Source organism: Humulus lupulus, chromosome X, assembly GCF_963169125.1.
Source record: "Humulus lupulus chromosome X, drHumLupu1.1, whole genome shotgun sequence".
Classification (NCBI taxonomy): domain Eukaryota; kingdom Viridiplantae; phylum Streptophyta; class Magnoliopsida; order Rosales; family Cannabaceae; genus Humulus; species Humulus lupulus.
This window is the reverse complement of record NC_084802.1, coordinates 199,072,904-199,144,992: the sequence shown is the minus strand read 5'-3', so window position 1 is coordinate 199,144,992 and position 72,089 is coordinate 199,072,904. Positions and strand designations below refer to the sequence as shown.

Below are 72,089 nucleotides of genomic sequence, written 5' to 3'. Positions count from 1 at the left end.
TCGAAAGTGATTTCAGATATGGAGAAGCCACTAATCAATGTACTGTGACAACAGTGAAGCGGTAGCTAACTCAAAGAAACCTAGAAGCCACAAGAGAGGAAAACATATAGAAAGAAAATACCATATGGTAAGAGATATCGTGCACTGAGAAGATGTGACATTTATGAAGATAATGCCATAACAAAACTTGACAGACCCGTTTACCAAGACACTTCCTGTAAAGTCTTTTATGGGTCATGTACGTACTATGGGATTGAGATAAATGCCTCACTTGCTTTAAGGGCAAGTGCGAGATTGTTAGGGTTGGTGCCCTAAAAGCATGTGAAAAAACATTTTTATTGATTTAAATAAAAGTATATTTTTATTATATTTGAATATTAAATTATTCTCTAAATAATTAATATATATATATCATAAAATTCCATATTCATTTATGAGAATATGATCTTATATGCGTACAAAGGAATTAAGATCACATATAGTGAATAAAATAGTCAATAACATATTAAAGTACATAATCTTTAATAAATGGTTGCTAGTACAGTTTACTAAGCATACAAGATGAAAGTAATCTAGCTTCGGATTACTGATGTAGATAGACATCTTGGTAAATGTACTTTATATAATAGTGATTATATATGACAAGACTGATATGAATTAATTTCTTTACAAACTTACTATTTGTCATAAAGATTTAATTCATATCTTAATAGATGATCATTTGTAGATCAGTCTAAATCCTGAGTTATCATGAACTCATGTTCATGCTTATTGGATCTTTTGATTCATTCGTTAAGGTCTCTTAATATAATGAGGCTAGTGACTTTTGTTTTGGAGATTCAATATCATGAATGGCTGGGAACATGATTTTACAATAATGAAATCTATGATTTCCTAACGGATCAAATATTGGTTCCCTTAAGGGTTCATTCTGTGACTAAATAGTTATTGAGGTCAAATCTATAATATGATTATATATTAATTATTCACTAGTAAAACAATGATACTTAAGGAACAAGAAGTAATTAGAAGGGTAAACCGGTAATTCTTGATGAGTTTTAATTAGCGAACCAATAAATGGAGGACATAACTACATATTTATAGTTGAGTAATAATGGAATTAATAAATAAGATTATTTAATTAAAGAGTTTAATTAATAGTTTAGTTTATTAGGGCTTAGTATTATAAGTCCATGGTCCCCGAGTTTGATCGTAAAAATATGTACGCAAGTGCACGCAATCGACTCAAGTAATATAGATGGTAAATAGAGTATCGTTCCCATAAAGACTATTAACCAATTACCAATAATTGTTCTTTAATTTCTATTTGGCAAACACAATTTAGATGAATAAATCTAATTTTAAAACTTTAAATAACTATGAACAAAAATAACTAATTAAAAGATGAAAATCACTATTAAAAAGACCTAGGGTATTAACTTCATCAACTTTTCATTCTATTAATTTTATTAATCAGTTCTAAATTTCTTTCTTCATATTCTAGTAGCAAGTCAACATAAATCGATTCATATTCTTTTTTAAGATTTAAGATCTCATCCTATATGCAGGTTTTCTACATCTCTATGATAAACTTAAACATATAGCAGACATTAAGCATAAAAACCTGATTACTATACAAGTCATACAGGTACTTTCATCCAAAATGCAACCTATGTCTATATAACGATAGTATATTCAATTCTCATCTTTCGAATTTTGAATCAAAATCATAAATCAAGCGAAAATTGAACAGGTATTTACTAGCATTAAGCAAACATTATATAGATTATAATAGAGAAGAAAAATCAATAGAACATCATAATTAAATTAAATATAAATCCAAGTAACTACATTAAACCCTAGATAAAAATATTTAGTTCATATCAGTCATGACTAAATCAATAAAATAATAATTCAGAAACATAAGATTCAAAAACTTGAAGAAGAAAGAAAAAATATAAAAGTGCAGAAAAATTAATCTAAGAATCAAAATTATTCTCTAAAAACGTAATTAAAATATGACCTAATGACCTAATTAAACCCTAAGTCTGAATTTATAGTAAAAAATCACAAATTCGTAGTTTTTCATAGGCGGTCTGCAACTTTTCCTTTCCTAGGTCGCGGCCCATGTCAATTTTAAAGCCCCTCCGATTCTGTATAGTTCTTCAGGTGCTGCGACTCAGGCACTGTCAAGTCGCGGCCCATGTCTTTTATGTCCCCTTGATTTAGCCTCTGACTTCCCCTAGCGCCGTGACTTATAAGGGCAAGTCACAGCACTAATTCCCTTCAGCAGCTTTGTGTTTCTGACTTGCCTATAGTCGCGACTCTAAACTCCTAGTCACGACCCTAATTCCATTATTTCTCAATTTAAGCCTTTCAACCTCATTTCTTCATCAAAAACTGATTTTTACTTGTCCTTAGCACCATTTTGAGTCGAACAACCACAAAGAGCTTCGTTTTTCCACCATTTTCACTTCTTTTTACATTTTTCTCATTATTCAACGCACAAACCTACAACAAAGACAAACAAAAGCGTAATCTTGCACAAAACAAACATAAAGACTCAAGATTACCACAAAAACACATTCTAAAACGACACTAAAATGAAGTTATCAAACTCCCCCAAACTTACTCTTTGTTCGCCCTCGAACTCAAAACAAACCTAGACTCTAACAACTAAGACAACATCCACAACATGAATTATACCAACAACAACAATTATGCCTCAAAATCATGAATGTTAATCATATAATTCTCATAAAACTACTCAACAGTTTATGCAATCTAAAATTTCGATCAAAACACTCCGTCAACACACTTTAGTCTACTAACATATTGGATTATCAAATCATGACCATTAAATAAACGTATTTGAAATCAATTATGCTAACCAAATTCTTTCCAAACAATCCATTTAAACCAAATAATTCCTTAAGCTCACTTACTTGCTATTCTCCACTAATATAAATCATGATATGCATAAGAATCAATATGACTTGTATAGGCTTGTAATGATGACTTAGGTAAAGGTAGATGAAAAAGTAATATTTAAACTCACTTTACTATAAGAACATGACCCAAAAATCACCTACTTTACCTCCATAGTAATACAATTCCATAATCCCCTTTCTTGTTTTTATTTAGAGAGATGTAAAATATTTTTTATCTCTTTTTTCTTCTTCTTTTTAGATGATAACTACACTCCCCCAAACTTGATTTTGCTATATATTCATATTGGGAGTGTATTGAATTTTCTTTTTCCTTTCAATATATATACTCTCTCTAATCTTTTGTACTTTTCATTTTCTAAACCCACTAAATTCACAAATAAACCCCGTTACACATCAATCCCCATAACTTTTTTTCAATCATATGCTCATAGTATATTAGGGATGGATATATAACCAAATTTCAAGTATTAGGCTTAAATAATGGCTTAGAATCAAAAAAAGATACAAGGTTAGGCTCAAAAGGGGTAAACAAAGGATCAATTAATTTAAGGTCGGCAAGAAAAGCTCAAACGGTCCAAATGATAGCTTAAATCATATTCCTAAGCATACATGATATATTATTTCGCCTCAAATAACAAATAAGCGAGTTCTAGAATTGTAGAAAATAATTTCCACTTTCCATTCTTCATTCCACTCATCAATATCAACAGGCATAATCAATATCAAAAACATCATGACAAGATATTCAACAAATGTTGTCTAAACTAAAATGAACTAACGGAGTGTTCAATCAAGCACACAGATTTGTTTTAGATTTCATTTTCTTTGAATTATACTCATAACATTCACTTTATTCTCATTGGCACTTGTTGTCAATCATCATTCATGTAGGTACTAAACACACATTAAAACAAAACTCCAACCAACTAACATAAACTAAACAAAACTAACTGAAAAATAAGCTCCCTCCCCCAAACTTATGTTAAACATTAACCCCAATGTTTAAAAATAAGTAAAGAAAGAAAACTTACCTAGTGCGAATCACTTCAAAAAGGTGGTGGATCTGGAAAAGGATGCCAAGGTGGTGGATAAGGAAAATACTGTCGATCCACCTCTTGATTTGATTGTCGATAAACCAACTCATTTTGCCTATCAACCTGAGCTCGATGATAATCATGAAGCTCCCCCAAATAATTATGAGTATGTTGGTTTTGCCGAATGATATAATCCAATCTGGCCAAGTGCGGATCTGGTGGAGCTTCAAGTGCCAGAAATTGAGGATATTCTCCTCTCCTCTCCTCCTCAGCTTCCCTTGATTCGTTTGGTTGATCATTGGAAGGTGCGGGTTCCTCAGCCGCATCTCTTTCCTCTTCAACTCTCACAGCCCTGGGTTGTGGTACTGGTGGCTCCAAAGATGGGGCATTGAATTTAAACACCGAAGCACGCAAAATAGGCCCCATTGCCTTCCTATAATTATCACTAAGATATTTAGGTACCTCCCACACTTCACATAGATCAGTAATCATTAATCTATGCCCCAAATTGGCAGTGGTAGTCAATCAGCATAAATCCCGGATACTTATGTGGATAACTCGGCCAATATCGACAGAGAGTCCCGTCATAATAGCATATACAAGAAGACATCGATCAATTCCTACTTCAGATAAAGGAGTGTTGGGCATAAACCGTGCACTAACAAAAAGAGTCCAGGCCTTGGCCACATGATTCATTTGATACCTTCGGAAATGCTTCGGTTCTCCATTTTGCATGACAAAAGTAGCACCAGGAATGCCTAATGTTTCTGCCACCTCAATTCTATTATAAGCCAATTGATAATATTCATCATCTTCTTGTGACAACATGGGTAATTGATATAAGGCATCAATATTATTAATATCACATTCTACCCAAACCCCTCGCACAAACACCTTTCTATTAATTGCCCTTGGAAAATTTGCATAAAACTCATAAACCACTGAATAATTAGCCTTGGGCATTTTATCATCCATAAAAAGTTTCCAACGATGGCGTTGAATTTCACCCCTGAATGAGATTATAAGTTTCCTGAGGATAAGGGTCTTCTTGATATTCCATTCCTCTCTCTTGAATTACCGGACGCTGAGATAACCTTTGATAATGATCAAAGGCATCCTTACTAATAAACCTAGTTGGATCAAATTCTTGAATTGGTGGTGGTGGTGGCGGTGGGGTTGGCTGAGGTTGGGGTGGTTGGGTACGAGATGTGGAAGTCCGATTGGCGCTTTTAGAAGAGGCATCCCTACTAGGTTGCTTTCGAGGACCTATAATCACACAATGTATCAAATATGACAACAAAAATTGGGCAGCACTTCCTCTAATTTATTGTACTTTCCTCTATGGATTAACCCCAAAAATACCAACTCAAAGACACTCAATAGACTAACAATGCAATTCAAAAATTCAATTCAATCCCTTAGCAAAAAATTACTTCAATAAAACTTCAAGAACATCAAAAAGGAAAACTTACATGCCTTTCAATCTTGAAGATGCCCACTCTTCAATTTCTCTTCCAATCTTCACTTTCACCAATAGAAAAAAAATTAGGGTTAGATTAAAAGAAAGAAAGAATGGAAATATGGAAGTAGGAATTAGAGAATATGGCTTTAGGGATATTTTAAACAGAAATATAAGGGATGAAATGAGAGATTTTGTATGAAAAAAAAATAACTTGTTCTGGGATGAAAGAAATGTAAAATGAGAGGTATAGGCTGAGAAAAAATGACTTTAAACCACATTTCCCCCATCTAACACAGGTGCATCGCAACCCAGGCAGAGCAAGTCGCGGCCCGCCTCAATGTTTTTCAGATTTTTGCTTTGCAGGCACCGCGACTTAGCCTAAGCAAGTCGCGGCCTGCCCCTTGTTAATAAAACCATATGCTCTCTGACTTGTGTTAATGTTGCGACTTTCAAGTTCAAGTCGCAACTTGACCTGTAGACTAACTTGAAAACAACATTTTCACGAATTGCACGATTTTTTACAAACTTTATACTAAAAATAAATAAAAAATTAAACTAAAAAAATATTTAAAAATCCAAATTGAAATTAAATAAAAAATTTCACTAATTAAAAATTAAAACAAAAACAAAAATAAAGTATAGGAATGCCTCCTATAGCGCTGTCGTTAACGTCATTTAGCCGGACGTTGAATACCCCATTCAAAGGGGTTCCAAAACCATCACAAACTTGCACTTTTCCACCAGTCCTTCCAAATAAAGCTTTAATCGCTGACCATTTACTTTAAAATGTCATGTTTTCTCACTATGAATTTGTACCGCTCCATAAGGTAATGAGACAACGACTATGAATGGTCCCGACCATCTAGACTTTAGTTTTCCTGGAAACAGCTTCAATCTAGAATTAAATAACAGCACTTTATCTCCCAGTTGGAAATCGTTTCTAATTGTCCTTTTATCATGAAAACCCTTAGACTTTTCTTTATAAATCTTTGCATTTTCATAAGCTTCATTTCAAAATTCATCAAGCTCATTCAACTCAAGAAGCCTATTATGTCCTGCCATAAATAAATCAACATTCAACCTTTTTCACCACCCAATAAGCTCGGTGCTCAAGTTCTAATGGTAAGTGGCATGCCTTCCCAAACACCAACTGATATGATGACATACCAATCAGAGTCTTAAAGGATGTACGATAAGCCTACAGTGAATCATCAAGCTTTTTTGACCCATCTTTCCTTGATGTGTTTACAGTTTTTTTTAAAATACTTTTAATCTCTCGGTTTGACCCTTCTGCTTGACCATTAGCAAGTGGATGATAGAACAAGGCCTTTCGATGATGAACTCCATAACGAGCGCATAGAGTTGTGAATGATTTGTTACAGAAATGACTGCCTCTGTCACTAATAATTGCTCTTAGAGTATCGATTTGGGTAAAAATACTTTTATGAAGAAATTTAAGTACCTCCTTACCATCACAAGTAGGAGTTGCTGTAGCTTCCACCCATTTAGAAACATAATCTACTGCCAGCAAAATGTACTTATTATTATAGGATGATGGGAAAGGCCCCATAAAATCTATTCCCCACACATCAAACAGCCCAACTTCCATAATTCCAGTCATTGGCATTTGATCTCTTCTCGATATATTACCAGTCATTTGGAAACGATCACAACTCTTAACAAAGGCACTATCATCTTTAAATAATGTAGGCCAATAAAACCCACATTGCAAAACTTTTGCTGCTGTCCTTGTTCCTCCAAAGTGACCACCACAATGTAAAGTATGACAGTGAGTAAGTATGGAAATCATCTCCTCTTCTAGGACACTTCTTCTATTTACTTGATCTGCACAATGACGAAAAAGAATGGGCTCATCCCAATAATAATGCTTGACTTTCGAATAGAACTTTTTGAGCTGTTGCATTGACATGTCCGAGACACAACTTTAGCTACCAAATAATTGACATAATCTGCAAACCAAGGTAGCTTTTCTTCACTTTCAATTGAAAATAATTGTTCATCCGGAAAATTTTCATCACTTTGCTCCTCTTTCTCATTATGCTCTTCTCCTTTTTCCAATCTAGATAAATGATCTGCAACTAGATTTCCTATCCCCTTCTTATCATGAATTTCCACATCAAACTCTTGCAATAATAGGACCCATTGAATCAGGCGAGGTTTAGCATCCTTTTTGGTCATAAGGTACTTAATAGCTGAATGATTTGTGTAAACAATCACCTTATTACCAACTAAATATGGCCTGAACTTGTCGAATGCAAAGACAATTGCAAGTAATTCCTTCTCAGTAGTTGCATAATTTAATTGAGCATCATTCAAAGTTCGACTAACATAATAAATCGTTCGAAATACCTTGTCAACTCGTTGTCCAAGAACCGCTCCTACTGCATAATCACTAGCATCGCACATTAATTCAAAAGGAAGATCGCAAAGTTGGCGATATAATAATCGGAGTAGATACCAATTTCTCCTTTAGTGTATTAAATGCCCTTAAACAGTCGAAATCAAAGTTAAAAACCACACCATTCATAAGTAGAGTAGATAAGGGCTTCGAAATTTTTGAAAAATCCTTTATGAACCTTCTATAAAATCCAGCATGGCCCAAAAAACCACAAACCCCTTTAACAGACACTAGAGGAGGTAAATTTTCTATTGTCGATCTCTTGGCCCTGTCTACCTCAATTCCATGGCGTGAAATTTTGTGGCCTAAGACTATACCTTTTGTCACCATAAAGTGACATTTCTCCCAGTTTAATATTAAATTTGACTCTTCACATATTTTCAAAACCCTTTCTAAATTAGCCAAATATCCATCAAAAGAGGGCCCAAAGACTGAAAAGTCATCCATAAAAATTTCTATACCTTTTTCCACCATGTTTGAAAAGATAGACATCATACATCTTTGAAAGGTGGCGGGAGCATTACATAACCTAAATGGCATCCTCCGAAATGCAAATGTTCCATAAGGGCATGTGAAGGTAGTCTTTTATTGATCCTCCAGTGCTATGGGAATTTGATGGTATCCTGAATACCCATCCAAGAAACAGTAATAAAGATGGCCTGCCAATCTATCTAACATCTGATCTACAAAAGGCAAAGGGAAATGGTCTTTCCTGGTGGCCTTATTCAGCTTACGGTAGTCAATACAAATTCTCCACCCCGTCACCGTACGAATTGGAATAAGTTCATTATTATCATTTTTAACCATCGTCATACCACCCTTCTTCGGGACTACCTGGATAGGACAAACCCAAGCACTGTCAGATATTGGGTAAATTACCCCTGCATCCAACCATTTAAGAATTTCTTTCCTTACCAATTATTCCATTGAAGGATTGAGCCTCCTCTGAGCATTAATACTAGGCTTACTATCCTCCTTCATTAATATACGGTGCATCACTGTTGAAGGACTAATACCCTTTATATCTACTAACGTCCAACCAATTTCTAGTTTGTGAGCCCTTAACACCCTAAGAAGCTTCTCTTCTTCAATCACAGACAATGAAGCTGAAATAATAACTGGGAGAGTGTCATTCTTACCCAAATAAGCGTACTAAAGATGATCAAGTAAAGTTTTTAACTCAAAAACTGGTGGCTTCTCAATAGATGGGAGAGGTCTCTTAGGCACTTGCCCCAATTCCTCATATTTATTTTTATAAATTTTCCATGAGGAATTCAACCACTTAACATATTCACTGGCCTTAATACCAACACACTCTTCAGGACTTGCAATCAAACTCAACTCAGGTGGATCCTCAATAGACTGGATCATTTTGTCTTGTTCCTCCAATACACGAACATTAAAACAACTGTCACTAGATGAAGGATATTTCAAGGCTTTAAAAACATTAAAAATAACCTCGTCATCTTGTACTCTAAGCCTTAACTCACCTTTCCGAATGTCTATCAACGCTTGCCCCGTTGCTAAAAATGGTCGTCTCAATATAATAGGCACGTCCTCATCTTCCTCCATATCTAATACAATGAAATTTGTTGGGAAAATGGACTTATCTACCTTTACTAGAATGTCCTCTATAATACCTCTAGGGTGTGTTAATGAACGGTCAGCTAGTTGAAGAGTAACAGTACTGGGTCTAGCTTCCCCAAAATCAAGCCTTTTAAATACAGACCGCGACATTAAATTAATTCTTGCACCCAAATCACATAAAGCTCTCTCACAATGAAAGTTTCCAATGGTGCAAGGTATAGTGAAGCTGCCCGGATCTCTTAACTTTTGAGGAAGCTTCTTTTGAATAATTGCACTACACTCTTCAGTTAATGCAACTATTTCATAATCCTCCATTTTTCTCTTATTAGACAATATCTCTTTCATAAACTTCACATAACTAGGCATTTGTTCTAGAGCCTCTGCAAAAGGGATGTTAATGTGAAGTTTCTTCTCAAGAAATTTGGAGAGTTGTTTGTCAAGATTGGCCTTTCGAAACAGTTGAGGATATGGAATCCTTGGCGTAGGCTCGGTGTATTTTGGCTTTTCTGTCGAGATCTTCAATAACCTCCTCTTGTACTGGACTAGTAACATGTTGATCATCTGTCTTCTTCCCCTTGTCATCCACTGTAGGTTCATCATACTTAGTCCCACTCCTCAGAGTGATAGCTTGACATTGTTCTTTAGGATTTACCTCTATGGAACTAGGCAAATTCTCTTGTTGTCTACTAGAAAACATTTTAGCCAATTGACCTATTTATGTCTCCAAATTCTTGATGGAAGACCTTGTCTTTATCATGAATTGATTTAATTGGTCTGGCTGCACTGTTGGTGGGTTCATTGGAGGATGTGGTGGTGGATGAGATGGGCGTGGGTTTGGATCATAATAAGACCTAGAATGTAGTCCATAAGTCGGTTGATGAGGTGGTTGTTAAGGTAGGTATTGTGGATACTATGGTTCTATTCCTTGATTATTTTTCCAAGATAGGTTAGGGTGATTTTTCCATGCAGGAGTATATGAATTTGAGTAGGTGTTGGGTGCAGGTCTTGAAAAGTTACCAATAACCTGTGCTTGTTCCAAAGACATATTATATACATCTGTTGAGCAACTAGATGTGCTCGGGCATTGTTCATACGAATGCGGTCCCCCACAAATATCACATCTCATGACATTTTGTACTTGCATTGCTTGTGTCGTGAGGTTATTCTGCTGCAATTGCTTGGTTAGAGATGCCACTTAAGCGGTCAATAAAGCAATAGGATCGACTTCTAAGACTCCTGATACCTTCTTATTCCCACGCTCAGTAGGCCAATTATAGTTATTCATGGCCATCTCTTCCAATAATTCATATGCTTCATTAGCGCTTTTTCTCATAAATGTTCCTCCCGATGTTGCATCTATAATTGTCCTTGTATTTCCCCCTAAACCATTGTAGAATGTATGAACCAGCAGCCACTTTTATATTCCATGATGTGGGCATTTCCTTTGCAACTCTTTAAAATGCTCCCATGCATCATATAAGACTCCCCATCCAACTGATGGAAGTTATTAATCTCTCCTTTTATTCTGGCTGACTTCGCAGAAGGAAAATATTTACCAAGGAATTTCTGAGCCAAGTCTTCCCAAGTAACTATTGAATCGACTTGTAATGAATTCAACCAACTCTTAGCTCTGTCTCTTAATGAAAACGGGAATAATCTTAATCTTATAGCATCGTTACTCACCCCATTCATTTTGAATGTCGCACACAGCTCTAAAAAATTTGTGATATGGAGATGTGGATCCTCATTTGGTAACCCCCCAAATTGTACAATTCTATACCATCTGAATAATTGAGGGTTTTATCTCAAAATTATTTGCCTTAAAAGTAGGAGGACGAATACTTGAATGTATCCCCGTAACAGTAGGGAGTACATAGTTTCTCAATGGCAGATCGGCTTCAGCTGCATTACCCATATTTGCATTGTTGTTCACACCATTATTTGCGTTCTCAGCCATGGTGAAATCCAACATTTTCTTTATCTTGCGATTTTCTCTGCATGTTCTCTCAATATCAAGATCTATCGGTATGAGTTCCTATTGTCTACTTCCCCGCATATACCAATAATTCCTGAAACAAAATACAGCCTCGATCTGAATAAGTGTAAAATATATAAAAAAAAAAACCAAATTAGAACAAAACACAATTAACTTTGATATTGGAAATTAAGTCCCCGGCAACGGCGCCAAAAACTTGATTGTGAAAATATGTACGCAGGTGCACGCAATCGATTTAAGTAATATAGATGGTAAATAGAGTACTGTTCCCACAAAGACTATTAACCAATTACCAATAATTGTTCTTTAATTTCTATTTGGCAAACACAATTTATATGAATAAATCTAATTTTAAAACTTTAACTATGAACAAAAATAACTAATTAAACGATGAAAATCACTTTTAAGAAGACCTATGGTATTAACTTCATCAACTTTTCATTCTATTAATTTTATTAATCAGTTCTAAATTTCTTTCTTCCTATTCTAACAGCAAGTCAACATAAATCGATTCATATTCTTTTTCAAGGTATAAGATCTCATCCTACATGCAGATTTTCTACATCTCTGTGATAAACTTAAACATATAGCAGGCATTAAGCATAGAAACCTAATTACTACCTAAGTAATACATTTACTTTTGTCCAATATGCAACCTATGTCTATATAATGATAGCATATTCAATTCTCATCTTTCAAATTTTGAATAAAAATCATAAATCAAGCAAAAATTGATCAAGTATTTACTAGCATTAAGCAAACATTATATAGATTAGAATAGAGAAGAAAAATCAATATAACATCATAATTAAATTAAATAGAAATCCAAGTGACTACATTAAACCCTAGATAAAAATATTTAGTTCATATCAGTCATGACTAAATCAATAAAATAATTAATCAGAAACATAAGATTCAAAAACTTGAAGAAGAAAGAAAAAAATATAAAAGTGCATAAAAACTAGTCTAAGAATCAAAATTAGTCTCTAAAAACATAATTAAAATCTGACCTAATGACCTAATTAAACCCTAAGTCTGAATTTATAGTAAAAAAATCACAAATTCGTAGTTTTTCATAGGCGGGTCGGGACTTGGCCTTTCCTAGGTCGCGGTCCGTGTCAATTTTAAAGCCCCTCTGATTCTGTATAGGTCTTCAGGCGCTGCTACTCAGGCACTATCAAGTCGCGGCCTGTGTCTTTTATGTCCCCTTAATTTAGCCTCTGATTTCCCCTAGCGCCGCGACTTATAAGGGCAAGCGCAGCTCTAATTCCCTTCAGCAGCTTTGTGTTTTTGACTTGCCTAGAGTCGCGAGTCTAAACTCCTAGTCGCGACCCTAATTCCATTATTTCTCAATTTAAGTCTTTCAACCTCGTTTCTTCATCAAAAACTGATTTTTACTTGTCCTTAGCACCATTTTGAGTCAAGCAACCACCAAGAGCTTCGTTATCCACTATTTTCTCTTCTTTTTAGATTTTTCTCATTATTCAACGCACCAACCTACAACAAAGACAAACAAAAGCGTAATCTTGCACAAAACAAACATAAAGACTCAAGATTACCACAAAAACACATTCTAAAACGATACTAAAATGAAGTTATCAGAGTTGCGTCTGTCCTAAACTATCAAAGGAAAACAAGATTAATGTAGAAATAGGACTAAATTGCAAATGAATTAATTTTCTGGAACTAAGTGATAATTATGTGCAATTAATTAATTCACTAAGTAGTTTTTATTTGAAAATTGTTATATTAGTTGAAATTAATATTAATCAGTGTTTGGATTAATATTAAAGAGACTTAATTATTATCTTAGTATAAGATAATTGTTCAAACTGATAGTTTTAAGATAAGGTTAATCTTAAATTAGCTGATATTTATTTTTTGGGAATAAATATATTGTCTTAAATATAATTAAACAAACAAATGAGAAAAATTAAGGAGACACACGTGTGGTACACGCCACTCACTGTGCATGCATAGTAAGTGGCGCCACACACATGTGCCACATGTCCCTCATATTTGAATTTTGAATTTCAAGTATTATTTGTTTATTTAATTATCGTTTTAATTTGATTAAAATAATAATTAAAATAAAATGGATAACTGATTCGTTTGAATTAATTAAATTAAAAGAAAATAAAATTGTTTTATTATATTTATAAGTCTAAAAAGAAGCGATCTTTCAAGTAAGTTGTTTTAAGACTATCAAAAAGTATCGATATAATTTTTCTAAGCCTGAAAAAATTCTAGAACTTTCTACAACCTTCTCTATTCTCCAAACTCTCTAGATCTCATGTGTTGATAACATATAGAGAGCCTAAATAATCAAACATTTGAATCATACGTGTCCACACACGTCCTGTGTGTTTGAGAAACGGCTTGGAAGACTAAGGTGTGAGTCTACATTAGATATGAAGATCGTTTTATCATACGAAAAGACTTGAGGAATCTTGATAGGCTACAAGAGGTAATTTCCTTTTCTCTTTGTGTGTTGATTTAATGTTTGGATATATCTATTGATCCTGACTCGGTATTAATAATTTTTTAAAATCCTCCCACCCCACCTTCTACTGTGTCCCTGATTTTATTCAAATTAATACCAACACTTTTAGCTTTAATAAGTTATTTCTAGAGACGCTACAAAATGTGGCTTCTTGTAAAAGTGTTTTTTAATAAGCCAAAGCTAAAAGAACAAGTTTTGCCAACCAAGCCCAATGTCTTCTTTGCCTCATAATTACTACTAGGGGTATTACTATCTTCTGTAAATATCTCTTTCATGTAAGAAAGTAATTGACAAAACTCATTGTCACTCCATCCATTTCGAGCTTTTAAATTATAAATCTTAAGCAAGAATGACATTTTGGTAACCTTAGACCCCAGGTAAATGGATTTTTCTGATTCTTCAATTATTTTTGCAAATTCATCTGGACGATTCACAAAAATTTCTTCAACATTAGATATCATATTGATATGAAAATCATCACTCAATATATGCTCGATGCGAGCTATTTTGGGAAATGTGGGTCGACACACAGTCTCACCATGCCATATTCATTTTTGGTAAGATTGATCTATCCCATTTATATATAAATGTCCTCTTACATATACATCCTTTAATTTTTTTTAAATTTCCACACTCATACAAGGACAAGATATCATATTAGGGTCTTTTCATTCTCTTTGTGAAATATTCAACTCCCTCTTCATTTTCTTTGGATAATCTATTTTTTTTCTGCATCCAATCTTTATCCATCTCTAACTAAAATCACCTAAAACAATCAAATACTATTATATGTAAGCATATGGTTATACTAACCAAATTTTTAAACATATTACTCAGTTTTAGTGACAAGGAGATGAAAATCATCTACAAGGTTAAAAAAAATCAAGTAGAATTTCCCATATTTCTATATCATATCCATAATTTTACATATCACAACAAAACAATCAAACAATATCACACAACAAATTTCATCCTTATTTCTCTGCAGTACACAAGTCTCAGATCATAATTCTTCTCTAATAATCATTAATCTTTCTCATAATATATCAATATGTCGTAAAGTTTATGATAACATACTTTTCAAAATTCACAGTTTCACTCCATCCACAAAGTGTTAATTCTTTCCAAATCCAACTACAATGATAACATTATTATGTGAATATATTAACTAGACAATAAACAAAAAATAAATTCTAAAATAACATCTCATTAAACTAATAAAAAAATAAAATACAAAATTTTAAAATAAAAATTATGTCAAAACAGTCAAAATAACGTATACATTTCTACAACAAATTTTAATTAGCAGAATATACAATTTAAATATTTAAAAAACTGAGGTAATAAATTATTATACTAATTTTCGGTCGAAATTGTTAAAAATATATATAAAAATATTTTAAATAACTCTAAACTAATCTACAATATTTTAGTTACTACTTACTAACATTAGCCAATATATTTAACTCGATAAAATACAAAAAATAACACAAACTAAATATAAGAAATTGTAATTTTCAACCAAATAATTAAAAAAAATTGTTACCAAGATAGCTCCAAATCAATGTCTCAACCTCCTTTAGTCTTATTTGAAGATTACCCACACTATTTTCAACCTAAAACATAAAAAATAAAATAAAAAAATAATAAAAAAACAACAACAACAACAACCTACATTTCTCAATTTTCTCAAACTTAAAAAAAATATGGATTAGGGTAAAAAAAAAAACTTTAAATTACTTATCAATTCCAAGTACACAAAGTTTCTCTTGATGTTAGATGAAGATGGTGATGACAAAGACACAAAAACTTTCAATTTCAACCAAAAAATAATTGGGATTGGGGGCTGGTGTCTTTGCTGGCAGAAAATGGGGAAGAACAAGTGAGAAGAGAAGGAAAATAGATAAAATAAAAAGAAGGAAAAAAAGAAAGGGTCGGGTTGTGCTTTCTTTTGCCTAGATTTTGGGCTATCTCGGCGGGTTCATGGGGAACCACTAAGATAGCCCAAATTTTGGGCATTAAAGCCCGACCGACCCTTTTTTTTAATAAATAATACCTATATCGGCGGACATATACAAAACCTCCAAGATAGGAATGATGAATTAGCTAAGTTTTTTTTGTAGTGAAAACCTCATTTTCGTTAACTTTTTCATTCTTGATTGATAAATTGATTTGATAGTCTTCATGGGTTTGACTCTTACTACCACTATATTGAAGTAGTTGGTAAAATTTTAAATAAAATAATTGTTAAATTAGAGACGGCGAATGACATGCATTAAATTTTGCAAAATAGAGAGAGCCAAATCTAGTATTTAAAAAAAAATAGGGGGACCATAATTAGGGTTGTACAAAAAAATTTGCAACTCGCCCAACTCGTTTAACCAGCCCAAACCAAACCAAAAAACCCGATGAAAAAAGCAACCTGAATAACCCAAGCAAATTTTAAATCGCCTAGTGTAACCTAACCCGCGCAATGAAGATATATTTTTTATAATTAATTTATATATTAAAAAAAATAATACTTATATTTTTTTTAAAAGAAAAAACCTAATACTACTTGGTTTCCCTTTTTCTTTTCCCTTCCAAACCCTGTATTTCTTTCTCTCATGCTCGTTGTCACTCTACCTCCCTCTCTCGCATCCCGCCTCTCTCACTCCCCAGATCATTGATGATGACTCCCCACACCTCTGGAGTCATGGATTGCTCGTGCTTGACGTCATCTGTTTCCTCTTCATTCTCGGTTAGGCTCGACGTTAGCTGTCTCCTCTTCACCTTCGACTGGGCACGATGACTCCCTCTCTCTTCTCTCTCATCTCTGGTTATCTCTGACATCAGGCAACAACTACCAGGTAAGTTGGTCGAATCCATCAAGTATTGGAGGTTTATGCCTTGGAGGTAGTTTTCAATTTATTGTGTATTGAGGTTTCCTAAATCTGAAATGAGTTATGTTATTGTTATGGATTAGAATGTGGAATGAGTTATGGTATATTTTATTGAATATGGAATGGGTTATGGTTATGGCTATTGTAACGTCCCAAATTACCTAATAAGGCTTAGGGCCTTTATTAGGGGGCCAGGTTGGCAAACTATGGAAAATCATGTGTTTATCTGATATTTATTTGTATCATTGTATGATTATGTGAGTTATATTATAAAATGACTTGATATGCATGTTTAGGTGTATTAATTATGCATGTGGGCCTGTTTCTTATCAGAAGGGAAATTTTTGTAATTTGGCCCATTATGGGTATATTTGGCATATATGTGATATATGTGTGAGACCACATTATTATGTGGATATATTTGGGTTACTCGGCACGAGGCGATCCTAGGAAGCAAGCTAGTGGAAAAGTCACAACGAGATTAATACTTGACTTGAGGTGAGTCAAGGGGTATTTTGGGTATTTAGTACATTACCAGGATATTGGGTAATGAGAATGAATATTTAATGATATATTTGGAGTTAGTGAGGTCAAGAGGAAATTCTGGGAATTTTGACTATTTTACTCTAAGAGCGTTTTCGAGACCCAAAGCCTTGGGTTTTACTTAAGGTTACTTGAGTTCGAAGTAACCCGATAGAAACAGAAGAACACATTCAAACACTTTTCTCTCTCTCTCTCTCTCTCTCTCTCTCTCTCTCTCTCTCGCATTCTCCTTTTTACCGCTCGTTGCATTCTCAAAGGAAACTTGAGTTTTAGGACTCGAATTCAAGCAAGGTTAGTGTCATATCGATTCTAGGAAATATTAGAAGCTTGTTAGCTAGAGGTTTTAGGAAGAAATGACATAATCAGAGGTAATTTAAGCTTTGAATTTCTGAGTTTCCATTTCCTTAAGTTTCTTAAGTTTTGAATTGGATTCTATGTTTTGGTGAGTTTTTGAGTTGTTTGAAGCTTAGGTTTTGATGGTTTTGGGCCATTGAGTTGATTGGGAGCTTTGTGTATGGGATTTGGCTATGTTTGGATAGGTCTATGGAGGGATTTGGCATGAGAAAAATGAAGAAAAACTGAGTTTTGCAGGTCGAGCTGCGACCTTGTTCTTGGGGCGCCGCGGCTCAAACCGAGTGAAGGAGAAGCAGGTGGCTGTGAGGCTTTTGAGCTGCGACACCTGTGAGTGTGCGCCGCAGTGCTTGTGCAAATAGGGAAGAGCCTCGGGGCTCTCACTTGAGCAGGCCGCGGTTCAAATGGTTAGGGGTTGCGACACTTAAGGGATTTTGGGCCTAGGGGAGGTTTTGAGTGCGGGAACTCAAACCTGAAGGCTCGGGATTGATCTTACTACCTGGTAGTAGGATGCGATGTCCTGGAAGCTAGGAGTCAGTCTAGAAGCCTTTATTTACTCATTTTTTTACGGGATTCTATACTTTGTCGTGACTAGGTTATCGCTAAGGGCTCGAGATAAGGATCGTGCTCGGGGGTCGTTCTTATTTTACATTACTCTCGAACCCAAGGTAAGAAAATTGCACCTATTACGTGATGTACATGATTAGGGCTTGGCCTGAATGTTGGCTATAGTTTTGATTGGGCGTTGGCCCCTGTAAATGCACATGATTATGATTATGCCTATGATTTTTGATTAAGCATGTTGAATGCTCTGTACATAGATACTTGCTATATGATAAATTCCTGTCAACATTATACACTTGAGAAAAGCATTGACTTATCAGTCAAGGATGACAATAGCACGCTGAGCGCTGGTCGATATGAATGGACTTAATCAACAGCGCATTATTCGCTTGTCCGACCCAATGGTCGTAGAAAAACCAAAGCACTAGGTACGCTGGACCAGCTCCAAGGCTGGTTATACAGAGGATCGGGCAATGGACCCCAGGGTGACTTATTAGTCCCAGATCCTAGGGCGTTGAGCCCCAGAGTGACTTATTAGTCATGTACTTGGGCAATGGGCCCCGATATTATTCACTTAATCATTTATTTAGGGAATTTGGTCCTATATGACACTGTAGTCATTTATATGAATGTTATGCATGCATGAGTAGGGTTATTACTGCTGGGTGTGTTTATTATGATTTAAAACTGTGTTAATCACTGCTTATGAGCATGTTAAAGTTTTCTTGCTGGGCTTTGGCTCACGGGTGCTATGTGGTGCAGGTAAAGGGAAAGAAAAGTTGGATCAGCCATGAGTTGGAGAGCTTAGGTTGTGATGTGTACATATGCGGTCGCTTGACCACCACGACCAAGGTTTCTTAGAGGAACTAGGGTTAAACCCTATTTTTGCCGCTTAGGTCGGCGGGTTGTAGCTTTTGAGTGTAATGACCATTTTGGAACTGTAACCAACTTTGTAAATGTTTATTATGAGATATCATGTACAATTTAATGTTTTAATGAAATATCCATTCCTTTAAACTGGAATTTTTAACCCTGGACCATTAGTCACATTTAGATCCACGTTTATGACCTAATGACTCGTTTAGCGAGTTAAGCACTATTTAAAATACACAGTGTAACGATCTTGGCTCACCAGGGTGTTACAATTATGGAATATAAAATTTGAAATGGTATGTTCTAGATCTAGAATTTAAGATTCAATCTTATCCAAAGTTAAGTGTTAATTTGTATTGAGTTTTTTTGTTGATTCAATTGTACTTGGTATGCTTTAATTAGGTTGCAATGAAGTCTTTTTGTTGATTCAAATCTACTTTGGACAGTTAACGTGAAGTCTTTTTGTTGTAGTTCTTGCTTTGTGCAGTAGTTTTGTCAAGTTTCTTCCAATAAGGAAATTTTACAAAGTAATAAAATAAGTGTTTTTGTTAGTCTATAGTATTAATAATTCTTAGCATGAATGGTAATATGTTTTTCTATGTTTAGTAATCTAGTCTATTAAATATATGATTAGTTGTTAATCTTTTTAATAAATTGTTTGGAGACAAAGAAATACCAATTTGTTTCTTAGTTTCTTCACTTTCACAAGAAATAAAAAAGATTAATTTGAGTTGTGCTATGATTATCTTATACATTTAGATAAGAATGAGTATGATATATTGTTTTGCAGATAATTACATATGAAAACTGAAGATGAAAACGCGAATGCTATGGGGGAGGGATGGATTAAATATGTAGAAAATGAAGATGGGCTTGCTGAGATTGAACGTCCACAGAAAAGGAAGAGAATAGAGAAAAAGACATAATCTATCTGGGAGCATTTTATCATGGTTAAGAAAAAAAATAGTTGTAAAAGGTGTAGAATGAGTAGAAGAGAGAGTAGAGTGCAATTATTGTAAAGCAGCTTATGCAGCCGATAGTAAGAATTATGGGACTAGTACCTTGTGGAGTCACGTTGAAAGAAAGTGTAAGAAGTGTCCATTTAGAGATTGGATAGAACAGAATAAGAAACAAACGATTATAATTGATTTCACTAAGAAGACGGTTGATTCTGAAGTCAACTCAAGTAGGACTAACACAATAAAGATTAGTCAGGCTACAGTGAGAGAATTGATTGGCAAGTACTTTATTATTGATGAGCTTCATTTTAGAAAAATTGAAGGAAAAAGGTTTCGCTTACTTGTTTCTCATTTCTTTCCAAATTTCGAGTTCACTTCAAGAGTTACAATTGCTCGAGACATCTGCTAGTTGTTTTTGGATCAAAAGAAAAATTTGAGAAAGGCGTTTCTCAATCATAACTTGTCATTAACTATTGATTGCTAGACTTCCATACAAAATATTAGTTATATCTGCTGGAATGCTCATTGGATTGATGATAAGTGAAAATTTCAGAAAAGGACTATTAGTTTCATTAAAGTTCCCAGCCACAAAAGTGATATGGTGGCAAAAGAACTTATCAATCGAGTCAATCATTGGGGGATTACTCAACTTTCCTCTATCATTGTTGATAATGTCTCCTCCAATGATGTAGCTTTGAGAAAGGTGAAGAAATATTTGTCAAAAAAGCAAAACACTTTAGTTTTGGGTGGAGAGATGTTTCATATGTGCCGATGTGCCCAAATTTTGAACTTGGTTGTCAGTGATAGTTTAAAACAAATGTCATATGCCATTTCTAGCATAAGGAATGAGTAAGATATGTGAGACATTCTCTAGCTAGGCTGAAGCGGTTTAAAGAAGGTTATAAAGATATAAATGTTGAATTAAAGACTCTATTATGTTTGGATGTGGTGACAAGGTGGAATTCCACTTACACGATGCTGGAAATTTCTTGAAAGTTCAAGAAAGGTTTTAGGTATATGGAAGGGGATGTAAACTATACCAAGTATTTTGAAGAAGAATGAGTCAATGGGGAAAAAGTAGATGGCCCACCATACACTCTTGATTGGAGTAATGTTGAAGTATTTGTAAAGTTTCTCAAAGCTTTTTATGAACTTACTTTGAAGTTTAGTGGATCGTTGTATGTCACATCAAATCTTTTCTTCGAAGAGATTCTTCAAATTCAAGTTCAGCTTAGAGAAATAAAGATTAATACAAATGAGTTGATAAGCAAAATGGTAATGAGCATGCAATTGAAGTTTGACAAGTATTGAGGCAATGTTGAAAAGATGAACTTGTTGCAGTATATTGCCTCTATTTTGGATCCAAGATTCATATTAGATGTGGTTCATAATGGTTTCAGGTATCTCTATGACCCAATTAAACCTGAAAAAATGATAACAAAAGTTGAGAATTTGATGACGAGATTGTATGCATTTTATAAGAAAATTGTTGTGCTTCCTAATTTCTTTAAAGATGAACAACCAAGTGAAAATGACACTGCCAATGCAAGTCAAAGTTCAAGTAGCAAATCATTTCTTGTCAAACTAAAGTTTGTTTCGAGTGAAGTAGCCAATAATGATTTGGATGATTATCATGCTGATAGAAAGGAAAAGTTTGTTGAGAATGTGGATTTTGACATTCTAGATTGGTAGAAAAGGAACGGTAGCAAATATCATATTGTCTCACACATTGCAAGAGATGTTTTGGCATTTCAAATGTCTACAGTCACTTCTTAATCAACCTTTTCTACTAGAGGACGAATACCTGATCCATTTAGAAGCTCTTTGTCTCCAAATATGGTTGAAGCTTTAATTTGCTCGAAGAATTGGTTGACTTGTGATCATGATGCCCTTATTGTGTTGAGATAATACATGAACAAAATTGAGGATTTGAATACATCTAAGCAAGTTGAGTCAGGTATATTATATTTATAATTTGCTTATGTAATGCCCTAAAATCCCTAATGCGGTTTAATGGTTGGATTAATAGACCGGGAGGGCCATAATTGATTTATTATGTCATTAAATGATTACGTGCATGTTTATGTGAATTATATTATAATATGATGTTAAATGCATGCATGTGGGTCCACATTTCATCATAGGGGCATTTTGGTAATTTGGCCCATTGAGGCGTAATTATGTATTTTCATGCATGTTAATGAGCTATTGTTAAGGCCACATCATAATGTGGATTTGTTCGAGCCATTCGGCATGAGACGATCTTTGAATGCAAGTTAGCGGTTTGGTCATAACGAGATTAAGTTCGAGGTGAGTCTCAAGGTAATTTGGTGATTAGAGCGTTGCCGGAAGTTAAAGGGTAACGGGATATGAATTATTGGTATTTGAGAATTTTGAGAATAATGAGAATTTGAGGGTGTTAATTATGATTAACGAAATAGGCGGGAAAGGACGATTTTATCCTTGGGAGCCTTTAGAAAACTTTAAATGACCTAGGGGAAAAAAGGTCATTTCACCTTAAGATTGACATAAGCCATTGAAGGCTGTGGAAGGTTAGTAAAATAGAGTACCAAAAACATCTCTCCCGTACCTCTTTTCTTCTCCTTTTTCTTTTCAATTTTTGAGCTGTTCTTGAGGATTCAAGCTAGGGAAGTGGATCTCGAGGGCTTAGGATTGTGTTCCACTATTGAAGAGGATCCTAATCTGAGCTTGAGGTAAGTTTCTAATCATTAAAACTCTAGCTTTGCTCTGTTTTTGGTTTGGTTTTCATCTTGGTTTTCTAGATTGGTTGAAGGGAATTGATGGGAGTTTTGGCTAGGGTTACTTGGGTTGTGATGCCTAGGACATGTGTAGATGGTTTTTGGGTTCATTTGGGACTTAAAATGAGGTTTGGAAGCTTTTGGTTCAGGTTGGAAATGGTGGAGTCAAAGGGAGAAAGTTTTCAGGGAGATTCTGGCTGTGTGTAGCGCTATAGCACCCACAAGGGGATGCTACAGCGCTACTCAGGAGGGTTTCTGTCTGTTTTGGCCATTTTTAAGGGTTTTTGGCTCGGGATTTCAATCCTTAAGGGTTAGGATTGAATCTACTCACCGTTTGGGTACAATTCGGGGTCCCGGGAGTGAGGTCTAGGTTAAGACCCTTTCATTGTTGATTTTCATTAATGGAGGTTATAATTGGTTATGGCTAGGTAATCGCTAAGAAATCAAAAAGTCGATCATTCTCAAGGTTCGTTATATTATTATTTCTCGCTCGAACCAGAGGTAAGAAAACTGCACCCCATATGTGACATGCATGGTTATTCTTGAGGCATGTTGAATGTTTAAATGTGGACATTGATTGCATATCGAATGCTTAGCAAATCTTGCTCACTTGTGCATGGAACTGACTAAATAGTCAGAATTGGCAATGGTGTCAGTATTAACTGTGAAGCTGTGACTCATTAGTCAAGTTTGGCAGTAGTACTGAGCACTGGTCACATGGTATTGACTCATAAGTCAAGAACGGTCTTAGCATGTTTAACGCAAGCAGATAAAGATTAGATCTAATCGGCATCTGCATTGAATGACTCAAATGAGCATTAATGCCAGACCGACCTCAAGTTCGATGAAAACTAAAAGCGCTTGTCTAGCCTAAGACTAGTCACTTAAAGCCAGGGCCAGAGAGCCCCAGTGACTGTTTAGTCACATGGCTATGGGTGTTGAGCCCGAGTGACTTACCCATCAGTCACTCATTTGATTGGAGCCAGGACCAGAAGGTCCAAGTGACTGAATTGTCACATGGCTATGGGTGCTGAGTCTCGTAGTGACTTGCTCGTCAGTTACTCATTATGGTTTACCAAAACCTCAAGTGTTAAATCACTCATCTGATTAGAGTTATATGCTCCTTCATGGTTAACGTAACCACTAAGTAATATTCACTCATTTGTTCAGGGCTATAAGCTTTGTATGATTATAATGATAATCATTTGATAATATTTATATACAGTATTAAGTTTTCTTGCTAGGCTTTGGCTCATGGGTGCTATGTGGTGCAGGTAAAGGGAAAGAAAAGCTCACCCAGCCTTGAGTGGAGAGCTTAGGTGATGATGTGTACATATGCAGTCGCTTGACCACCACGGCCAAGGAGTTTCTGAGAGGAACTAGGGGGTTTACCCTATTTTTGCCGCTTAGGTCGACGGGTTGTAAATTTTAAACTGTAATGACCATTTTGGATTGTAAATAATTTGTAAACGTTTTTATGGGCCCATTAACAGTTTTATGTTTTTAAATAACATATATCATTTCCTTTTGATTGGTTTTCCACATTAATATATTAATGACACCTAGATGCATGTTTATAACCAAAGAACTCGATTAGCGAGTTAAGCACGGTTCAAAGTTCACATTAACGATCTTGGAGTAACTAGGGCATTACAGCTTAGTTATTTTTCTTATCTTAATTTTATAACTATTTGTTTCCAATATATTTTAATTTTACTTTTATACTAGATGAATATTGTATTACAAGCACATGAATTGAGACTACTACTACTCCTAGTTCTGTCTGACCCCTTTGATGGAATCATAAGATGATTGGATTGGTTTGTTATTATGAATTTCATATTTGTATTTGGACTTATGACTTGATTGTGTAATGTTTAATGGTTGAACTCTTTTATATTGAACTTGGACTTAGTTGTGTAATGTTTAATGGTTGGACTGTTTTGTATTTAAACTTGGACTAGTTGTATCATGTTTAATGGTTGGACTATTGTATTTTGTATTTGAACTTGGACAAGTTGTGTGATATTTTTAATCTTTAATGGTTGGACTATTTTACATTTGAACTTTGGTTGTGAATGTTGTAGAGTTGGACTTAGACTATAATATTACTATTATTATTATTAAATTTAAGGATAAATGTTTCTTTTACAAAATTATCCAAGCATATAAATAAAATTGAGTTTTGTGTCATAATTTAAACAATGAATTGAAAATATTGTTTCTAAATTTCCAAAAAGATAAATTTGACACTTTCACTAAATCTAGAAAAAAAATTAGTTTTGACAAGTTAACCCGACCAAACCGTTGGATGGATTATTTTTTCCCCTTATTTGAGTAGGTATGGGTTATATGTTTGCAACTCAATTTTCATATTGAGTTGGATAAAATATGCTATATAACCCAACTAAATCGACTGATGTACAACCCTAACCATAATGATATTTTTTCTTAAATATTATACTAAAATTGAATGAGCAAAATAAAAAAAATGATATTTAAACATATAAATTTAGCAAAAATAAAACCCAAATAAACGTAAATATTAAAAAAAGTTTATTAATCACCAAACAAATATAATATGCAAAAATATACAAAACCCTAAAAATATGAAAAAATCTTAAATAAACACAATCAAACAATCAACATCATTCTAACGCAATAGCCATAAACAAGCAAAAATCCTAAAAAAAATACAATGAAAAAGAGTATAGTAAACATATTTGTTTATTAAAAAAAGAATCCAAATATTCAAAACTAGATCGGGAAAAAAAGTTCATACTTTGGGCTTGATCGAAAGAGATGCATTGCAGGAGCTAGATTGCGTTGGAGCTTACGACAAGGTGTGGCATCGTGTCGCACCTTGCATTTTCGAAATCTTCTTCTTTCTTTTTATTTTTCTGCCATAGTTTCTTCTTATTTCTTTTTCTTTTTCGGTCATGACTTTTTCTTCTTTTCATTTATTTTTCAATTAATAAATGTCAATCTAATTGTTATAATGTCTATTAATTAATATGAATGCATAAATTTACCTAAAATAACTTGATACTCATTACAAATTAAAAAATATGGAGTTTGCAAAATAATTTTAAACTTGTATTATAAGTGTGCTATTAAAATGAAAAATAAAACATTTATAACAGGTTGTTTTTTTAAAATATATTTGACTTTGTTTTGGTGATCGACGATTTCAACGGAGACGAGAGACTCCAAAGGGTCAAGAATGCAGAAACAAAACTAATATTCGTTTCTAACTCGAGACAACACTGAGAAGAAGAACAATCTTCTTGTATTGACCGATTTCAACATTGTGTGTTTTCTGGAAATTGGTGAATCTCTTTGTTTGAACACAACATTTACAACAAATAAATTTGCTATTTTATTGTGTTTCATTTTATCACAATGACAAAATTTAGCTTTTAGTTTATTATTTTTTAATGTATTTTTTCTTTTGTCGTCGTACAACTAATAATGTTGTTTATGTATTAACATTTCATAATCTTTTGGGTAGATAATAAACTTGTTTAGCTAAATAATTTTCTATTTTTTTTTCTAGCTGTTTAAATTTATAGATTGTATCATATTATGGTATTTTCTCAATGAATAAATTTCATTGCTTGAAAAAATGAAAAATAAAACATCAACCTATTTTTTTTAAATATATAAATCAATAAAAGTAAAACATGAAATGAAATCTTTCTCATCCAAAAAAAAAATCACGAGGTCTAACCCAATCCATAATCCGAAGGGAGTCGAGGAAGCAAGCAGTGCATAGAAACTTCTTACTGCTACTCCTACCGAGGAAGCAGATCTACCAGACCACTCACCACGCACGAACCAACCCATCTTTCTTCCCTTTCTTTTTTCTTATTTTATTTCTACAATTTGTATTCTGATTCTGATCTAGGCGCTCCGCCAACTTTTCTGCTCTCCCTCCCCCCTCTGATCCCTGGCTGGCAATGCCCGAATCTTATTGATCCACACTTCTCATTCTCAGATCTAAGGTACGATTCCTCTCTCTCTCTCTCTCTCTCTTATTCCTTGAATATGTTCCACTGGATTTAATGGAGTCACAAACTCATTCCTTAAGAGTTTGGCTCAAATTGAAGAAAAGTTAAGTTTTGGCTTCGATCGGTAATTCTTACATTCATGGAGGCCAAAATGCGTTTAATCTCGTTTGGATAGTTTATTTGAATGGTTCACCTTGAGAAAATCCTTTTGTTGATTTGGCTGGCTTTGGATTTGAATATGTTAGGGTTTGAAAATTGAGCGGGAGCGATGTTGACGAAATTCGAGACCAAGAGTAATAGAGTGAAGGGGCTGAGTTTTCATAGTAAGAGGCCATGGATCTTGGCCAGTCTCCACAGTGGTGTGATCCAGCTCTGGGATTACAGGATGGGGACTCTCATTGATCGATTCGACGAGCACGATGGGCCGGTTCGTGGCGTTCATTTCCATAAGTCGCAGCCACTGTTTGTCTCCGGGGGTAGAATTCTGCAACGCAGAGAAAATGTTATTATTGTTTGTTCTGTTTCTTGCCTATTATGAATTATGAGAATGCTGATTTACTGTAATTGACGAGAACTAATATATGCTCTTGTGCTGTTAATTTCTCCCGATATTGCAAAATATATATATATATTTATATATATATAATGCAGATATTCTTTTGATCTACTGCTATTAAATTGCCTTTTAGAATATAGTAAGTGGTGAAGTTAGTGTTTGGAGATTTCTGGAGGAGGGCCCTAGTGTAAGTTATCTTTTGATTTTGTTTTATGTTTTGACAGGGGATGATTACAAGATCAAGGTGTGGAACTACAAGTTGCATAGGTGTTTGTTTACTCTTCTAGGTCACCTAGATTACATCCGTACTGTTCAGTTCCATCATGAACATCCTTGGATTGTTAGTGCTAGTGATGACCAGACTATCAGAATTTGGAATTGGCAATCACGTACTTGCATTTCTGTGCTTACCGGGCACAATCATTATGTCATGTGTGCCTCATTTCATCCAAAGGAGGACCTCGTTGTCTCAGCATCCTTGGATCAGACTGTTCGTGTTTGGGACATCAGTTCTCTTAAGAAGAAGTCAGGAACATCTGCACCTGTTGATGACATCTTACGGTTGGGTCAAATGAATTCAGATTTATTTGGGGGGGTTGATTCTGTTGTCAAATATGTGTTAGAAGGTCATGATCGGGGTGTTAATTGGGCCTCATTCCATCCAACACTACCACTGATTGTCTCTGGAGCAGATGATCGTCAAGTGAAACTTTGGAGAATGAATGGTATATTATAGTTTATATATTCTATTTTTTTATTAGTTATTGATACAGTTATCATACTTCAAATATATATCACAAATCCAAGAGGGATAGCTCAAACGATTAGGCATGTCATTTGCTCCCACATTGTCTTAGGTTCGAGTTGTTGGGCAGGAAGTCTAATTTATCAAAAAAAATTTTATCTCAAGATTGATTTGAACAAAGTTGGAAATGCACTTGTCTTAAGTGTCAAATTAAAGGACAAGAAGTAACTATGTCTTGTTTCAAACTTTTTCCTTTTATTGATTTATTTGGACAATGAAGTAATAATAAACCAAGAGCGATTTCCATTATTTGAAAAAACTCATTGAACATCATTCTTTATGATATGAACACTGCTATTTGTCTTTTGTTTTCTTGAATAAATATATTTTTTAATGTTATATATTAAAAAAGAATAATGTTAGATGCACAAATATGAATAATGTTAGACGCACAAATATGACGCATAATGATGTGTAATCAGTAATTACGTTTAGTCACTAATATTTTTAAGTGAAACGACATCATTTTAAATTGTGTGCAAATTTGGTGTGTTTAGCATTACTCTTAAGAAAAGGATATATTTCTCTAAAAAAAGCTCTTGACAGTGTCAAGATGAACTAGCTAATGGTTACCTCCAAATTTATTGGTTTCAGATACAAAAGCTTGGGAAGTGGACACTCTAAGAGGGCACATGAATAATGTATCATGTGTTCTGTTTCACACAAGGCAAGATATCATTGTATCCAATTCAGAGGATAGGAGTATTCGTGTGTGGGATGCCACCAAGAGGACTGGTCTTCAGACATTTCGCAGGGAGCATGACAGATTCTGGATTCTTGCATCACATCCTGAGATGAACCTTTTGGCTGCGGGTCATGATAGTGGCATGATTGTCTTTAAGTTGGAGAGGGAACGTCCTGCTTTTTCTGTGAGTGGTGATTCAATGTACTATGTCAAAGATCGTTTTCTGCGGATGTATGAGTTCTCAACTCAGAAAGACACTCAAATAATTCCTATTCGAAGGCCTGGTTCATCTTCCTTGAACCAAGGAGCGAAGACACTTTCTTATAGTCCTACTGAAAATGCAGTATTAATCTGTTCAGACGTGGATGCGGGTTCATATGAACTTTATATCATACCAAAAGATAGCGCTGGCCGAGGTGAGAGTATGCAGGAAGCGAAAAGGGGAAGTGGAGGATCAGCAGTTTTTGTTGCTCGAAATAGGTTTGCAGTGCTTGATAAGAGCACCAACCAAATCCTTGTTAAGAACCTTAAAAACGAGGTTGTAAAAAAGAGTGCCATTCCCATTGTCATTGATGCAATATTTTATGCTGGAACCGGAAACTTGCTCGGTAGGGCAGAGGATAAAGTAGTTATTTTTGACCTTCAGCAGAGGCTTATTCTCGGGGAGCTTCAAACTCCATTTGTAAGGTATATTGTTTGGTCAAACGACATGGAATCTGTTGCTCTCCTAAGCAAACATTCTATTGTGATAGCGAATAAGAAGCTTGTTCATCAATGTACTGTACATGAGACAATTCGTGTTAAGAGTGGGGCTTGGGATGATAATGGTATCTTCATATACACTACGCTGAACCACATCAAGTACTGCCTTCCGAATGGGGACAATGGGATTATTAAGACTCTTGATGTTCCATTGTATATAACAAAAGTGAACAAAAACACTATTTACTGTTTGGATCGAGAAGGAAAGAACCGAGACATTATTATTGATTCAACTGAATATGTTTTCAAGTTGTCACTTCTGAAGAAAAGATATGACCAGGTTATGAGCATGATTAGGAGTTCTGACCTCTGTGGACAGGCTGTGATAGCGTATCTCCAGCAGAAAGGCTTCCCAGAGGTTGCTCTTCATTTCGTCAAAGATGAGAGGACCCGTTTCAATTTGGCACTTGAGAGTGGTAACATCCAGATTGCTGTTGCGTCTGCTAAGGAAATAGATGAGAAGGATCACTGGTACCGGTTGGGTGTGGAGGCCCTTCGTCAGGGTAATGCAGCCATTGTAGAATATGCATACCAGAGGACAAAGAACTTTGAGAGGTTATCATTCTTGTATCTTATTACTGGAAATTCGGATAAGTTATCTAAAATGCTAAAAATTGCTGAAGTGAAAAATGATATAATGGGTCAGTTTCACAATGCTTTATATTTGGGTGATATCAATGAGCGGGTTAAGATCTTGGAGAATGCTGGCCACTTGCCCCTTGCTTATGTTACAGCTGCAGTTCATGGGCTCCATGAAACTGCAGAACGTTTGGCAGCTGAACTAGGTGACAATGTTCCTTCTGTACCAGCTGGTAAATCACCATCTCTTTTGGTGCCTCCAAGCCCACTCATTTGTGGTGGAGACTGGCCCTTGCTGAGGGTTATGAAGGGAATGTTTGAGGGTGGTCTTGATAATGTTGTCAAGAATGCAGAGGAAGAGTTTGAGGAGGCTGAAGATGCTGATTGGGGAGAGCATTTGGACATTGTTGACGAGGAAACCTTGCAGAATGGCAATGGTGTCAGTTTGGTTATGGAAGACGGGGAGGTACATGAGGAGAACGAAGAGGGAGGATGGGATCTTGAAGATCTTGACCTTCCACCTGAGGCTGAAACCCCAAAAACTGCCAACAATGCCCGTTCAATTTTTGTTGCCCCAACTCCTGGTGTGCCTGTTAGTCAAATTTGGGTCCAAAAGTCATCCCTTGCGGCTGAACATGCAGCTGCCGGTAATTTTGATACTGCAATGCGGTTATTGAGCCGGCAGCTGGGTATACAGAATTTCGCTCCTTTAAGATCATTATTCCTTGAGTTACACATGGGTAGTCATTCTCATCTAAGGGCCTTCTCGTCAGCTCCTGTGATTTCTGTTGCGATTCAGAGGGGATGGAGTGAAGCAGCTAGCCCCAATGTCAAAGGTCCCCCTGTACTTGTGTTTAAACTATCTCAGCTGGATGAGAAGCTTAAAGATGCTTATAGGGCGACAACTAATGGGAAATTCCAAGAGGCTTTACGTCTTTTTCTCAGTATTCTACATACTATTCCTCTTATTGTAGTTGATTCAAGGAGAGAGGTCGATGAAGTAAAAGAATTAATTATCATTGTAAAGGAATATGTTCTGGGTTTGCAGTTGGAACTCAAGAGGAAGGAAAGCCAGGGTGATCCTGTTCGCCAACAAGAGCTGGCAGCCTACTTCACCCACTGTAGTTTGCAAATAATTCACTTGAGACTGGCGCTGATGAATGCTATGACTGTTTGCTACAAAGCTGGTAATCTTATCACGGCAGCTAATTTTGCCAGGCGACTGTTGGAAACCAACCCCAAAGATAACCAAGCAAAAACTGCTAGGCAAGTCTTGCAGGCAGCAGAGAGGAACATGAAAGATGCCTCCCAGTTGAACTATGACTTCAGGAACCCATTTGTTGTCTGTGGCGCAACATATGTGCCCATATATCGTGGACAGAAGAATGCTTCATGCCCGTACTGCAGCTCTCATTTTGTGCCAGCACAGGAAGGACAGCTTTGTACTGTTTGTAATCTTGCTGTCGTTGGATCAGATGCATCGGGTTTGCTCTGTTCTCCTTCCCAGATCAGATGATCTTAATACTGAGCAAGTAAGATCAATTTTTCAACTCAGTAAATGCTATGGTTTTGTTTGGTGTTTCATCTCCTCTAGCAGGGACGATATTTTGAATGGAAGGATTGTGTTTATGTTGTATTTGTGTTTTAATCTATGTTGCCATGTTTCATCCGTCTCTTCCACTTGATCTCTGTCAGGATTTAATTCTATATGTTGTCATCATTTTTACTGTAATAAACTTCAGAAATCAGAACTTCGAGAAGTAGCGTATTAGGCTGGGGTGGTGGTGTTCGAAATTTTGATTGACATATGGTGTTGGTAATTGAAGCTTCATTTGTTATATTTTATTGTATTATTTATTTTTAAACAATGAACAAGAGTAGGAAAAAAATTAATGCCCCTATTCTGTTCTTAGCGGGTTCAAATTATGATTGGTTAATCCATCCATTTAAAACACTTAGGTTTTGAAGTTTATTTTAAATTTTTTTTAGAAAGGTATTGTAAGGGCCTCTTTGGCTCTTATTTTAAATCTCTCATTCTTGTCCTTTTGGGGTAGCGTCTTTTGTTTCCTCTGTCTTTGAATCTTTTAAAGTGTACAATTATCAATTTGCTTTGTCCTTTGGTAAAGGATATGCACCCTTTGATGAGACATAAATACATAGTTTAAACGGCAAATGACATCGATAATCTGCTTTAGAAAGGGAAACCTAAGATCTATAAATCAAAATCTATAAAACTACGTTCTTATGATGTTCTCCACATGCACTGGGCACTAGCATACAACTCTATGTAATATGGTCGGCCCACTCTACAAATTTTTATTTAATAGATGCCCATTAGAGCATCTCTCTGCCCACTACAAAGCCTAAAAGGCTATATAGATTAAGAGTGCTATTACTTGTAATTGTTATTTAATAGCTAATAAGAGATAATGACCGGAGACTTTGGACTCATAATTTTGATTGAGAAATATAACCAATACTTTACATTATTTTTTTTAGTGCAAGTGTACATCACAACATTACGACTACTGATACGGTTACTTTAAGGGGAAACAAAACCCATAACTGTGGTGGAACTTGGAGCTAAACCTAAACACTAGGTAAGATTTTCATCACAAGTATGGGAATAAGCATAGGCGAAAGGCTCTCTATATGTACTTCGGTTAGGTTATAACAGATGATTGCGGTAATAGTTCCCCTATTTTATAGATTTAAGGTAATTTGGCCTCTCTACAAATATCATTCCTCTACTCTCTACCTAGCTATATAGATATATAATAGGTTTTCTATTGAGTTTTTTGACCATTCAATTGCAATGTATACATATATATATTCATTATTTAAATGTAAAACGGAAAAGAAGAACCTTTATTTCCGTTTCAAGGAGAAATATAATTAGATATTACATACGTTGGGATTGTTTACTTTTTATTTGATTCATGTATTTGCTAAAAAGATATATAGGCTGGTAGTCCTATCTGTTCAAAGGAAACATTGACACTTACATGTGTTGTTGGTCTTAAGTTGATTCCAAAAGTTGAGCGAATGACTTGAAAAAGACAACCTTCAGCTATGAGGAATAGCTAAAACTATTGCTACTTTTTTTTTTCTTTTTCCCCGTGTATATATAAATCCTTTTGGTAAATGGAAATAAAATTATTTTTCTATCTCGATAAGTGCTTGTTTTAAGACTAATCCATCAATGTATCCACCATTAAGTACCACAATTAGTCGTGCATTAATTGTAACTGTATCGGCACTCTCATTTCTATTTATTGAACTTTAATTAGCCCCACAACACAGACCACTTTTTCCTTTCTTTGATAATATTACAAAGTAGAAGAAAATATGTATCTTAAGTACACGAAGTACTCAATTAGATTATATATATTTTATATAAATAAATTATCTCCAACTCTTTTTTTTTTAATGAGTATTTGATGACTATAAGATTACTCATTAAGTACTCCTTCTACCCCGGACCATTGTCCATCAATTAATTATCAATTAATTACAAGAGTGACTAAAATTTGTATAGTATATATATATATATATTTTGTACAAGTTTGATTGTTGTTATTGAAATTTAAAACATGAGAATGAAATCGTTAATGAAAATAGTTTGAACATTTTTTAATTAAAATAAGAGTGGGGAGTGGTTTTGCCAATTGGCGTGATGTGAATGAAGGGTCAAATGACTGAACGTAGGAGTTAATGATTTTTGGCTAAAGTTGAAACTTAAAGCATTACCTTTTATCGGTAAAAATTTGGGCTTTTTGGCTATCGGCGGAGATGAGCAGAAAGAGAGTCAATTGGAAGAAGAGCACTGGGCTCGAGAGTTGACAGACACAGACACAATTATTGGTACTCACATTATTATTTTTATTTTTATCCCTTATTTTTTGTAATTAAAAAAGAGAGAGAAAGAGAAAGAAAACCCATTAATCATTTATATCTCATCTCATCTCATCTCATCTCATCTTATTACTTGGACATATTCTTTTTCGAACGATAATTAAGTAATGTATTCTATTGTATTGATATAATTGATTATTTAAGTTAACTCTCTTTCACTACTTGGTACTAATAAGTCATGATCATTCTTTATTATTTATCTGTTTAATTATATAATTTTAACTAATTGTCACATCTCAGACATTTTAATTTGATAATCATGGTTAATTATATATATAATGTTATTATTTAAGTGGAATACTGATGATTATTGTTTGAATCACATAAATTATTCCAGATTTTTCTCAATCTAAGTAATTATTATTGCAATAAGTTATTTAACTAAACTGAGCACAATTGCACTATCCTAGATAATAATAATGACTTGACATAAGCACGGAACGATTAATCGATGTTTCTTTTGTCATATAAAAAAATAAAAAATTGCTAAGAAAATTGTTAAGATTGAAATTGAAATTTACTTATCATTTTCTGACAAAAGAACGGCTAAGGCGGATGGCTGTCTCAATGTAGACATTCATATGCTAACCCCACTTTATTATTGGAATATATACACACAAAACCAATTTTTTTGTCCAAAAATTGTGTCATAATTCTTGTCCATCCAATGAGAAAATACTACATTTAATAACGAGTTAACAATTTAGCATTAATAATTTAACTTATTTATTAATATAGTAAGGTATTTTTTTTAATAGAGATGAACAAGAATTGAAACACAAATTTTAGAAAGAGATACCTTAAATCCTACATATGTACCAATAAAAGCTTGCATTATTTGTTGCATTCAATTATATAGATGTATTTATAAGCGAGGAGTCTATATATGAAGCTTGTAAAATGTATTAATTAATTAGCATTGATAGTTCTCTTCTCTTTCTTTTTGAATTGATAAGATAAAATACTTATTAATCTTATTATCATTTTTCCTAAAAAGTGATGTTTACTTAAAATGAGTTCTGCTAGAAAACTTTTATATTGGTTTTGAAAAGAAAATAAAAATTTATGGAGTTGACCATGGTTGGAATGAGAGACAGCTAGGACCAAAGTCAATTTTTTCTTTTAAAAAAAATATATTTTAAAAAAAAAAAATCTTGGGTGGGATGAGAATACAAGTTTGCCATTTCAAATGTGCAAGAAAAGAGAAGAGAAAAGAAAAGAAAATAATGAACTTGCCTTTTGGAAGTAGAAGGGAAAATAAATGAATATAAAGCAATAATTTAAGTGTACTACATAACTTTTCAATATACATAGATATTTTTGTAAACGTGATATTTTAATTAAAAGGTTTATTTCCACTAATTATTATCTTTATGTAGATACATAAAGGGGAAGTTTTATTGACACCCCTACTTAATTACGTTTCTCTTCTCACCTTTTTTCGAATAAATACCATACAAGTTTAAAGCTCAAAATTTTCTTTCAAAGGGCCTTTTAAATTTTTGTTAAGTATAAAACTAGTCATTAAAATAAATATTATCCAACCGGCCGGTATATTTTATTATTTATTAGATTTCTTAACTAATTATAAATACATATATTCAACTAAAACAGTGATCGTACAGATACATGTGGAGAGAAATAATTAATTTTGTTATTATGTATAATTTTGACTTTTTAAACCTAAATATATTAGGAGAGGATGATCTAAGAAATAAAATTTATAGGTTAAAATTATATATGTGGATAATTATGTTAATTTGTGTGAGAAAACACCCGAAACAAAGATATACCTACATACTATTTTCACTGAAAAAACAGCTACATATATATAAATGTAATACAGTTCTAAAACGGGTTTTCATAATCCCAATGATTTATATATTTATAGTTTATTTGATTATTTCAGTATTATATATTCATAGAACATGAATAATGAATCCAATGCTTCCCAAAGAAGGACTGGGAGGAGAGAGAGAGAGAGAGAGAGTTCATTAAAATCACTAATTAAAAAAATGGTAAATTTGGCATATATAGTATGAATTAAGGAACCACAGCAAAGGGACACCAAGTAATACAATCACATATTCAAAAGCCACTAACTAACCTTCTCATTATATTTATATATTCGATCGAATTAAAGTACTGTTTTCTTTTTCTTCAGAGACGACGATCGTATAATAAACAAAGTAACAAAAAGAAATGCTTCTTCTCCTCGGGCCCCTAATAATATCAATATTAAACCTGAAATTATATAATAATATATGGAATTTTTTTATTAATTTGTTATATATAAAAAAAATTTAACGCATTTTAAAAATATATAACGTGGCAAATGGACAAAGGGCATATTGTACGGCGGCGGGACAAAGCGGCCGGAATCCGTACCTGTTAATATATAATTAGAATTCAATAATTAGTGGTCATTAATTTGCGGGGTTCACGTGATTGTTTGTTAAAAATGTATTACCCTTAATAAGGGTAGCTTAATTTAGCCCTCACCCAAAGGATAAAGGCTCTCTCCTACTCCTACCTATAATCTAGGATTTTCCGGTGCACCCCACAAAAAGGGGCGCACTGGTGCACCCTAAAAAGGAGCAAGCCGGTGCACTCCAAAAAAGGGTACATCGGTGCACCCTAAAAATGAGCATACCGGTGCACCCCAAAAAAGAGCACACTGGTGCACCCATTTGATGATTTTGGTTAGGAAAATATTTTCAGTAAATTTATTTTATGACCGTGTACATTCTAATTATTTAGAGCATCTGTAAATTTTTAAAAAATTTTGAATAATTTATAGTGTCAAAAATAAGGTTTAAATATGTTACCTTCCACTTGCTTAAAAAAAACATTCACACGTGCAACAAATTCTTTAAACTTTATTTTCTACCGTGTAAATTATTCAAAATTTTACAAAAATTTGCAGAAGCTCTAAATAACTACAATCTACACTATCATAAAAAAAATTTACGCCAAAAATACTTCATGAGCCAAAATCTAAAGGGGGTGCACAAGTGTGTCCCTTTTTGGGAGGTGCACCGAAGAACTACCTATAATACATATATATATTTATATAGTTTTGGGTAGTTCTTCTGTATACCCCAAAAAGGGGCACACTGGTATACACCATCTCTAGTTTTGGACTCTGGAAATATTTTTGGCACAAAATTTTTTTATGGCCTTATATATTGTAGTTATTTAGACTATTCTGTAATTTTTTACGAAATTCTAAATAATTTACAGTGCCTAAAATAATATTCAAATAAGCTACTTTCTACGTGCATAAAAAAATAGTAACGTGTGCAACAAACTATTTGAACTTTATTTTCGGACACTGTAAATTATTTAGAATTTTCTGAAAATTTACAGGATGCTCTAAATAATTACAATATATACGACGTTAAAAAAAATTGCACAAAAAATACTTTTGGACTAAAAACCTAGAGAGCAGAGTACACTCGTATGTTTCTTTTTGGAAGGAACACCCGAGATCTTCCCTATAATTTTTATTATTTCTGGTTATACATCTATATTATTAGCCATTAGGGAAGAATGATTAGTTGGAGTAATTTAATTTTCTCTGTTGAAATTTACAATGAGAGCTTTGTACATTTCTCCTATATATCCTAGCTAGTAAAAATATGTAGGAGAGGTTTACCTTTAAAAAAATATTATTCATTATATAAACCAATGATGGTGAATTTCACCATTATATGTATTTGAGTGAAAGCCTATAACCGTAGCGGTCATTCATTCATCCAAGTGGGGGCCAATCCCACAATTTATCACTTTTTTATTTTTTATTTTTACTGAATATATAATTTGGAGAGTTATTATAATGTTTATTAATATTGGCTTCCTTTATAATTTTTTTATTTTATTTAATGACATGGGTATAGTTACACTATAAATTAACATGAAAGTTACATATATATATGTATATATATATTATAAATAACATGAAACACGTGAATAATCGTGTTAGCGCCACTTTATATGACACTTTGTTTAAAAATTATGTTTTTATATGAAATTATGATTTGTCTAACTAAATAAATATTCCTGAATAGAAAAAAAAATTCTATGTTAACTTCGCCTATGAAATTTATTTTCCATCAGCCATAAATGAATATTAATTATTTCATTTTTTTTTATTATAAAAAAATTCAAATTACTAGGAGATAATTTTTTTTTTTTTGTTTACATGGTAAAAGTCTAAAAGATTATAAAAATAGTTGCAAGATTATTTTTTAGAGTAAATGGTGGCTAAAATATCTTATGTTTTCAAAATGTTACACTTTTATATCAATTTTTTTTTACAGTAAATATACTCAATGTCTTTAAAATGTTACATTTTTATACCCAAACTTTTTTTTGGCAATAAATATACCTAATATTTTTAAAATTGTGTACTTTTATATTTATTTTTTAAAATTATTTTGAAAAATAATAAAAAAGTGAAGAGAAAATATAAGATTTTAATTATTTTTAAAATTTTAAATTATTTTCACTTTCAAAATAAAAAAAAAAATTAAGATTAGCAAAATTAATCAAAACAATTAAAACTTATATTTTTCTTTATTTTTTTTAAAAACTTATATTTTAAATTGATTAAAATATATAAGTTTTTAATTATTTTAAATCATTTTTATTAATTTTAATAAAATATTTATTAATATTTAATTTAAAATAATTATTTTGAGAAAAATAAGAAAGAGAAAATAATTTAAAATTAAAAAAAATTAAAACCCTATATTTTTCCTTCAGTTTCTTATTATTGATCAAAATAATAAAAAATAAGTATAAAAGTGCAATATTTTAAAAATATTGAGTATAATTACCACTAAAAAATTTTGGGTATAAAAGTATAACATTTTAAAATCATTAAGTGTATTTACCACTACAAAAATTTAGATATAAAAGTCCAACATTTTAAACACATTGATTATATTTACAAAAAAAAAGAAAAATTAAATATAAAAATACAATATTTTTTAAAATATTAGTTATTTTAGCGGTCATGGACTCTATTTTATATAAATAATAATTCCCATTGAGAAAAAAGAGGAAGTTTCCAATTTTAGAGAAGGAAAAAATCCTTAAAATTTCATATCGAAAGAAGATTTATTATTGCAAAAACACCAATCATCATCATCATGAACCAAATGTAATGAAGTCTAAGAGAGACCCTCCTCCAGCCAATGGGGTCCAATTATAGTCTCAAGTCATCTTATTTATCATGAATCCAAGTTGTGTAGCCGCTTCTCTCGGATTATTAATTATAAAAAACAAAAGATTAAAAATAAAAAATAAAACAACAGAGAGAGAGAGAGAGAGAGACAGACAGAGAAGCCCTGGCACTAGTTATCACTAACGTCATAATGAGATTATATGATCATCAATGTCACCTCTATCGAACAGCCAAAGAAAATTGAACATATATATAAATTCTTATTTTTAATGAACTACTATTAAAGTTAGTGTATATATATATAATATAATATATATATAAAAAAATATATATTGTGCAGTAGTACTACTAGTCTTTCGAATATGTATGTATATTTACTATTTCTATATAAAATTAAGATTTGCCATTTCAATATGTAAAGTTGCCGAAAATAAACCTTCAGCCATTAAGCTTTTAGTGCATATATGGCCGTTTCCATCTGATGCAGTTGTTTCGATAAAGTGCTAGTTTTCGAAGAGTAAATGCCTGTCAAATCACAAGTACAGAGAACATTATTTTAAGCCCACACGTTATCTGTGGGGTGCAGTGAAAACAAATACCTTGCCTTGCCTTGCCTTGCAAATTTTTTTTTTTTTTTATAAATTAAATTAAATAATAACATTTACCCATTTTTCAAATTCACTCACTCACTTCACTACTATACATTTATCAACAATAATTAGCCACAAAATATACAAATAAAATTATTAAAATTACATCTACATTGACCTGAACTGGGCTAACCCTTGAAAACCCTAGCCTCTGCCATGGCAATGCTATGTGTGTAAATATATGTACTAAATTACTACATTAAAACGTGTTGACCTCTTAAGTGCATGGCAACCTCTCGATTAGTATTATAAAAAAATAAAAACAAAGAAAAGCTTAAGTGTTTATTTCTAATATTTAAGTCAATCATAAAATGATTACAGGAAGAATTTTGAGTGGAATACGAGGCATTTGATAAAGAAGTTTTTTATACGTACATGTACAGCCCCGAGAATTTCGTTAAACTCGAAATTATAGGTTATTTCTAGAAACTTGGGGAATTAATTTACTCAAATGATGACACTTATCATTATCGAAAGTTGTATTTTCAGCCGTAGGATTTGAGTCGATTCACACGTGTCGTGCAAGTAATCGCCGATGATGAAATTAATGTCAAGTTGCATGGGTGAGTTTATCAAAAGTTATTTATTTATTTTCGTGGGTATGTATTGTATTGGATTATTGCTCCGTGGACTTCGAATTGGGGTGAAAATAGTCTTAATTATAGGGACCGGTCAAAATATAAATAAATAAAATTAAAGTGGTAGCGGGTTTTCCGGTGAAAGGACGAATAAGCAAAAGCTGAGCCATGACACGTGGACAGACAGCAACCGCTTGATAGAGATTCAACGTCTAATATTTAATCATAATCGGTGAGATTCATTGAAACTGGAAGAGAACTGTAGAGAAGTGGCCAGTCATAGATTTCCTTGTTCACCTCAGTCTTACTCATACACATAACACACAACACACTCTCTCCCTCTCTCTCTTTCAAAAAAAAAAAACCCAGTTGCATATGAAAGCGAGATAGAGAGAGAAAGAGAGAGTGAATGAGGGCTTGGTTGTCTTAAATGAGGGTCGCGCAGCAGAGGGTGAAAGGGTGCAGTTGCCATGGCGGCGTTGCAGAGCTCTAATTCCGTGCCATTATTGATTCGAACAACGAAAGAGTAGAATTGAAAAACCAAAAGAAAAAACAAAACCCAATTTGCTAAACAAACAGTACTGCTCTTTCATCTCCTATTTTTCTTAATCTTTCTTTTAATTTATACAACTTTTCTTTTGTTTTTTTCTTCTTCTTCTGAAATTTGGTGTCAAAAGCTGCAAAAGCTCCAACAACAAGATCGATAGGAGAGTCAGACGTCTCGACCCAGAATCAGAATCCCAAAATCAGGTCAAAACCAGAACATTATATACACACCGTTAGTGCTATACTTACTACTATGTACCACTATTACTATTACTATCACATACATACATACTCTCTCTTTATAATATTTATATAAACAGTTGTATAAATTTACTCGCGAAAACCCGGAGATCTCGATCGCTTTTATATGTCCTTTTATTTTATTTTATGTTCATTTTCATTTTCATTTCAATTTCTTTTCTTATATTTTTTTTTTAAAAAAAAGGCCAGTAGAGAGTACTACTACTTCTACTAAACACCTTGAGGTAATTGTACTGATATGGATTTTGACCCTAAATTGAGGTTAGTATTGGGTTTTGGGTGCAAGAAATTATGGCTGGGTTCTTTTGCCTAGGCGGACCAAGGGATCATCATCATCCTCATCAGCAATCATCAACACCAAGCAAACAAGAGGATCAACAAGATCAAGTCGAAAGAGAACGAAACCTTTTTCTTTACAGATCAGCAACTGATTCCGAGATCTGCACCAACAACAGCAACAAGGGTGGTAGTTTTGAGATATGGCCACACCACCATCAACATCAGCAGCCTCAGAATTTCAACAACTACGTACTCTCCTTCGGGTCCAGTCCTAGCCGAGCTAATAATAATAGTAGTGGCAGTAGAAACCTAAACGACGTCGTTTCTGCTGATGACCCAACGAGATTGGGGTTCACAGTTATGAGGCCAGGCGGAGTAGGAGGTTCGGGAGGAATGAATTGCCAAGACTGTGGGAACCAAGCCAAGAAAGATTGCATCCATTTGAGGTGCCGTACTTGTTGCAAGAGCCGAGGGTTCCAGTGCCAAACTCACGTTAAGAGCACTTGGGTTCCGGCTGCCAAACGCCGCGAGCGGCAGCAACAACTGACGGCTTTACAACTTCAACAGCAAGAACAACAGTTTCGAGTGCTGGACAACTCCAAAAGGCACAGGGAGAATCAAGGAGGCTCCGCTGCTCTAATTGCTTGCACTAATACTACCACTACTACTACTACTCGTTTACCTTCCACCTCGTCAGGTAAAGTTGTTGTTTACAATACAAACAAACTCGCCCTCATACCATAAAAAAACAACAAGAATAATAATAAAAAAAAAAATTAACCTGGAGAATAATAATATTGAGGGTTTTCTTTTTTTCAATTACTGGACTTTTTCGGAAAAAAGAAAAAGAAAATATCGTTTGCATGTGAGCAAGTCCACCTCCATAGTTTCCCACTGACTTGCTTTTTATCTTATAATTTTATTTTTCTATTCTACAACTGTTTGTCGGTAAAACTGACGAAAAGTACTACTATGAAGATCGGTTTATTTGTGTGTGTACAAAGATCTAATGATGAGCTTACCACATGTATATTAATATAGATTTAAGTGTGGTATAAATAATAATAACATCACGAAAAACTGGTTAATATTTTTCTTTTTTTCCCTGATGATTTTGTTGGATTAGGGTTGGAACTAGGAGGAGCATTTCCTGCTGAAGTGAATTCTTCAGCTGTTTTCCGATGCGTGAAAGTCAGCGGGATGGACGATGTAGATGAGAACTACGCGTATCAGACGGCTGTGAACATTGGAGGGCATGTTTTCAAAGGGATTCTCTATGACCATGGTCCCGAAGCTCATTACACCGGCGGCGATGGCTCATCTGGCCGAGGCGGAAACGGGGAAGACAGTACTACTCAACATCTTCATCTTATAACAGCAGGAAACGCTGGCGCCACCCATACAGCCGGCGGTAACCCATCGATTTCGTTGCTTGACCCTTCAATGTACCCAACTCCACTCAACGCTTTTATGGCCGGTACGCAATTCTTCCCACCCCCGAGGTCTTAAAAAAAGGACTCGTTCATTGATCCCCTAGCTAGCCTTATGAGGAAAAAAAAAAAAAAGAACTCATCTTGATCTTTTGTCGGCTACTCTCACAATTATTATTATTATTATTTAGTATTCTTATTCTGGTTTCTTAAGTTTACTTAAACCTGCACTGAAGTAGAAGAAGGCCTAGGAAGTGTACTCTAGAGAATAGGTTGATGAGGATATAGTCTGGATATTTGGCCTAATTGTTTTCAAATTTCAATTCAGATTTTCATGGTTATATTTTGATATTCATATATATATATATATATTCTATCGATGATGATGATGATGATGACCCCATTCTCAGTTAGATATATACACTATAAATCTTTCTTTTAAATGTTATATATGATGACCGTCGTTTATATATTATGAGGAGGACAGCATTTGAGTTTTGTTTTTCATTGTTTGTTTTTATCTATGTTATCTGATTTGTTAGATTATATATATAAAATTATTTTCTTATCTGGGTCCATATTAAATACACTTTCTGGTTGGTGTTGAACTCGAAGCTGCTTTTTCCTGCTTATCCGATTGCTTGCCGGATGAAATTATGGGATGAGTAGGTTTCGTTTCGTGTTTGGTTAAGCAAAGAATTTATAAGAATTTTTATATACCCCTCAGGGAAAATATTCTCATTCAGAAAAATAAATAAAATAATATTTTTATCGTGTCTGTGAAGATGGAACTCAACTCTTGTTGTCATCAAGAGTCTTTATACATACATACATACATACTGTATTATTACAAAATAATAATATTGGCAAGTATAGTAGAGCCCTATAGGCAGTCTCTGAACATGATCAGTTTAAAAGGTGAAAAGCTTGAAGAACCTTCAGTACCACTCTTTCTTTTTTCTGAATAAACCTATTTAGTTACGTAAATGCATAATCATAAATAGCATTCATGCCAACTACTTATCTGCAACACAATAAAATTTAGTATCCGAATGGACATGCATGGATGTGACCCCGTTCTATGAATGAATATACTAAAGAAAGACTAGTGTTTGCCATAAGCTGATCCCTATGCACTTGAAATTCATCATCATGTGCTATATATATATATTCTCTTCATTATTTGTCAAAACAAAAATATATATACATATATATATATGTATTTATAGGATGGTGAGATGACCGGCCTATGTATCTAATCTAATAGCAATACCTATAGCATAAGATCGATAACGCTTTCCACTATAGATTACCGGATTTGGTACATATATCAAATAATGCGATAAGGGGCCATAAGAAGCTAGCTTACTTTGTTTCGTAATATTTGATCCCAAGGGTATCATGTGCAATCTTTCTGTATTTGTGGTTATTAGCTTTTGGTCATGTTCATTTATTGATTTTTTTTTTTAAAATAAAATTTGTTTGTTTCGTCACCGGCAAAAACATGGATAGAATAATGAAGATGCAATGTTTTGCATGCTAATTAAGCGGGTTCACAAGATTTGATTCCTTCCCCTTAAGGAAATATATACATATATATATATAATGATTCTTGTTTTATATTGAGTTTTTGGTATGTTAAGGAAGAATCAAAAGAATTTGCCGCTATTGATTCAATGAAAATGTATTATAAAGCCTTAACTATTTTATATTATTGATCAATATGATAATTAAGTTTATATTGAAGACTATAATAGTCCTTTTTCCATAATAATGACCTTTATCATGATCTTAATTACGCGTGTGTGTGTATATGTGCACGCAGGCACAGATTCACAATATCAATTTTTTAGTTCTTTGAATTTGCATTAATTTATTTATAAAAAGAAAAATTAACATTACCCCCAAATATTAAAAATGAAATTACATCAAAATCCCTCTTAAAAATTATAAATATAAATTGTCCCTAAATTTAAATTTCTTGATTTTATATGGTCCTTATAATTGGCTTTTATTATTTTGTCTATCCATCCTTGTATGCATTGTTTTATGGTCGTTGGCTTTCATTATTTTCTCTATGAGACGAGGCCAATTTGCAATTTGGGCGTGCTTTCACATGTATATCTCTTATTCTGATCATGAAATAATTTCAACTATGTACAAGATGTGTTTGGTAAACTTGCAGCTTTATGTCAAGTATGTAAGAATTAGAACATTTCAAATACAACTATATGAAATTGTTCCTTACACTTCTTTTATATTGTTATTTATCTTATTCTTTTTTACTTGATAAGAATAAGATTTTTTCTTATAAAATTGATGTGAAAGTTGTTAATTTAACAAATTTTATAGATTTGACATACAATGATTTATTGTCAAGAATATAATTGCTAAATGACATTATAGTAGTTACATATATTTTGTATTTAACTATTTAAAATTTGATAAATCAACCCGTCACATTAGTTGGTATCCAAAATTATGGTCCACATTAGTTGGTATCTGAAAAGATGGTCCACCAACTAAAAAAAATATTGTAACTTGGGAGTAGTGACAATAAATCTACTATATATTATTGACCTTTTTTTATTTTATATTGATTAAATAATGTTGTGGTTATTGTTCCTTGAAATTTTAGAAGCATCTCTTAAATGTGATAAATACTTCTTTTCAAAATTATAAACTTTAACATAACATTGGGTTAGTATTTTTCCGATTGGGGTTTAATTAAATGTTGTAATAATAATTAGTATTCACGGTATGTCAACTAATTAACCAAATGTTGAAGTTTGAATCTTACCGTTGAGTTTTTATTTTTATTTTTATTTTGTGGCCGGGAACATAAAATAAATATATATAAGCCAATATACATATGATATATATTAACTTGTATAAATAAATAAATAAAGGTCATTTTAAATCTTGCCTCCAGTTTGGATGGAACTTCTATTATTATTAGTTGATTAATCTATATGGTAAATTTGTTTGTGTATATGATTTACCATCATAATTTACAATGCCATCATAGCAAATATGATTTACCTTATAATTTACTCAATATAAACTTGATTTGCAGACAGAAATATTTATTTATAACATAAGAAAAAACCAATCCCAGTTTCAATATATATAATAGGATATATATATATCTATATAAATAATGCATAATTTCTTAAATACGTACGGGATTTTCTTAGATCATGTATAATGCATAGTTTCTGACGCCCTAACTATCAGTAAAGGAGCCAGATGGTGGTTCCTCAATTGTTTATAATTCTTATTATTACTATCAAATTAGTTTATAAGTTTAACGAAATTGTGGTTATTTAGGCCCTAAAAAATTGTAAATATATAGTTCCTCAAAAGTTAATTAAAATGTGTCGTTTATTTGTAATATCTCGATCCTCATATATAATATATATTTATACAAAAATTCAGTGACATGTGTCGGAGATTAATTATGGTACTACTGCTGATCACCATTATTACGAAACTCAAACATAACAATCTCTCGTTCCAGATTAATTAATTCATATCAACCATCGACTTGGGAAACAATCAATCAAATACGATTTCTGACAAGTTATCCATGACCATTCCGACCAACATATTATATTTTATACTTATATATTTATTCTTATTATTAATACTAACCATATATACGTACACGATTTTTTCATATTTGTTATTATTTTTAATTAATCAAGAAAGTAAAAATTCGAACAAAATCAGAAATTCAGAGAATGGTGGGTCAGTGAGACTACTACATGAATTTAAAAGGCGATTTGTGTTATCAATATCCTGACCTCTCAGTTCAGTTAGCTAAGCCCTATATCAATCAGTACACAGTATAGTAGAGACACCCAAAACATGATGATTTTAAAAAATGGGGGAGACAACTAGGAATGAACGACTGCATTTTTGTATACTATTTATAAATAGAGTGGTCCGGAGATGGTCATTCATCCCTAGACAACATATTGATGAAGAGCAAAAAGCCTGTACATTTCGTCTCTATATTTAAGTGCATGCCCACACACACACACACACATATATATATATATATATAACAATATTTGAATATACATACATCTTTAAATGCCAATTTAATGTTTATTATTTGATCAATATATTTTTGAGCTATATATATATATTATAAATTTGATACGGATCAGGGGCTGGTTGGTCAATAATTATATTATTAATAAAACGGTACCCCTTCATCTTCATCTTCATCATATCCTGTCCTTTTTAGACACAACAAAAAGTTAACTTGCATTATTTAATAAACAAAAAAGGAAGGTGGTGTGTATACTCTATGATATGAAGAAGGATTTTTTTTCTTTTTTCTTTTGTGGCATATATATATATACATACAAGGCAACCGTAAAAGGGATAGAATAGAATGGTAGAGAGATTGTGGATCTTCTTTTGGGATAGTAGTATACGTAGTAGTAGTGTCCCACACAAAGTTATAGAGTAATCATGCGTAGTTTGTGAACTGAAAGTACTAGAGTGGTGGCAAAACTATCAAAGAAAAATTTCTAGGTACGTTTTAGCTCTCATGCCTAGGCGACCGTGACACCTACCCACCAATTGATCAAGTCCTATATATAACCCCCCCTCCCCTCCCCCCCATGCATGCTTTGGTGTGTCTATAATACACAAAACACTACTGTGCTGTTCTTACCAAAGACTACTGAGAGAGATAGGACGTAGTAGTACTAGTACACTGCCCTATATATCTATCTATCTATCTATATATATATATGTGTGCAACCAAACCAAGTCTCTAGATTTTTTTTCACAACTCACTAGCTAGTGTTCAAAAACAGTTGTCTTAGTACAAAAATATTACCTTTTTTTTTGTGTGTGTGTGTGTGTGTATATATGTATAACACATAAATAAGTTGTACTGCATAATTACGCAATTATATATAAATACCAATTAAATGCACTAGAACCATTAATGTTGTTTCCTCAACGAATTTGCTAGATATATCATATATATATATATAGAATTTTTTCAACTATATTTATATAGTTGATATATAATGTACATACAATTAAATTAGCCGAAATTTTTGAAAATACTATAGTGACATGAATTGTAGTAGTCGTTTAATAATTATACCGTCATTGATTATATTAGTTACCACATAGTACTAGCTATATCATAATTATTGCTAGCTAGTAACTAATTTATTTAATTTTTTCACAGTACGTAATATTAATTAATAGATGTGAGTGAATCTCAACACTGGCACCGCATTGAACCGGCCGATATTTTTTTTTATTAATTGAACCAACAACCCAATTGAGAATATAAACAACTGAATAATAATAACTACTAGACATCTTTCAGAAGAGGTTATAATTAAGTAGGTAAATTATTACATCAACAAATAATGTATATAAATATATATATATATATAATGCATGATGTAGGTATAGATAGATATATGATTCTTGGTATTGTAGAAACTCCCGGTAGTGACGTGAAATGGGGCATGATTAGGTTGAAAGCCAGTAACCCTAAATTTTAAAAGGAGAAAAAGCCAAATCATACGATAGAAACTACTGTAGGGAGCTAGCCATACACAATTACATATATATATATATATATAAGTGTACATATGGCTAGCTAGAGCTCTATTTATATAGCTAGGGTTTGTGGAATGTTTAGTCTTGAAGGTTGAGGACAGACTACGCATGCGACCCACTATTCATCTCTTTCTTCTTGGCAATTTGTAAAGTGCTCATGACCTCCATGATCATCAATGCCCCAAGTGGTCCTATCCAACCATCAGTTTTCTTTCACATTCAGCTAGCTAATTTGACTGTTCAGCCTGTATGTATATATATATATAGCTAGCTAGGCTGCTAAACCTTGTGATTTTTTTCAATACTAATTAAAAAAAAAAAAAGCAATATAATACAATATAATAATTATATATAATTGTTTTAGAGTGGGGTCATGACGTAGGTTGAGCCCGATCTGTCTAATTTTCCCTGACTTTTGTTTTTGGGTGTAATCATATAGAGATCTAGTCTCTATAGTTATAGTATAACCCTTATTAATTTTAAAAGTTATACAACTTCCAAACTAGATAGTTGTTTACCAAAGTTTAGTAAACGAAAATTTTGAGACCTTAGATTGGACAAAAGATTAGATTTGGAGTTTTGAATATGACAGCTTGCTGCAGCAGCAAGGCTACATACATTTATATACAGTATATAACTGTAACTGTATCAAATATCTTTTTATTTTTATAAGATAACTAATTCTAAACTTTTTACACAAAGTAGCCAAAAGTTTCATAAATTTAGCTATTTTGTCCCTTGATTTAAGAACATTAAAAATTGAAGATATAGTAATTAATTTACACTACTTTGGTAGAAACTTGACCCAAAATTTAACTTCATTACCAAAAGGGACCCGCTGTTATGCTTGTGTTGTGGCCTGTTAGTAATTACATACTCACTTCACATGATCTTAAAACAAAACCGTTCAAAGGCCTTTCTTATACAAAACTCCAAATTATTGCAATCATCTCTATATATAACTAATCCCTTATCCAAGAACACGTGATGATTTTTTTTTTCTTTATTTATTCGTCCTTCTTTTGTGGTCAAAGTTTGAAAGTACGTCAAATGAATGATAAGAAATTCAAATTCCAGAACCTGTCGAAATTCTTACACGAGCTTTACAGTAGTATATCTAAAGACTAAAATCCTTTGAGTTGCCATCAAATTATTGCAATATGATAGTGCTTGATAAATTACCAATAAAGACTGGACTCACATAAACATTGGATCCCAGATTATAAATTTATATATATATGTATATATTTCTTTGAACAGCAGATTCCATGTCGTATTACATACTCGAAGCCTACATATGTATAAAATAAATAAATCAGACAATTACGACACAAAGACAAAACAAACCATGGGCCCTACCTTAATCCTGAATTACTGGATTTACTCCTATACAAGGCCCGCCCGTACGCTGCGCTGTTTATTCCATATCCCTTGAACGTGTATATTCAATGGGCCTCGCTGGTCTTGGGCTTACTCTTTTTTATTCAAGAAATTTAGGCTTAATATCAGCAGACTTTTTCTTAAGTACATTTCTTTTTTTACTGTTTTTATTTTTTTTTTCAAAAATACATACTCAAGCTTTCAAAAATTGGATTTTCAAAGTTTCATAATTACGAAAATATAGCTTTTAGGAAAAACAATTAATAAGCAACTTGAAAACAACTCACTGGACCAACTAAACATCAACAAAAAAAAAACTTAAAAACAACGTGAAAACACAAAAAAAAACCTAAAAACAACGTGAAAACAACACAAAAAAAAGATACAACTGTAAAAATATAAAAATTTCCTTAAAACCGTAAAATTGAAAAAAAAAATGTTTGACCGTAAAAATTTAATTTTTTAGCAAAAATTAGTATTTTATGTAATTTTCCCTAATATCATTGAGCAATCATACTTGTGTAGTTAGATTTGTTGCACGTAAATACTTATATAAAAATTTTGGCTGCAATAATGCCTACTATTACGAATATGGTGCAGACGTTGGTCCCTGGTCGTTAAGTCTGACTGGAGACCAACGTGGCAGCCATGTGGCGGCACATAATAAGCCCAATCATTTTTAATTTTTTTAAATAGTTTAAAAATTAATTAAAAAAAACTAAAATCTAATTAAAAATATTTTAATTTTTAAATTAATTAAAATACAATCTAAACATGAGATCTAAAATTATTAAAACTTTAAGCATTATAAATCTTTTCACTTTTAACTAATTAAAATTCTAACATCTAAGAAAAAAACCAAAACATAAACAAAAACTTTAGCTAAATCCAAAAAAAAAAAAACCAACAATAATATCAAACACAAACACCAACATGAACACTTAAGCTAATCCCGACTGTTCTTCTCGGAAGAAAAAATGTTCATCTCAAGCTCTCCAAAACCCAAAAATCTAATCTAACAAATCTTCAAAAATCAAAACTTAAAAAATCAATAACACCCATAGAACTTGTAAATCCATTAGCCAGTAGCATCCAAACACAAAATGCCTATACCCATTAACCTGTAAAACCATCCACCAAGCAAAATGCAAATAACTAAAAATCCAATCTGACCAATTCGTAAACCCAATATGTGTAAACTCCTTCAACCAAGCTTCAAACCTATTATCAAGAGGTCAAAGTTTAAGTTGTTAATGGTACATCCAACACCTTGCAGAAGCAAAGCTCCACATCCAAATAATGTTATCATCTTGATATCAGGAAGGTGTCCTGGGTTTATTGCCAAACCAATTGACATAGAGACAATAAAATCGACAAAATTTAAAGAAAAAAAAAAATTGTAGACCGGAATATATCCATGACGGAGGGGATGAATAATTCAAGAGAAAGTGTGCTAATATCATATTTGTTAAGCATCCTCCTTACACGGGCTCGAAGACTCAAATTTATCACTTATGGGATAATATCAAAGCTCCGCCCAGGTAGTCGAAGTTGCCATTGAGATTTGTTGCTGAAGAAGAAGGACGGTGTAACGTCCCAAATTTGCTAATAAGGCTTACTGCCTTGATTAATGTGCTGGGAGGGCATAATTGGATTTATATGTGAATTATGTTAAATTAATTGAATATATGTGTGACTATGTGTCATATATGAATTATATTGTGATATGAATACTTATGCATGTTTATGTGTATTAAATATGCATGCGGGCTCGTTTTCGTTAACAAGGGCATATTTTGAATTTTGATACGTTGATGGTATAATTGTAATTATGTGTTATGTGATTGAGACCACATTATTATGTGGATATATTTGCAATATTCGGCATGAGGCGATCCTAGTGAGCAAGTTGGCGAAAAAGTCACAACGGAGTCAAATACCCGGCTCGAGGTGAGCCTAGCAGTATTTTGGTAACTTGGTACATTACTGGGGTTTACCGAGGAATGGGTAGTCATTTGGTGATTACTCGGGTATGTCAAGGTTAATTGGGAATTTATAGTGTTATTTGAGGTTTAGCGAGACAATGTGGTAAATGAAAATTTTGCCCTTGGGGGCATTACAGAGTAAGGTTTTGATTAGGGGCATTTTAGTCTTTTTGTGTCAAAGGGATAGACTTAGCCTTGGATTATAGTCATCTGGAGACTTTAGGAACCTTAGAAGAAGCAGAACACTCTCAACAATCCACTCTCTCTAACGTTTCTTTTTCTCTTGGGAACTTGGGTGGCTTTTGAAACTTTTGGAGAATTGACCAGGGAATTTAAGGAGCTGAAGCTAGGATTGGGATTAAGAGGTAGCCTGAGGTCGTAATCATTGTTGAGGTAAGATCTATACTCTGGTTTTTGAGGGAATTTTGTTGTAATTGGAGTCTTTAGTTAAGGTTTAAACTCTAACTTTGAATTTTGAGTGTTGGTAAGGATGTGGCTTAGTTTTTGGGGTAATTGTGTTGCTTAGGTTGTGTTGTTGAAAATCCTAGACTCAATTGGGACTTAGTTTCGACTTTAGGTTGGCTTTGGAGAGGTTTTGGCTCGGGGAAAAATGAAGGAAAAAAACCCAGAATTTTTGGGTTCGAGAGATAGCGCTGCGACGCTGTTCTTGGAGCGCTGCAGCTCGCATGAACCCAAGGGCTAGGCTGCTCTCTGAATTGCCTTAGCGCCGTGTGGGTGGGCTGTGCCGCGACGCGTGCCCATGGTGGCAAGAGGAAGTGGCTCTCTAGCTTGTGGAGGGTCGCGATGCTTCTGAGGGGCGTCGCGACTCAAATTGGAGGTTTAGGCAAAAAGGGGTTTTAAAGCTCGAGAACTCAAACCTAAAGGTTCAGGAAGGATTCTACTATCCAATTTAGTAGAATTCGAGGTCTCGGAGGCTAGTAAGTAATTTCAAATCTTGTAATTAGTTTAGATCTTGATGATTACCCGTTATTGTGTTGTGACTAGGTTATACTGTTAGGGCTCAAGAGTAGGGATCGCACTTGGGATCTCCATTCGCCATCTGCTCAAGACTCGAGGTAAGAAAACTGCACCCTGGTTGTGATTAGGCCTCGAGCCCCTGTAAATGAATATGATTGTGCTTATTTGATTAGGCATGCTTGCATATGTTGCATCTTATTTTATGTTATGCAATCTATATGTTTGATTATATTTAATCTGAATGCTCGTCCTAAGGGCGCCGGGAACGGCAATAAGCGTGTGGAATGCAGGCCGTTTTTGTAACAACCCAAATTCGCTAATAAGGCTTAAGGGGCTTGATTAGTGTGCCTGGAGGGCATAATGGGAATTATGTGTGGTTTTAATGATTAAGATGCATGATTATGATTCAAAGCATGTTATATGACTATTTGAGTATTTGAGATGCATGACTATGTTTATTAGTATGCATGTAGGCCCTGATTAGGTTAGAAGGACATAATCGTAATTTTGGCCATTATGGGCATAATTGTATTGATATATGTGATAATTGTCGATACCACATTATTATGTGGATATATCTGTGATCTGTGACTCGAGACGGTCCTAGTGAGCAAAGTAGCGGAGAAGTCACGGCGGGGATTTATACCCGGCTCGGGGTGAGCTTGGGGGTATAAATGGGAATTTAGTGAATATATCGAAGTCCATTTTGACATTGAGGAATATTATTGGCGATTGGTGAGGTATCAGGAATTAAGCGGGAAATATTAGAGACACTCGAGGAGTTAGCGGGAATTGGGTAAAATGACTAAAATGCCCCTAAGTGGATTAAAGGGTTTAGAATTAATAGGGAGGGCATTAAGGTCATTTGGCTTTTAAAGATGGGTATTACTGAGGCTTTATGTTAGTGGGATTTGTAGAATATTACAGAAGTCTGAAAAGAAAGAAAAAGGAAAGGAAAAGAAAGGAAGGAAAACATAGTGGTTCTCCTTGAGTCGGTTTGTGGTTCTCTTACCACTTTTCTCCATTCTTCTTGAAGAAAAATTCAGAGGAGAGCTAGTTCAATTAAGCCACAAGATTACTGAGCTAAGATTGAGGATTTGACAAGGGTTTAGCAAGGTTAGGCCATCACTTGAGGTAAGGTTCTGTAATTTCTTCAGTTGCTGGTTTGGTTTCTGAACTATGGTGTATAAGTTGAGTTTGATGGGGAGCTTTGGGGAAATTCAAGGCAAAGGTTAAGGAGAAGCAAGCCAAGGAGGTCTAGAGACAGTTTGTGGTCGAAATCCTATCAAAGGTATAAAGTCTAAACTCTAACTTTGCTGTTCAATTGGTTTCTGCTGAGTTTTAGAGCTTAGGAGTGGCTATGGTGGATTTTGAGTTTGGGGATGCATGTGCTTGAGTTCTAGGTGTTTGGGGTGCTTGGGATGAGTGGTGTATGGTCATAAGGTTATTTTTGAGTTTGGGAAGGAGTTGGAAGAGTTTTGGTTGAGGTTGGTTCGAGAAAATCGCAGAAGAGAAAAATTGGTGCTAGTCTGTCTGTGACGAGCGCTACAGCGCTAGCCTTAGGGCGCTGTAGTGCTAGGCCATAATGCTGAGGGAATTTTGGCTTCTGTTTGTAGCGCTGTAGCGCTACCCTGTTTTCAAAAAGGGATTTTAGGGTTATTTGCAAGGGTTTTTGACCAAGGGTTTGGGGTTTGATTCCACCACCTTGTTTGGTGGAACTAGGACTTCCCGGGGGCTCAGGATTGACCCCGAGGCTAGGTTTTGGACTTGAGGTTCAAGAATGACTTTGGCCATGATTGTGTTTAGGTGAGCGCTAGGGCTCGAGGGGGATCGTGCTTAAGGAGTCAAGGAATCAAAGCTAGTGAATTGAAAGGTAAGAGAATTGCACCCGATTATATGTTTGTGATGGGACTAAGTGTTCCCGAGAATCGTATCGTGTCAATGATGGTATTACGCCATGGGACATGTAAAAGCGGCCTAAGAGTGCCGTACATAGTATTTGCGCACAGGGCGCGACTTGGCCACTGGTAGCCGAGAATATTCACTGAGCTCGGCTTTAGCGGGCCGGAGCCAGTGGGATAACGGAGGGAGCAGCCTGAGGGCGCTAGCCCTGGTTATCATTTGTGCATTGATATGTGATATGAACTGATATGCTTAGTATGTTGAATACTTGGTCATGCTGAATGATTACATGTTTGAGAACTTGTGATACAATGTGGGATATGGATTTGTATGTTGATTGCTTATGCTCTGTTGTTGTGTTTTCTTGCTGGGCCTTGGCTCACGGGTGCTACGTGGTGCAGGTAAAGGCAAAGGCAGATTGGACCAAGCCTGAGATGGAGAGCTCCGAGGTGGAATGTACATAGCCAGCTGTTCGATCACCATGGTCGAGGAGTGGGTCAGGACAGGGATTACCTAATTATTTGTTTTGCCTTAGTAAGGCTGGTTATTGTACTTGAACCTTGTAACTTTTGTAAACGATCTTTAAACTTGTATTTTTTGGAATCCCGTGTAAACATATAACGTTTCTTAATGTAAAAGTGGCTTTTGAGACCAAACCATTTTAAACCCTAGTTCTTTTATAGTTCCAGTATCACGATTTTAACTAAATGACTTGATTAGCAAGTCTGACACTTTATAAACACACAGTGTAACAGTCTTGGCTATCCAGGGCGTTACAGTTTTGGCTAGGGCAACCTGGGAGTGCAATATGCACTTGTCTAGCCCGAACGCCACCTACATAATAAGAAGTGTCGTCTGCACTTGTCTAACTCATTGACTGTTAAAGTTGAACTATGTGTTTGTTTGAGCAATGTTGTTACTGCTAAGCTTGTTGTTTATACTATGTTGCTTATTTGAATATGTTTTAATTTTTCTTACGTAGCCTTGGCTCACGGGTGCTATGTGGTTCAGGTAAGGGAAATGGGAAGCTGGACCAGCCATGAGTTAGAGAGCTTTAGGGGCGACGTGTACATTTGCAATTGCTCGACCATGGAATTGTAAATGCCAAACCTTAATTTTTCCGGTTCGGCCGACTTATGTTGTAATTACTTTTGGAGTTGTAAATGCCTTGTAAACACTTATTTTGGGATCCCATGTACAAACTTAAACTTTTAAATGAAAATAACTATTCCTATGATAAAAAAATTTAAACCCCAATTCATTAATTACCCTTAGTTACGCGTTTATATTCAAATGACTTGATTAACAAGCCCATCACTATTTAAAATACACAGTGTAATGGTCTTGGCTATCCAGGGTGTTACAACTTGGTATTAGAGCGGTCTAGGTTTAAGGGTTCCTGAAGACTGGCTGGGCATGTACACTCACCGCTAAAGAAAAGCTCGACTTAGGGTTTGGTAACTATTCATGTGGTTGTGTGTGTTTAACTGCTTAAATAAGATATAAATGCCTTATCTACCTGTTTATTAGGGAGTATGAGATATACTGATAGGGCCTGGCCCTTGACTGCTATGTGTACATGAAAAGGCATGCTTATTAGCATTGCTACTGTATGTTAGGGTTATCAAAATGCTTATTAGCATTGTGGTTGCATGTATTTGCTTAATTGTTGGTGTTGGACCATGGGGTGACTTCTAAAACCTGTTATCATTGCCTGATCAGTTGAGTCGTTGATTGCAGATATACTTGGAGAGCTATGCCTCCAAGGCGATTAGTTCGAATAGCAGGCACTAAGATCGAGGCTAGAGATGATAACCAGGGTCAGAACCCTCCGCCAGTCCCTGAGAATTGGCAGCAGATGCTTGCTGACATGCAAGCCAGATAAGAGGAAGAGATCCATTTACTGAGACAACAGGTTCCGCCAGGGAACACTGCACCAAACATGCCACCTATCATGGCATCAGCCGTACAACAGCCTGAGATTGAAAATAGGTGGGAGCCACTGTACGAAAGATTCATGAAGCAACATCCTCCAACCTTTGAGGGAGGACCAAATCCACTTAAGGCTGAGCAGTGGATGAGCCTGACTACCTCCATCCTGGATTTTATGAAGGTGGTAGGTAATGATAGAGTGGCTTGTGTCACCTTTATGTTTCGGGATGATTCCCGTATTTGGTGGGAGGTGGCATCCTAGATTTGAGATGTTTTTACTATTAGTTGGGATGAGTTCAGAGATCTGCTCAACCAAAAGTACTATAGTAATGTAGTAATAGCGGCGAAGGTGAACGAGTTTACCAGTTTGGTGCAGAGCAGTATGGCAGTCATCGAGTATGCTTTGAAATTTGACAGATTGGCTAAGTTTTCACCTGACCTAGTGCCTACAGACACAGCCAAGCAAGATAGATTTGTTCGAGGGATAAATGCTATGATAGCCCGCGATGTTCAGATTATGTTAGTGCCTGGGGTAACTACTTATGCTCAGGTGGTTGAGAAAGCCCTCATAGTTGAGGAGGCAGAGAACAAGATATGGAGGGAGAGTGATGCACGATGTTATGTTCGGAGGACAGTGCCTCCATATGTAAGATCTAGTAGGGGCGGAGGCCCTATTGACCAAAAGAGGAAGACCTCTGACACCTTGACCACTGCAGGTCCTGATAGGAGGGGCTGGGGTGTTCAGGGCAGCAATGAGACTTGGAGGAGTTACCTAGAGTATGCCAGGTGTAGGAGGCGCCATCTGGGCGAATTCCGGGCGAAGGCATGCTATTTGTGCGAGGTGGTTGGACATCTCAAGAAGGACTACCTGAGTTCAAGGAAAAAGGAACCCAAGATGGCGGACAGCTTGACTCCAGCTTGAGTGTTTGCCCTGACTCAGGCAGAGCCTAAGGCTAGTCCCTTTGTAGTGACAGGTCAGCTTTCTAGTGCTGGCACTCCATATACTGTATTGATTGATTCTGGTGCTGCACACTTATTTGTTTCTAGTAGTGTGATTGATAGATTGTGTAGGCCCTCTTACTTTTATACTGCGGGGTTTGGGACCTTATTGCCTACTGGGGAGTTGGTAGTCTCTAGAAGATGGGTTAGGTCATTACTAGTGGTGGTGGACAACACAAAACTATCAGTGGACTTGATTGAGTTGGGTATGGATGATTTTGATATGATTTTGGGAATGGATTGGTTAGCCAGGTATGGGGAGACTATTGACTGCAAGAAGAAGATGGTGACTTTTGAGCCCGAGGATGAGGTTCCCTTTGTTTTTGTTGGCACTGTGCATGGACTCGCTATTCCCATGATATAGCATTGATGGCAAGAGACCTATTGCAAGGAGGTGGCATAAGATTCCTAGCCAGTGTGGTGGACACCACTAAGGCCATGCCTGAGAGACCAGAGGAGACCAGATTGATGTGTGAGTTCTTACATGAGTTTCCTGAGGACTTACCAGGATCGCCACCGTATCGAGAGATCGAGTTGGCACCGGGTACAAAACCAGTGTCAAGGGCACCATATAGAATGGCTCCGACAGAATTGAATGTACAATTACAGGAATTATTGGACCTGGGATTTATTAGACCTAGCTTCTCACTGTGGGGTGCTCCGGTTTTGTTTGTGAAGAAGAAGGTGTTAGGAACTGTTCCTAGTGCGCAACGGAAATTGCGGTAATGGTAGTATTGTATACAACAAAAAATTTCATATAAATAACTTTATATGAGGATCCTTTAATATGCAATATGTTAATCAACAAAAATATGTATATGTAAACATAATATGAAATGATTTACCTCTTGTAGCCTATCAAGAATCCTTGAATCTTTTCGTATATATATTTCAATCTTCCTATCCTCACTTGAGTACTCACACCAATATCTTCCAAGACGTTCTCTATACCTCACAATGTGGGTGGGCACATAGAGAACAAGAATCAAATTTGTGAATCAAAAGTATTCTCAACACATGAAACTCTTGATTATAGGCTAGAGAGAAAGGTTTTTATTTTGTGAGAAAAGGTGGTCAGTTTTTCTGATTCTTCTTGTAAAAGTTATTCTCATATTTTCTATTATATAAAATATATAGGTATTATTATCATCATAATAAGAATAATAATTAAATAAAATTGATCATCTTAATAATGGTAAAATAAATGATAATTAAAGACAAAATCTTACATTCTATTTTAAAATCCTTTTTAATTTTTTTTATTAATTAATTAAATAAAATAAAAATCAATAACTGATCACTATCAGTAGTGGTACACACATAGGGCAGTCCAAGAAACCCTATGCGTGTAACACCTCCCTAAAATAAGGGGATTTGATTTTTCATGCATATTTATTTTAATTAATTAATAATTAGAAATTCAAATAAAGTATCATCTTTTTAAGGAAAAAATAACAACTTGAATTTCAAAATTCAAATTTTAAAATTTGAATTTTCATTATCATCTTATTATTAATTAAATAAATATAATAATTAAAACCAATTTTGACTATCCATATTTATCATTTTGTATATTTATCCAGAAGAATAAATATTCTCTCAAATAGTCCATTCACAGTTTGACCATTGTATCAACTCTTACCTTGAATAGTGTTGATAGAGCCGCCCCGGGGACCTATGGACCAATAGTTCCAAGCTCCAATAAATAAAAGATTATTAACCAAAACTCTTTGATCCAATAATCATATTTATTAATCTCATGATTACTCCACTATAAATATGAGACTGCACTCTTGAGAATTAAAGACATATATTTACTGAGTACTTTATTGTAACCATAAGGTGTCCATTGATATAATTATTACACACAAATTAATCATCTATTGATGATTCATAATTAAGTGAGAATAAAATTACCGTTTTGCCCTTTTAATTATATCTTGATTCCTAGTGTACCACTTTACTAGAGAAGGTTAATTCATAATCTGATTATGAATTTGACGTCAATAACCTTTTCAATTCCAAAAGCCGACCCAATAGGAAACCATCATTTTATCTATAAGAAGGTATAGATTCCATATCTGATAGGTTATGTTCCTAGCCATATACATCATTGAGTCCCCAAAACAATAGTTCTTAGCCTGATCATTATGACAAACCGTAATGCATTAATCAAAGGATCAAATGACATATATAGGAGTTCATAGTAACTTCAGGATTAAGATTAGTTTGTATATGATCATCAATTGATGTGTTTTATAATATTACGAAACGGTATTTAAACAAGTATTATCGAATCACATCTGGTCCATTTCTACATACTCTCAGTATGCAAAGTACCTCCACTAAAGTGTCCTACTACACTAGTAACTCGGATCTAGGTCACATGTATTCATAATACTAGTGGATCGTGCTAGCAGTAATTAATCTAAAGATTCCACAACTTTATTTTACTACCAACTATTTAAGTCCATTATCTCAATCTCGATCCTCTCATACCAATATGAGATTGAGACCACATAGATGAACTTGAGAATTTATAGATATTCACTTAATATTATTAACAATAATATAGTACATAAGCTACATATACACAATAATTCAATTCATTTATTCATTTCATTAAAACTATTGTCAACTACAATTGCTTTAAGGGCACAATTCTCAACAGAATGATGGGACTCTAAGGATGTTTATAGATTACAGGGAGTTGAACAAGCTGAATATCAAGAACAAGTACCCACTACTGATGATAGACGACCTGTTTGACCAATTGTAGGGTAAGACAGTGTTCTCAAAGATTGACCTTCGATCTGGTTATCACTAGCTGAGGATCAAGGATGAGGATATTTCGAAGATGACATTTCGTACGAGGTATGTGCATTACGAGTTTCTGGTGATGTCTTTTGGATTGACCAATGCCTCGACGATGTTTATGGATTTGATGAGCAGGGTGTTCAAAGATTACTTGGATCAGTTCATGATTGTCTTCATCGAAGACATCCTAGTTTACTCTCCTTCAGAGGCAGAGCATGAGCAGCATCTTCGGTTAGTATTATAGAGATTGAATGAGCATCGGTTGTATGCCAAGTTTAAGAAGTGTGAGTTTTGGTTACCGTAGGTGACATTCCTTGGTCACATTGTCAGTGAACATGAGATTAAGGTAGATCCGACCAAGGTTGAAGTAGTTAGGGATTGGTCGAGGCTAAGGAACGCCTCGGGGGTTAGGAGTTTCCTTGGGTTGGCAGGATATTATCAGTGATTTGTGGAAGGATTCTCAAAGATTGCTACACTACTGACAGAGTTGATAAGGAAGAACTTGAAGTTCGTATGGTCAGACAGATGTGAGAATAGCTTTCAGGAGTTGAAGTAAAGGTTGATTACTACTCCGGTGCTAATCCTTCCTTCAGATGGGGATAAGTTTGTGGTGTACTGCGATGCATCGATACTGGGGTTAGGATGTGTGCTGATTCATATTGGGAAGCTGATTGCCTACGCATCATGACAACTAAAGGAATATGAACAACGATACCCTACTCACGATTTGGAGTTAGCAGTAGTGGTATTTGCACTGAAAGTGTGGTGACATTATTTGTATGGAGAAAAGTGCGAGATATACAATGATCATAAGAGTTTGAAGTATTTCTTCACCCAGAAGGACTTAAACATGAGACAGAGATGTTGGCTAAAGTTGGTAAAAGATTATGACTGTGAGATTCTTTATCATCCAGGGAAAGACAATGTAGTGGCAAACGTGTTGAGTCGGAGGGCCCCAGGACAATTGTTTAGTTTGAAGCAGATATCAAAGGAATTGGCAGAAGATATGACTAGAGCAAGGATAAAGCTAGTGGTGGGCCGGTTGGCCAATATTACCTTGCAATCCACTCTTTTGGAGAGAATAAAGGAGGGCCAAATGTGGGATTCCCAGTTGATAAATTTAGATAAGACGTCCTAGCTGGAGTAGCTAAGGATTATTCCATTTAGGGGTGCACACGGGTCGGGTTTTTGGGTTTCGGGTGCATCGGGTCTGGGTTTTGCGGGTTTCATGTGGGAAAATAAGGTATCGAACCCGCTCTGAAGTTTTGGGTGATTTTGGGTTTCGGGTTTGGTCAAGTTTCGGGTGGGATTGGTCCAAAAATGGGCTTTGGGCCGAAAATGGGCCTTGGTAAAAAAAAATTCAAAAATACCATTTTTGACACCTTTTTAATATATTTTTTTTACTTTTCACATGTTTTTTTTAACTTTGTTGTTAGTTTGGTAATGTTTCTTTTTTACAAATTGGGCCTTGGTAATTTTTTTTTTAAAAAAGCATTAATTTTTTCAAAAATTAATATTTTTTAAATTATGTTCGGATTCGGGTTACACCAAAACCCGTATGTCCTTAGTTCCAAAACCTGACCCGAGCCATGTCAGGTTCGGACCAGATTTCACCTGAATTCGACGGGTTTTAAAAAAAATAGGGTTTTCGAGTTGCGATTCGGCCGATTTGCCGGTTTTTTGGGTTTTCGGGTCAAATGTTCACCCCTAATTCCATTACAGAGACAGGTTTGTTGAGATACAATGATCAAATTTGTGTTCTAATGGACGTGGGTATCAGACAAGAGATCCTTGATGAATATAATACCACACCGTATTCATTACTTCCAAGCACCACGAAGATGTATCAGGATCTAAGGTTATTGTATTGGTGGCCTGGGATAAAGAAAGATGTGGTTGACTATGTGGTGAAGTGTCTAACTTGTCCGCATGTGAAAGTTGAACATCAGCGGCCAGCGGAGTTGTTACAAACTATAGGTATTCTCGAGTGGAAGTGGGAAGACGTTACTATGGATTTTGTAGGAGGCCTGCCTAGGACAGTGGGGCAACATGACTTGGTATGAGTGATAATAGACATATATACCAAGTCAGCTCATTTTCTGCCAGTGAGGACAAAGTATACCGTGGACCAATATGCAAAATTTTACATGAGAGAGATTGTATGTCTCCATGGGGTTCCAAAATATATAGTTTCGGACCATGATCCTATATTTACCTCCAAGTTTTGGGGAAGCCTACAGAAGGCTATGGGGACTCAGCTGAAGTTCAGAAAAACTTATCATCCTCAGACAGAAGGGCAGTCTAAGAGGATGATTCAAATATTAGAGGACATGCTTAGAGCATGCATATTGGATTTCGAGGGGTACTTGAGTAAGTATTTTCCGTTGATTGAGTTTTCATACAATAACAGCTACCAATCAACAATTGGAGTAGCTCCATATGAGATGTTGTATGGCAAGAAGTGTAGGTCACCCATTCGTTGGGATGAAATGGGGGAGAGGAAGTATTTGGATCCTGAGATGGTTCAGAGGACTAATGAGACTATTTAGAAGATTCGAGCTTGAATGCTCGCCTCATAAAGTAGACAGAAAAGCTACGCTAACCCTAAACGTAGGAACGTGGAGTTTCAGGTAGGGGACCACGTATTTCTGCGAGTTTCACCACTGCGGGGAGTAAAAAGGTTTGGAAGGAAGGGCAAGCTGAGCCCTAGGTTTATGGGACCTTTCGAGATCCTGGAAAGGATCGGCCAGGTAGCCTATAGATTGGCTTTGCCCCCGTCATTATCAGGAGTTCATGATGTTGGAAAAACTTATACAAGATATTGTTTATTTTCATGTAAATCTTATATTAAACATATTAATATGAGACAACCTAGAACATAATTCTAAAATTGAATTCATACAGAGATAATGAAAAGAACACTTACATTATTGTGCAGCAGAATAATTAAGTCCTTCCTTCAATTTCTCTAATCCTTGTATCATTTCTATCGCAGGGTATCACCAAGAAACTGAGCCATTCTTCAATTTTCTTCACAACCTTCCAAAGTATCCTTAGAATCACCTAGACTGGGAAATTCTCAATAAATGAGATAGATACAACGAGAAGAAGAGAAAATAATATTGAGGCTTAGAAAATGACTTATGTTGTAGAGAGCATCTAAAACCTAGAGCATCAAGACAAGATCTTCTGATCTTCTCAAAAACTTGTCATTTCAACTCTCACTTAGCATTCCTTTTATAGGCTCAATTATGTTACTTATTTAATTAAAAAATCAATAAAATAATAGCCAATTATTAGCCTTAGGTCGAAATTATCATGGGTCATAGGCCCGTGAAATTTCTCTTTTAATTATGAGCCCGTTGGACTTAAAATCAAAGTATGCATTATTTTCTATTGATTTAATTAATTAAATAATTATTTAAATCCTTTATCAAATTAATTATTTATAATTTGAACCTTGATTTAAACTTATTTATTAATTTATACACTAATTTATCTTAATTAATAAATCTGCCCTAATTTCTCTTTTCTTCTCTAAATTACATAACTCAATATGGTTGCCTATAAATTCTTTCATTTCTATGATAATACCAGACCTTTTACAATTTTAGAGTTTCTTTTTTGAAATTGATATTTTTGACGAACAAAATCTAGGCAATCAGTGACAAAAAAGCAACATTTGATCCCCGTCATCGTTGGCCAACAAGCTTTACAAAAACAACTGAAATACAACTTGCAAACTTCAGACAACATAATCGGCACAAAATAAAAAAAAATGGCATATATTTTTCAACAATCTGTTGGTATTGATTGTGAAAATAAGAGTGTGTAGTGAAAGGGTGACAATAAAAAATTAAACCAATACCAGATCTAAGATCATGTATATACCTATACATTAAATCAAGATTCATAATCATAGAATCATACCTCTCGAAGCCTATCAAGATTTCTCGCTATCTTTTCGTAAATCAACAACGATCATCCAATCCAATAAGACTGCTTTGACTCTCTTGATGTACTCAACACATGAGATCAAGAGAGGTTTGGAGAAGACAGAGGCTCTTGAGAGAGAAACGAAGTTTTTCAGGTTTTCTTAAAAACTGATCAAATTGTATCGCTTAGCTTCTCATTATATAATTTAAACTTTATAAACTTAAAATTAATCTATAAAACTTAGACTCAGTCAAAACTGATTAGGTTTTTAAAATTTAAATTAAATAAGGAATATTTTAATCAAATTAAAATAATTATTTAATAAATAATTCAAATTCTTAACAATTTAAAATATGAATTGAACAAACTTGGTTGTGACATGTGTCATACGCCAGTCACTGTGCAAGCACAGTGTTGGGCGTGTGGCACACAAGTGTGTTGTGAAATTTAAGCTACGCAAGTATACGTAATCGCAATTTATAATAAATATCGGTAAGAACGAGTATCATCCCACGAAAACTGATTTATCAATTACCAAATAATTAATTTCTAGTTTCTATTTGGCTAACGAATTTTGATTTGTAAGGTTTGAAATGAAGAAATCATAAACAAATGTAAATTGCAAAAATAAACTAACAAAAAGAACACGAGTTAAACATTGAAATTAAAGAAACAAAAGAGAATTACTTCAATAAATAACGAATTAAGGATTTTAATCTCCTCTTCTATCCACTCTACTATGTCAGTAATGCTAGATTTCACAATCACTCTTCTTATTAAGATAACAAGTTTATAAAAGCATTTTATATTCAGATTAAGATATATAAGATTCGACCTAGATATAAATTTTCTATATTTCTATGATAAACTCACATATAAGAAGCATTAACATCAAAAACTCAAAACTACATAAATTATATTGATACCCTCATTCAATATTGAAATCCATGTCCAATCAATTATAGCATGTTTAAATCTCACCTTTGAGATTTTGACTCAAACTCATATGGATTATGTAAAAGATGGTCAATCAATCGCATATAATAAACACAAACTGAAAGGATCTTAAAGAAGAAGAAAGAAATATAAAATTTACATTAAATCATAGTAAAGTTTCAAGAGATTCAATTAAAAACCCTAAGAATAAAATTAGTTCATCAACATGGCAAAGAAATCCATAATACAAGAGTTTAACATAAAGAAAATTAAAGAAGAAGAAAAAAAAACTGTACATTCAATCTCTGAAATTGCTCCCAAAATGTTCTCCTTGCCTTCTATGATGAAAAACCAGACTCAAAATCACACTAAGTCCTCCATTATAAAAAAACCTAATGATTTTTTTTTATGAAAATGCATTTTTACCCCACTCAAAATGCTTGTTTTCGGCGTTCGTACGGACAATAGCGCAGGGGCGCTTGGGAAGAAGCGTTGGGGAGCTTGGAAAATCACAAAAACATGCTCTTTGGAACTCTTAAGCGCATGGGAGCTATATATTAGCGCTGGGGCGCTAATTGTACAGAATAAAACTGAAACTCGTTTTGAACAGCTTGCAGCGTCAGCTCATCGTATTTTGATCATAACACCTTGGATATAACTCCGAATTGAATTATTTAAAAAGATATGAAAAGATAAGAGAAATATCTACAACTTTTATTTCTAGAAGTGTTTTCAGAAAGTGAAGAAATCATGGTCAAAATGCAGCTTAAAATTTCAGACTTGCGTTACAGAGCATAAACTACATGTGTTGAGCATCTTCAATGTAGTATTTTCCACACATAATGTCTTGAAACTTCACAATCAACACTAAATCAATCTTATTCATCATATTTAACTTGTTTCTTCTCATTTCACTCCATATTATGTACTTGATCATTAAAACCTGAAACAAGAAGAAAACAAGAGTAAATCTGCACAAAACAATCCTAAATAACTAAAAACATAACCTAAAAAAATCTATAAAACAAACCTAAAATGAACCTAACAATATGCCTCCCCAATTTTATCTCATTTATTTATTTAATTAATAAGACATTATATCTATGCATTAAAATATGAGGAAATTACATTTTATATGAGATTTTTAATAGAGTGTGCAAAAATATGGCTTTTTTATTTATTTATTTTAAAGAATTTTCACTTTTATGGGTTTATTCCCCCCCCCCCCCCCCCCCTCCATTTTTTTTTTATAAAGGTTGGTTTATGCCACAATTTTACTCTTAATTAATTTTTATTTATTTAGAAGGGTATGTTTGTAATTTGATTAATATTTTTTTAGGTTTTTTTATATTATTTTTTATATAACTAATTTTATATTAAAATTTTCTTTGTTTTGCAATTTTTTTTTTGTGATATGAATTATGTTTATTATTATTTTTATTTATTATAAACATTTTTCCTTTTTTTTAGATTGTAAGTTTCTTTTTTCAAATCCTGGGTAAGGTAACCAGTTACTTGAATGATCTTTGAAAGTTATGTAAAAAAAAAACCTAGAGTTAGGTTAAATAACATGTACCAGGAGGGGTAACCAGTTACCCTGAGAGGAGTAACTTTCTACCATAAGAAGGGTAACCAGTTACTATAAGAGGTGTGCAGGTTACTCATATTAAATATGAAAAGAAATATCAAATTTGAAGGAAAAAGAGAAAGACCACTTCATTAAAAAAGGAAGAAGAAGTAACAATGGTTTTTGTAACATAGGTAACCAGTTACCATAAAGAACCTAGAAATACACACACATCAAAACGTGAAGATAAGCAGTTACCCCTAGAAATATACACACAAAGAATGGAAAGGTAACCAGTTACCACAGACTTGAAGATAGAAAAGAAAAAAAAAACAGATCCATCCCTTTTCGTTGTAACATTGTGTGTTTTGAACACCCGTTAGTAGCCGGTTGGAGCCAGTGAATAATTATGTGGAATATTATTTTGTTAAATGATATTATATGAATTTGTGATGATTAGTGAATTTTATAGCCCCTGTGATGATCTGGTAAATGATCTAGCTTTATGCAAAGAAATATTGGTCTCGGACTAAGGGATAAACCCTAATGGGAGAAAAATCTCGGATTAAATAAAATAGGAAATACTATGGCATAAAAATATTAATTTTGGTTTGACAACTGGGAATTTATTTTTGAGCTAATAAATTTTAAGAGAATTGATTGAGGTTTGAATTCCAATCAACTGGGCTTAAGAATGAAAATTCCTTGCTTAGGCCTTTATGGACATTTTGGTCAATATGTGATAAATTGCCAAAATTATGTGATGTTGTGACAAATTTTATTTTTGGTCACAAATTAACTTAATTAATTATGCTTGGAGATTTAAAAACTATAGGTTAAAAGTTAAGGGAAATTTAGAGCACAAAATTCCCATAGGGCCCTTGGATTCCTTAAATGTGAGATCAAATAAGCAAGGGCATAAAAGTAATTTCCAAGGGAGAGAGAGGGGGGTGGGCATCAAGGCTAGGTCCTAGGGCTCTCAAGAGCTATGACACATACCCTAAAGAGAATAGGAAGAGTCTTACCCATTCACAAGTTAAGTGTTTAATCATTGTTTTCCTCTCAAAACAATTTTCTCTCTACCATTTCTCCCCAAAACTAAAGCACCCTTTCTCTCCCCCCCCCCCCCCCCCCCTCCCCCTTCCCTTTTCATCTTTCTAACTCTGAAAAGAAAAATCAGAGGCTCTCTCTCTCCCTCTCATTTCGTCCCTCTCCCTTTCTCTCTCAAGGAAGGACTCATTTGAAGCTAGTGTACCCTCCTAAGCAAAATCGAGCTCAAGGTAAGTGAAATCCTTTCTTGTGATTCATTCTTTCTCCTTCTTCTTCAAACCCGAAACAATAGGGTTCCTTGTGCATGAATTTGATCTAAAAGCCACGCATGACCTTGTTCTTGTATTCTAGGGTTCAAGAGAAGCCTTTACTAGTTGGATCTCAAAGTTGAGCACCATTGTAACCAAATAAAGCAAGGTAAGAGGTTTTTGTAATCTTGCATTTTCTTGTCCCTCATCTCGTTTCTTTCTACCCTAATATTTTCTTAAAAATCTACATGTGGACTTGGGGCTCGATTTTGAGAGTTTAGAGCACCAAGGGAAGGCTTTGAAGAGCTAAGGAATACATCTCCAAGCTAGGGCTTCAAAATGTAGAATCTATGGTTGTTTTCTTTATGTTTTGTGGTGATTCTTGTAGATCTGGTTGTATAGGGTATTTCAATAGCTTTTGAGCTTATTTTATGCTTAAGGTTGAGATTGTGTGGCATGATGATTTGCATGCATGCATGTGACTAGGGTTTATGATAGAAAGCTTGATGTTGTTGAGTGTGAGTAAAAATGCATGCTGCCAAAATTTCGTGGTCTGGCTTCCAACGGGTCAGATCGCATTCCATTGCCTCTGTTTGTGAAAAATATTTATGTATTTGCATATTTCTTTGTGAGTACTTGATGATAGGCTTTGGAAAATCGTAAAAATGTATTTTTAAGCCTAAGTTATGCACGATTTGGCATTTGATGTAAATCTGGAACATTTCTGGGCAGCATGCACTGCCCAGATTGTTTTGATTTTTGAACAGGTTTTCCTAATCTAAAAGCTATGAAATTTGGCTAAGTGTTATTTTAAACATGTATAAGGGTCACTGTAAAATTTTATCGGAAATTGTGTTAAGTCATTAGAGATATGATTTTTCAAAGTTTGCTCTAGAATCTGGAAACAAAACTTCTGGGCAGCAAGCATTTCCCAGATTTCTTTAAACATTTTTATAGGTTATATTTCTCCAAAAAATTATAAATTTTTTAAGAACACTAATTTAGACATGTAAAAATATTTCTGTAAAATTTAAGAAAGAACTGGGTGACGGTGTAAGAGAAATAAATTTTCAAACGTACCTTAAAATCTGGGAAAATCTTCTGGGCAGCAGGCACTGCCCAGATTGCTTTAAATATTTAAATGAGTTTTTCCATCCAAAAAATTATGAAATTTTGAGGGGAATTAGTTAAGTTGTGTATAAGGATATCTGTAAAATTTTATAGGAAAATGTGCCACGATTTAAGAGAAATTATTTTTCTAAGTTTTCCCTAAAATCTGAAAAAGTAGTAATTTCGAACCTTAATGAAAAATGATTTTTTGGAGGTTAGTTCTCTTAACCTAAAACAAGTTGTGACGCGAGACTTTCGCCTAGTTCCCATACTTATGACACAAAATATGTGAACGATAGTTTAAGGGTTTTGGTTAAAAAAACTCAATTGAGGGCAAAAGCTTAAAAACAGGGATCTATCGCTTTAAAACATATAATGACATTAAAGTTTTGGAAATGAGAAGAAATAATCCTTTGAAAAGATAAGTAAGGATTTGGAGATTTAACCAATCCCAAATAAACTTGAGTTAATTTAAAAGTTGATTTTTTTACCATTTTATAAGTTAAGGGTCCAATTGCCATTCTTTTAAAAAATATCATAAAAAAAGATCCTAGGTTATGGATAAAAATGGTAAAAATGGGAGTTTGAGTTTTGTAGAACCTTTAAGAGAACGAGATATCATTGTCAGATATTATTTGTAAAGAGTCAAAAAGTGGTATTTTGGTAAATGATAGGAAACGATAAACTTTCGTAAGAGGACGACAAGTTGGTATTTTTCTAAAGTTATGAGTTGAGTAGAACTCCTTTTTCCTAAAAAAAAATACAAGTTATCCAATAAGAGAGTTCTTTAGTTAAAGAATATTAAGATGCACGGCACGGAGAGCATGTTGCAGTGAGGCTGATTTTCTCATGATATCGTAAAGATTAGAATGAAATTCGGCTTTATACACTGTAAGGTGTATAAGAGGCTATAGTATAGAATCTCTAAGAGAACTTTATTGCATATAGCTATCGTAGAATATTAGCTAGAAGAGTATGCCATAGTTTAATCCGAGTACACTGTATTAATTACGGTAACCGCGAAAGGGAAAACGGATAGCGGTGTTAAAAAACCAGCTGGGAACTAAGGACTCCAAGTAAGTTAGCCTTTCTCTTTCTTGGCTACAACATGAATATACTAGTGTGGCTACAACATGTAAGTTAGCCTTTGGGTCGTTAAGACCAGGGTATGTTTCTTTGTAATGCTTCTTCATTCTGCGGCTTAATGGTAAGTGAGTTCGGGTTGGAGCCAGAACCTTATTGAAATATTGTACGGGTTGGAGCTAGGACATGGTAAAATATAGTCTGGGTCGAAGCAAGAACATGGTGAAATTATAGTTCGGGTTGGAGCCAGGACATGATAAGATATAATCCAAATTGGAGCCAGGACATGGTAAAATAGTCCGGGTTTGAGCCAGGACGTAAAGAGGGAATCCAGGTTGGAGCTAGGATCCTTTAAGTTTGTTGAGTTAATTAAATTGTGCAATTATATATATATATATCGAATGTTTTGGGATTTTCCGAGTCAGGTTATCATTATATGTGTAACGTTGGTTGCTAGGTACAATCAAAGTATTTGATCCTAATTTGGCTATTGTTTGAGAATTGTATGATAGGGTTGGAACTTATCCAATACCCTAATGTATGGTAGCGATATCTACCTTAGGTCAACCCGTTACTATAGCGTCCCAAATTTGCTAATAAGGCTTAGTGCCTTGATTAGCGTGTCGAAAGGGAAATAATTAATTGAATTATGTTAATATGTGAATTAAATGATTATGTGATTGGAATTGCATGTTTAGGTAAATTAAATATGCATGTGAGCCTAATTTGGTTAATAGGGGCGTATTTGTAATTTTAGCTCATTGAGGACATAAATGCAATATATATGTATGTTGTGCTTGATGCCACAAGATTGTGGTGATATTTTTGTGATGTGCGATCCGAGACAGTCCTAGGGAGCGAAGTAGCGAAATAGTCACAATGGGGTCGAGTACCTAGCTCAGGAGGAGCCTAGAGGTATTTTGGGGATATAGTATGTGTTCAGGAATTACCGGGTAACGGGTAGTGATTTAATGTTTGTTTAAGTGTGTCGGGTATTAAATGGGGATTTATAGGAACACTCGAGGAATTAGCAGGAGGTGGCAAATGACAGGATTGCCCTTGGTGGCACTAAAGGATTGAGGATAGACTTGGGGACATTTTGGTCATTAGGTAGTTGGGGATAGGCTTAATTTGATCAAAACACTAGAGTCAATTAGAAGGAAATAGAAGAATTACTTAGACTGTTCTCAGCTCTCTCTCTCCCTCACGCCTCTCTTTCTCTCAAGGTTAAGGAGGGATTTTTCTGAATTCAAAGGAAGGAGGGTTGAGGGTTCAAGGAAGGTGAAGCCTGAAGTGGTTGGGGTTTAGTTCAGGATCAGAATTTCAGTTGAGGTAAGGATTATGTATTGGTTTTAATGGTATTTTTCCTATGCTTGGAAGTTTTTCTAAGGTTTTGGTTTGGTTTGAATGTTTGAGTTTTGATGGGTTATGA

General features: G+C 34.3%; 2 protein-coding genes and 1 non-coding gene across 6 annotated transcripts; all 3 read left to right on the top strand.

Moving 5' to 3' along the window:
* Window positions 1-10,874: 10,874 nt before the first annotated feature.
* On the top strand, window positions 10,875-10,980 carry LOC133807658 (small nucleolar RNA R71). The gene has a single exon (XR_009879559.1). It is a non-coding gene; the product is annotated as a small nucleolar RNA R71 (small nucleolar RNA).
* A 15,599-nt stretch (window positions 10,981-26,579) lies between these two features.
* LOC133804341 (coatomer subunit alpha-1-like) lies at window positions 26,580-32,118 on the top strand. The gene is made up of 4 exons (XM_062242508.1): window positions 26,580-26,887; window positions 27,139-27,369; window positions 27,674-28,174; window positions 28,849-32,118. Exons 2-4 carry the CDS (start codon window positions 27,162-27,164, stop codon window positions 31,794-31,796), a joined length of 3,657 nt encoding a protein of 1,218 aa, XP_062098492.1. The 5' UTR covers window positions 26,580-26,887; window positions 27,139-27,161; the 3' UTR covers window positions 31,797-32,118.
* An 8,556-nt stretch (window positions 32,119-40,674) lies between these two features.
* On the top strand, window positions 40,675-43,471 carry LOC133804118 (protein EXPRESSION OF TERPENOIDS 1-like). 4 transcript variants are annotated; one of them, XM_062242273.1, is made up of 4 exons: window positions 40,675-41,192; window positions 41,292-41,364; window positions 41,708-42,397; window positions 42,827-43,471. In XM_062242273.1, exons 3-4 carry the CDS (start codon window positions 41,713-41,715, stop codon window positions 43,207-43,209), a joined length of 1,068 nt encoding a protein of 355 aa, XP_062098257.1. In that variant the 5' UTR covers window positions 40,675-41,192; window positions 41,292-41,364; window positions 41,708-41,712; the 3' UTR covers window positions 43,210-43,471. The 4 variants fall into 4 exon arrangements, with proteins under 4 accessions (XP_062098257.1, XP_062098256.1, XP_062098254.1 ...); XM_062242272.1 differs by having other exon boundaries at window positions 40,676-41,192; window positions 41,688-42,397; XM_062242270.1 differs by having other exon boundaries at window positions 40,676-41,364; window positions 41,688-42,397.
* The last annotated feature ends 28,618 nt before the right edge of the window (window positions 43,472-72,089 follow it).

Excerpts from the sequence above, each read along its gene's own strand:
- LOC133804118 (XM_062242273.1), top strand. The coding sequence starts at position 41,713 with ATGGCTGGGTTCTTTTGCCTAGGCGGACCAAGGGATCATCATCATCCT. Across the intron at positions 42,398-42,826 it reads TTTACCTTCCACCTCGTCAG|GGTTGGAACTAGGAGGAGCA; the intron begins GTAAAGTTGTTG and ends TTGTTGGATTAG.
- LOC133804341 (XM_062242508.1), top strand. The coding sequence starts at position 27,162 with ATGTTGACGAAATTCGAGACCAAGAGTAATAGAGTGAAGGGGCTGAGT. Across the intron at positions 27,370-27,673 it reads GCCACTGTTTGTCTCCGGGG|GGGATGATTACAAGATCAAG; the intron begins GTAGAATTCTGC and ends ATGTTTTGACAG. Across the intron at positions 28,175-28,848 it reads GAAACTTTGGAGAATGAATG|ATACAAAAGCTTGGGAAGTG; the intron begins GTATATTATAGT and ends TATTGGTTTCAG.